General features: G+C 37.8%; 2 protein-coding genes across 6 annotated transcripts; both read left to right on the forward strand.

The window, feature by feature from the left end:
- Positions 29,389-36,008, forward strand: LOC109842688 (probable sodium-coupled neutral amino acid transporter 6). Of its 5 annotated transcripts, XM_020411542.1 has the most exons (7): positions 29,431-29,519; positions 29,834-29,870; positions 31,016-31,502; positions 32,858-33,010; positions 33,484-33,687; positions 34,503-34,968; positions 35,621-36,008. In XM_020411542.1, the coding sequence occupies exons 3-7, from the start codon at positions 31,073-31,075 to the stop codon at positions 35,760-35,762; spliced, it is 1,395 nt and encodes a 464-aa protein (XP_020267131.1). In that variant the 5' UTR covers positions 29,431-29,519; positions 29,834-29,870; positions 31,016-31,072; the 3' UTR covers positions 35,763-36,008. The 5 variants fall into 5 exon arrangements, with proteins under 5 accessions (XP_020267133.1, XP_020267129.1, XP_020267131.1 ...); XM_020411540.1 differs by lacking the exon at positions 29,834-29,870 and having other exon boundaries at positions 29,390-29,519; XM_020411541.1 differs by lacking the exon at positions 29,834-29,870 and having other exon boundaries at positions 29,514-29,585.
- LOC109841679 lies at positions 55,477-57,600 on the forward strand. The gene has a single exon (XM_020410626.1). It carries the CDS (start codon positions 55,477-55,479, stop codon positions 57,598-57,600), a length of 2,124 nt encoding a protein of 707 aa, XP_020266215.1.

A 63,416-nucleotide genomic window follows, 5' to 3' on the forward strand; every position in this document is an offset into this window, starting at 1 on the left:
TTCAAAAATCAGAACGAAAGGTCTTATTCACTTATCCTAACAAGATGACTCTTATCACCCCAGGTAGAATGGTTGATGAGCATGAGTCACTCGCTTCTCGCTATGCGACGTCTCGGCCTAGCGGCAAAGCTCCCGCACAGGTTGAGATGCGTACTAAGTTCATGCATGAACGGCCTGTTGGTTCTGTGAGAGTTCGTATTCCAAAACGGAAGAAGACTGCTCATAAGCCACATATTGGTCAGCGCACCTACGGAGCAGAGTTAGGAGGCATCACTGGTGGAGAAGAGGGTAATACCCTATTGTCTTTATTTCTTTAAGATGATTCTCTTTTTGGATTCATTGAACTTAATTATGTTCTGTGTTTCAGGAAACCATGACGAAGGTGAACTTCCACAAGACTCTGTATTCCCCGATCCTAGCCATTTGGATAGCTTCGTGCAGCAGATGTGTGATGCCATTCATGATGAGCCTATGGATGTTGAAACAAACAGGGATGCTGAGCAGGTTGATAACGTCGAGCTGATGGTTATATGCTCAGGTATATCTAACTCCGGTAATATCCTATTCGAGCAGTAATTGAAAGAGTTAGGATATGCTCAGGTATATCTAACTCCGGTAATATCCTATTCGAGCAGTAATTGAAAGAGTTAGGGAATTCAGGATTTACTCCTCCTTTAATTATCTCCGCGCTTCGTTTTCTTTTAGATAAATTGAAGAATCCAGGCACGGATATCGGGGCAAAAGAATCTTCTGCCACTACTGCAGGTAAATCTGAGCTCTTCCCTCTTTTCCCATCTTTTTTGTATATATCCAACCCCTAAATTCTCACGCAGGACCCGTGTTAGAGAGACCAGTCGAGGATGAGGCCTTCCGTGATATGGGTTTCGAGGAACATGCGTATGTCTTAGCACCGAGTTTCTCAGGATTTGACATTAGACTGTTAGTTGACATGTTGGCGGAGCAGGCCACCAAAGGAACTACAGGACCATCCTTTGAGGGTGATTCGTCTGCAGGTATATATTTAATTCTCTTCATTTTGTCAAATTTTTTATCTGACTAACAAAGAATTGTAATCACAGGACCAATCACTGGGACTGATTCGGTTATGATTCCTGGCATCTCTAGTTTACCCGAGGGTGATGGATCTGCAGGTATGCATATAATCCCGTCACCGCGATCCTCCTTATTCATCTGAATTTCCATTTGACTAATAAAGAAGTGTAACCATAGGACCAGCTGTCATGACTGATGCGACTACGGTTTCCAAGACTGCTAGTTTGCATAACGGTAGTGTCTCTCCTTCACAGCCAAGAGGCATTACAGATTTACCTAGAGAGGTTGATATACCCTCAACGACCACACCTGCTGTCATCTCAGAGCCTGTTGAGACTAGACTGACGGAGCCGATCGTAAGACCTCAGTCTGCGGGGACCTCTATTGGTATTGTTATGCTTGCAATTCTCTTTAAATTTTTTATTATGTTCGAGAATCTCTTATTCTTTCACATGATTGTTTGTAGGATCTCAACCATCTCCATATGAGTGTGTCCTTGCCCTTTTGGCTGATCCCGATCCCAGCAAAGACATTTTCCGAATGGATCTCAGTTCTTTCGTCGTCTTTTTTGACGGCATGATCGAGAAGCTTCTTCATCAAGGATATTGTTTTGATCAGTTCAGACGTTCCCTTTTTCGCCACATGACGATGATCAGAGAAGAGGGACATCCGGAGTTAGCTGATTCTTTTGCTGCCGACTTTGTTGTTCTGGAGTCTGAACTCCGAGAGTTAAGGGAGCTAAAGGCTGATAGAGCTTCTTCCTTTGTATCTTCTCAGTTGGAGCATAGACTGGCACAGTGGTGTGACCTGAGATCTTCCATTGGCAGCGAGCTTCAATCACATGAGAGTTCTATTGTACAGCTGATGGCTAATCTTGCGAGAAAGGATATGGATAGAGCCGAGTTACTCAGTTCTTTGGACTCCAACCGTGAGGAAGTGGACAGGTTGAAGAAGGCTTTGAAGTATGCCGAGGAGTCTGGTGTTATCATTACAGAAGAGCTGGCTAGATTAGAGGACTCTCGCGGACAAATACTTGAGAGATTAGGATCTACGCAGGAGAGATTGATGAAGTTGAAGAATGAAGCCGCGAAGATCTTAAGCAATTCTGAAGAATCTGTCCGAGCTGATCTACAGTCTGAGCTTGAGCAGAGTTATACAGATAGACTTTCTAAGTTAGAACTTCACATTCTTGATCGCCGACTGTGTTCGGGTCGATGAGTTTTTTATTATATGCTTTGACTTGATCTATTAGTAGAGACCCAGTATTTGATTTAATACACTCATCTTTTATCATGATGTTTCTTTATTGATTGTGAACTCAATGGATGCAATATTTATAGAATTTTTGGCAAATCCTCAGCCATCAACGGGTTTGATGTGCCTTTACCGATTACCGTTTGAATCGGGCTAACATGCGGATTGTTTTAGTCCGTTCCGCGTGTAACGTTGTGCTAAGAGTATTAATTCACTTAGACTTGATGCTATGACTTTAAATACATAGACTTTACCATTTCTTATGGGAAAAAGGTACCCAGCAGCACGTATTAGGCGATGACTTATCCTTTCTTAGGTTTCGGGATAAAATTCCCCATACTTAGACTCTGGTGTCTTTTTCAATCGGCGAAAGACTAAACCGGCGATGTGTGTTAGACATAGTCTTGGGATTTTTGGTAAACCCCCAGCCATCAACGGGTTTGATGTGCCTTTACCGATTGCCGTTTGAATCGGGCTAGCATGTGAATTCTTAAAACCCGTTTCACATGTAACATTGTGCTAAGAGAATTACTTCTCTTAGACTTAGTGCTATGATTTTGAATACATAGACTTCACTATTTTTATTGGAACATGGCACCCGGCAACACGCGTTAAGTGATGGTTTACCCCTTCTTAGGCTTCGGGATAAAATTCCCTAGAATTATACTTTGGTGTCTTTTTTAATCGGTGAAAGACTAAATCGGCAATACGTGTTAGGCGTAGGCTTATCTCTATTTAGGAGTCGAGATAAAATTCCCCGTGCATAAAGTACGTGGATTGGAAGTTGAGAATTGTGTCTTTTCTCAGGGTAAAGACAAACCCGATGCTGGAGAGGAAGAATTTTATATTCTATCTCCAGGTCTTGTTTAGGGTAAAGACGGACCAGAAAATAGAAGAGGAAGAATTTTATATTCTATCTCCCGGCACTGAAGAGGAAGATTTTTTTTTTATATTCTATCTTCAGTTAGAAAGGAAACTCAAAATGGGATCTCCACCCCTAGAATCCGGAATGATGAAACTAGGAGTGGGATCTCCACTCCGAGAATCAGAAAGATTCAAGCAACCCTAACTTTTATAGGATTGATTGCCTGATCCAAGAAAAGAGTTCCTCATTTATTGAGGGGAAATTCCGATTTCAATCCTAACTTTTATAGGTTTGGTTAAAAAGGAAAAGATGGAAGTCTTTCGTTTATCGAAAGGGATGACTTGATCTTAGTCCTAACTATTTGTAGGTTTGACTAAGTAAGGTCGGAGACAATCCTAACTTTAATAGGTTTGATTGCTCAAATTGAAAGTGGACCTCTCGTTCATGGAAACTTTAATAGGTTTGATTGCTCAAATTGAAAGTGGACCTCTCGTTCATGGAAAGAATCGAGAGAGGAACCTGGCTTTGGCCCTAACTTTTATAGGTTTGACCTGAAAGCAAAGAGAGTGGTATACCAGAAGCAATGAGAATGCCAACTCGTACTATCACTCAATGGAGGACTTCAACGCTAAGTGATTGGGACTTAACATGTTGAGTCTGAGAATTACCAATGATTGGCGGATAGAAATTTTGGTGGACCTACCGTCAATTGATTTGATTAGTGGATGGTTTTGCGATGAAGGATTAATCTGTCAAAGGACCGAATCTCGTCTCACAAAAATAACTCATGAGAGTTAGAGAATTTGATAACAATAAAAGGAAACATTCTGACATTCAAAGTTTAAATGTGGATCTCTTATTTATCACTTTTACAGTGATTGGGTTATCCGTAAGAATACCACACGTGGCATTCTTCTGGGAACTTCCTGATACATTGGTTATCTTGAAGGTACTAAGGGTAGTATTTTTTTAGGAACTTGCCGTTTATCGGCATCATAAGCCGGTTGCCATCCTTGGTAACTAGGCGATATGCGCCACTCGAGTAGACTGTCTCTACTACGAATGGTCCCTCCCATTTGGGTTCAAATTTGTCTTTCTTCTTGGAGTTAAGGATCATAGGCCGTCTTTCAGTTAAGACCAAATCTCCTTTAAAACTCCGTTGTCGAACCTTCTTGTCGAAGGCTCGAGAAATTCTGGCTTGGTAAAATTCAATGTGCTGTTGAGCTTCTAAGCGCTTTTCATCGAGCATCTCGAGTTCTTCGAGATGTTTCTGATGTTGTTCTTCGGTCATCATTTGGGTTGCGAGAACGATTCGAAGAGATAGAATTTGTATTTCCAATGGAAGGACGGCTTCACATCCGTACACCAAAGAATACGGGGTTGCACCAGTAGGTGTGCGAACTGTGGTGCGATAAGCCCACAAGGTTTTACCGAGTTTATCATCCCAATCTCGTTTGTTAGTCTTCACTAGTTTTGATAAAAGCTTGATGATAGTCTTGTTAAAGGCTTCAGCTAATCCGTTTGATGTGAGATTATAAGCTGTTGACGAGACGTCTTGAATTTTGAATTTCTCGCAAAACCTGATGAAGGCGTTACTGATAAATTAAGGACCGTTGTCATGTATGATTCATCTTGAGACACCGTACCGGTAGATAATATGGTGTTTGATGAATGCAATAACGTTGCTTGTCTTAACTTCTCTGAATGGAATCGCTTCAGCCCATTTAGAGAAGTAGTTAGTAATTGCCAGGATGAATTGGTCACATTTGACTGACGGGGGATTTATAGGACCGACAATGTCCATTCCCCAAGTGTCAAATGGCCATGATGTAATCGAAGGATGCAGATGCTCCGGAGGTTGGTGCATATAATTCGTGTGTATTTGACACGCATGACACTTTCGGGCATACGCGACTGCGTCATTCATCAAGGTAGGCCAAAAATATCACATTCTTCTAATACGGTCATAAAGTTTGGGACCGGGTTGGTGTGCGCCACAAACCCCTTCATGTGTTTTCTTGAGAACTTCTTTAGCTTCTCTAGTCGATAAGCAGCGTAGTAGCAAACCATCGTACCCCCTGCGATACAGCGTTCGACTCTCCGTGTTATAGTAGAATCTCTGTGCTCTTCGTCGGATTGAATCCCTCTCTTCCACATCTTCTGGTAAGATTCCATGCAAGACGTAATCGATGATAGGGAAACGCCAATCTCAGGGTTCAAACTCGACTTGAGTTGAATATACCTCCTTAACACCCTCTTCTTTGTCATCTTCATCGTAGATTGGCACTAGGAGTTGGTGAGTCCTTACTGTAACAAACTGTTCTGTTTTAGGGGGCTGCGCTAGGGATACGGCTAATGCTGCTAATGCATCTGCGTAAGCGTTCTGTAACCATGGAATGTGTTCGATGAAGAATCCTTCAAATGATTCTGCCATCTCTACGGCCATCTTATGATATGGTATTAAGTCCTGACTTCGGACCTCATACTCCCCTTGAACTTGCTTAACTATTAGCTGAGAATCACTGAAAGCTTTGAGATACTCAACCCCCAGTTCTTTAGCGAAATTGAGTCCTATGAGTAGCGCATTATACTCGGCTATATTATTTGAGCATAGCTCGGTCAACGAGTAGGCTCGAGGCATCACATGTTTTCCCGGGGAAACTAAGACAACTCCAACTCCAGAAGAAATCTTAGAACATCCAGGAGCACTTGCTACATTAGCTGCTCGAGAAGTGCCATCGAAGTACAAGCGCCACACTTGTTGGTGCGAAGTTGCGTTGACTTCATGGGTTTCATCTGGCAGATCATCATATATCTCGGCAGTATCCGTAGTTGGGTTAGCTGCCAGGAGGTCACAAATGGCCTGTCCTTTTACCGACTTCTGTTATTTAAAGTACAAATCATATTGGGACAAGAGCAAGGCCCATTTTGCTAACCGCCAATTCATGAAAGCCGGCTGTGTCATGAACACTCGGACTGGGTTAACTTTGGAGATAACATAAATAGTCTGTCCAACCAGGTAATGCCGCATCTTCTAAATTACGAACACCAAGGCAAGGCATTCCCTTTCAATCATAGAATACCGAGATTCGGCACCTACCAAGGTCCGGCTTAGATAATATACTTCTTGTTCATGATCGTTATCGTCATTTTGTGCAAGCAGCGCACTTAATGAGTGGCTCGTCGCCTTGATATAAATCAAGAATGGTTTGCCCAATTTCGGTGCAACGAGTACAGGAGGTTTTGAGAGATATTCTTTAATACTCTGGAATGCCTTTTGACAAGCGTCGTCCCATACGAATGATACATCCTTCTTTGTGAGTTTGGAAAATGGTTGACATTTTCCTGAGAGGTTCGAGATGAACCGACGGATATAAGCCAACCGCCCTTGTAATCCTCTGAGCTCCTTGAGGTTTCTCGGAGGTTGTAATTCGTTAATTGTCTTTACTTTATCAGGGTCGATGTGAATACCTTTGGTGGTAACGACGAATCCAAGGAATTTGCCACTGGACATTCCAAGGAAAGATTTGGTAGGATTCATTTTCAATTGATGGGTCCGTATCAGATCGAACATCGTCTTCAAGTTTTTGATGTGATCATTCTTGTCATGACTTTTTACGACTAGATCATCCACGTAGCATTCGACAGTCTTCCGGAGATGTTCCTAAAAAATCTTTGACATATCTCTCTGATACGTGGCACCTGCATTCTTTAAGCCGAAGGGCATGACCGTGTAGCAAAAAACGCCGAGGGGTATTCTAAACACGGTATGCTTTTTATCATCCGGATGCATCTTTATTTGATTATAACCAGAAAACCCGTCCATGAAGGATATTCTTTCAAACCCACACGTATTGTCGATGATGACATCTGTGATGGGAAGAGGGAAATCGTCTTTTGGGCAGGCAGCGTTGAGGTCTCTAAAGTCGATACAAACCCTGATTTTGGGAAGAGGGAAATCGTCTTTTGGGCAGGCAGCGTTGAGGTCTCTAAAGTCGATACAAACCCTGATTTTTTCATTCTTCTTAAGGACCGGCACAATATTGGCAAGCCATTCGGGATGTTGCTCTTCCCTGATGAAGCCCGAGTCAACAAGCTTTTTAACTTCAGACTCGATTGCCTCTATCATTTGTGGACGAAACCGTCTTTGTTGTTGTTTGACAGGTTTGACATTCGGCTTAATATTGAGATGATGCACTGCTACATTTGGATCGAGCCCTGGCATATCTTCATAATTCCAGGCGAAGACATCGATGTACTCCCTGATAAGAGAGATTAACTCTTCTTTCTCATCTGGAGGGAGGCTGTGGCTAATGAATATTGGCTTCGGATTATCCTCGTTACCCATATTCACTTGGACTACTTGATCTTCGGTAGGAGGTTCTCTTTGTTCAAACCTATCACCGTACTGCATATTCAGGTGATGAACCCAAGGATCTTCCCAAGTTGGTATTTGATCGTCTTCCTCTATTGTCGCCGGGTCAACTATAGCCATGTTCGACATTAGCTTTTTGAACATTTCTCCAAGACTAGCGTCGGAATCCTAAGCTGAAGAATCAGAAGAATATCCATTTTTAGCTTTGTTAGCAATTTGATCAATGACTTGCCAGCAACACTCGTCGTCGGATGAGGAGACATAGCCTAAACCTCTTCTATGGCGATAATAATCATTGGGTTTTCCTTTTGGTACATAGGCCATTCGAGGCGGAACTCGCGGACCTCGACCAAAGCAAAGACCTTCTCCGAGCGTGAAGTCATATCCATACTTCTCCATGAGATCACGCGCTTTTGTGTTATATCTAAATAGATGAGGAACAGGTTTATCATCATTGTCTTCTTCTTCCAAGAAGTGGTCTGGTATCGGAGATTCTCTTCCTTTACCATAGATAACTTCCTTTTCATCCCCTGTCTTTGCAGGGATGACAAGTGTCGTTCCGCATGGATCCTATACCTGCTTTTTTGTCATGCAAAATGATTGAAGTGGCATATACAAGTCAGGGTTATCATACAGCTCCTTAGTGATATTATCAAGACACAACGAGTACTCTAAATCATCATTTATTAATATTTCTTCGGCAAGTTGCCAATTACAACTACTTTCCGATGATTCTTCATCGTCAAGATTGATTACAATGGGTACAATGTTATTAAGTAAAAAACCACCATCATAATCAAACTCAGCTTTGGTATCAGCTTCATCTCCGCTATCTGTTCCTTAGGCCGATGGTTCAGTATCGGATTCGACACCGTATAGAAGGGAATCGGTAAAATAGTTCTCCAACCCCTTAAACGGTTGCTTATCCGTGACCACCGTCTTGACTTCATTATTAGTGTCCACGTATTTGAGACACTGATGAAGAGTTAATGGGACTATAAGATTACCGTGGATCCAGGGTCGACCCAACAGTAAGTTATAGGAGGTTTCCACGTCAATCACATAGCATGTGACTTCTAACTTCAAATCCCCGATCTGGCACTTCACTCGAATTTTTCCCAATGGTCTGGACCTACTGGTGTTGAATCCGTAGATCGTAGTGCCTGTGGAGGCTAGCTTACTAGATGGTATCCCGAGATTATACATCAATCGGAGTGGCATGATGCTGACAGCGGAACCGGGATCGACTTGGATCCGGTTAACAATGCTGGAGCCAATATGCCTGGTGAAGTATAAGGGTCGGTCATGCTTTGAATTCTTCTTCTGCATGTCTTCTTTGGTGAAGGAAATGCAGGGAAAATGGTGTGCCGTGAGATTGCAGTGTTGGACTAACGACTCTGGTCCTTCAGGAGATGGCTTGATTCGGGTTAAGAAAGCTTCAGAATTGGCTAAGGCTTCTTGTAACGCTTCCATTGTGTCCTTTGAAAGATGCAGCAGCTCATATATGGTTATTCTAGCCGGTATATTAGTTAACTGTGCCATAATATCGAAATGGGGCGGAGAGCTTGAATTTCCCGGTTTGTCTCTCCCAATCGGATAATTGAATCGAGACTGCTTCGGGTTTTGACCTTCTTGGCATAAGGGTTCTTTCCCTTTTTGCTTTTGTTGGATCTTCTCTGCAACTACAGGTGTTGGGGGAGTTGTGACAATTCCCATTTCCGTTAATGTCTTGGAAGGAACGGTTTTGGTTACCCCCTGCTTAGCCAATTGCTCGAAAGCATCCGGATACTTAAAATGATATTCATTCCCGCTCCGCATTACAAAGGCTTCCTGTTCATCTTCAGAAAGCAGGAAAGCAGGAATTATGTCATCATCTTCTCTTGGAATAGCAAAGGCTCCACAACAAGACTTACCTTTTCCTTTTGACCTTTTCTTGGAAGAGGATCCAGTCCATTGTTCATCTCCAATTAGATCGGGGTGAACCCAAAGAATCTCGCCATTTGGGGCTGTGTGTGGTACAAGTCCTTTCTGACGTTGTTTGTGAGGATCATCATTCACGGTCTTCACTGCTGTGTTTATCACTGGCTCAGGCTGAAACCAGTTCAAGGGAACGGATCCGAAACCGATCGACACCGCATTCGCGCCCACCTTCTTCTCCTTAGGTTGCTTCATAGTGATGACCCCGACATCGATTAAAGCTTGGATCTTGTCCTTGAGGGCGTAGCATGCCTTGGTAGGATGATGCATCGCTCTATGGAACGCGCAGTACTTTGGATCATTAACTCTTTTAGCATCTTCCTGATCCTGGATCGGAGGCAACTTGATCTTGTTATTCTCTATAAGGTATTTGAAAATACCGGGAACTTCATCATCTTTGAATGAGTAGACCTTCAAGAATTTTGGTTCCGAAGTCTTCTGTTTCTGAGGCTGTTGTTGCCACCTTGACTGTTGAGGCGCCTTTTGTTGCTATTACGGTTACGCTTGCACTTGCACTTCGAATGTTTAGTTCGCGTCCACTACATTCGCTTGTGCCTTTCCTTTACCCTTAGGGACAAAATTCTGTTGTGGAGTATTATTTGTCGTTTGACCCCTTTCAGTCTTCTTCCTTTTAAGGAATCGTTCGGCTCGTTCTCCTCGCACTTTCAAATCTTTCCAGGTCTTTGGTGGTGCCATTCCCATAGCTTCGAGGATGTCCAATGAAAGATTATTGTGACAAGTCTCGAGGATGAAGTCCTCGCTAACCGGATCTTGACAATTCATTGCTTTATTCTGGAATCTTTTCACGAAGTTCTCCACCAACTCTCCGTTCTTCTGTTACTCATCGATCAATGTTCCGATTGAAACTTCGGTGTCGTCATCGAAGAAATTTGTAAGGAACATATCTTCCATATCGTCCCAACTGTTAATACTTCCCGGCTTGAGGCGACGGTACTAATCGAAGGCTACTCCACGAAGAGTGCCAGCGAATGACCGCACCATCAAGGGCTCGTTACCGGAGATTATTCCCAAATGAGACTTAAAGTATATTAAGTGTTGAGTAGGAGAACCCTTTCCGTCGAACGGTGTGAAATTGATCAAATTGAACTTGGCCGGGTACGGGATTGATTCCCATTGTCTCGGGTACGGACATAGTATTCCGGACTTCTTTATCTCCTGAGCACTCATCAACGCATTGATCTTGCTCTCCAAATCCCTCATTTTCTTATCCTCGCTCGTATCTTTCTTCGAACGATTCTGGGGAGAAGTGATATGGTCATCCTTCGTATTATTATTATCATCTGAGGGTCCACCCCCAGCATTGTTATTAATGGGTGGGGTTTCCATATTGGCGTTCTCATTCGCCTCTCGATCACTATCTTCCTGGTTGGGATTATTGTGGTGGCTGGACTCTCCCTGTTGATTCGTCAGCGCCGCGATTTGCTGGTCATGCATCTCCCTCATTTGTTGCATAGCCATTTCCATTTCAAATTTAAAAACTGTCTTTTTTCTTGGCTAAAGCGTCCTCAAGAATCTTAGCCACTTGCTCGGCGCTAATCATGAGTGATTCGTAGGATTGTCCTGCACTCGATGTGGTGTCATCGGAAGCCATCGCTGAGCAAGAATCCGAGCAAGCATCCGAGGTTTCATCATCTGAAGGAAGTCCTTTCTGCATTCTTTGGTAATCCCTTCGTCTACTAATCCCCGATCGCAATCGAGTTATACGATGGGACACTGCGGCAAACTGATCCGGACTAAAGTGTCGAGTTGACTTCCCTCTTTCGGTCATATTGACGGATACTTCTGGAAATTCATCATCTTGAAGGGCAGGTTTCCTCCTACGAAAGTGCCTTGGTTTAGCCTCGGACGTTCTGGTGGAGATTCTCTTAAACACTGAAACTCTTCGTGGGGCTTTAGAACAGCAGCATTCTGATAATACCGCCTTGATTATATTGTCACACGGACAGTGAGAATCCATGTCTCGAACGTTTCTTTTTCAGGACTTATTCGTAACCCCAGCCCTATAGTACAACTCGTCAGTTTGATGACTGGAGCAACCCGTAGGGTGTCGGTATGACTTCCCAGGTATAACATCATTATCGGATGTATATGTTTCCTTCTGGGGATATGACGCCTTATTGGCGCCTCCAAGAGTCACTCGTTCAAATTTACATTTTTGTGAGCGTGAAACTCTAACGGGCTCTTGAACTTCAACCCGCAATCTGATGCGGTCGGTAACAGGGGCCTTCCCTTTATAATTATTCTTAGGGGGATTGGTACGACCCCCAGCCTGAATTGTTGTTTGGGAACCTTTCAATGGTCCCAATCGCTCCTTCATGGGTGCTTTACCTCGATCTTCAGGTAGAGGACCAAGGCGATCTCTCAAAGGAACTCTGGATTTGGTGAGATCCACGCTACCACACGGCTCCGTCGGAGGTGCGGGGATAGGGGAAATGGGATTTGAAGTTGACGAGCGCCGGGCTGTAACTTCGGTCATTTTTGCCTTAGGCGCTGACTTCGCCTTTGGCACCCACACCTGTTTGTGCTTCGACGACTTATTAACTGTCTCTTCTTTCTGAATCTCTTCCGTTTTTTGCAGAAGGACTCAGGCATGCGTGAGCAATGCGCGACGCTTCTTGATTCGCTCCTCAAGGGTGGAGCGGGTCCTCTTGACACGAACATATTCGTTCATTTCTGTCTTGGAGGAGGGGTTAGTGACTCGCCATTGTTGTTCTCGGCGCTGCCTAGATTTCAGATCCTCATTATAGCGGATCCCGTCCATCGACTCCGAAGCCTTGGCCAATTGTCGCGCAAGGCGTTGACGCCGCCTTTGGCGTGCCCTCTTCGACAAAGTTGGTGCGCCTTCATCAGTTATCTTCATGGCAGAGGAGAAGTCCGAATCTACAGCTTCGACCTCTTTGGACATCGCAGGGGCGTCGCGGGGCGTGAGTGCAGCGGCGGCGAGGGGATCCTTAATCTTCAAGCTTGAAGTCCCACGAGTGCTTCTGGAAGAGGAGACCTTCCTACGCCTGCTTGGAGAGGCGGATCTGGGGGAGGAGGAAGAGAGGTACTCTTCAAACTTTTGCTGATCGAATTCATATTCGATCTCTTCATTCACCCGGATCTTGATTGTCGATTACGTCACGACAGCCTCGGCAGCGAGGCTGTTGACTCCCACTGTGGTCGCCAGTTTGTTTTCGCTGAAAGTTGCCTTCATTGCTGAATTCATTATAATTTTAATTGTTTACAAAGACTTCAAATACTCAACAAAAGAAAGAAATAAAGGGTTACAACTCTCTCGAAAATAACGCAAGATCCGTTCGTCGTCTCTTGCTTGCGTGGGTTTTTGGCCAGTAATGGGGATGTTGATATCCGTGGACTACCTGACAATCAGATCAGATCCAATACTCCATCGATTCGCGAATGAATCTAGAAGCAGAAGCGCTTATCTCGACAACGGCGAGATAATTGCTCTTCCTAAGATTACCGCAACGGGATAATCCTAAGGAACGGACACGGGTGATGTAGATCTAAAGAACCTTTCTCTCCTATGTTGAAGAACCCGATCAATCTTTAATCCGGCAGGGTTTCGCCAATTCTCCAAAATTCCAGATCTCAAAAAAATGAGGTCCCTGGGGCTGTATTTATAGGCTCCAGGAAGTCCGGGCGGTTAAAACCGCATAACGGCTAGTTTTTAGGGCTGGAGACACCCTTGGGTGTCTCAGCGAAGCCGAGACACCCTTGGGTGTCTTGGCCATGGCCGAGACACCTTGGGGTGTCTCGGTTGGGCCGAGACACCTCGGGGTGTCTCAACTCAGGCTGAGACGCTTCGTTTTGCACACTTGTCTGTTTTCACCGTAACTTCTTCATCCGAACTAGGATTTGAGTGATTCAAAGTACGTTGGAAAGCCGGTGAGGAGTTCTATAAGCTCCAATGATTAGATCATTGTGGATTAAGCTGGGATACGAGCGGCGTTTCACCTTTTGTAAGCGACACGGGGCTCCCGATCAGTTCTTGTCTTCGTTATTCTGAAACTCCGTTACTTCATGTAGTTCGTCGATTCACTTTAAGCGTTCGTCGACGTCAATCAAGCTTCTGTAACTTGGATAGTGATGTTCATCGTCTTCTCTTAGCTTTGAGCTGCTCGTGGAGACCCATAGGCAATTTTCAACGCCTACACTCTCTTTTCCTCTATAATTATTCAATCAAATGGCTTCCTCCTCTGATTATGAAGGGCAAAATAGAACTCCCGATCTTGAAATAAGTCCTCCTACTACATGAGCTACAGCTTCTCCTGCTCCTACCGATGTCGATCCCAACTCTGGTGGCGATGATCCTACACCAAGAGCTCCTAAAAGGCCGAGATCCGGTGTGTGGAATTTTTTCAAGAAGATAGACATCACTAAGGATGAATACAATAGGCTTCTCACCCAAAAGGCTAAGTGTGCGTTGTGCGACCATATTTTCCAAGGTCATCATAAAAGCGGCACCAACCACCTCAAATGTCCTTTAGATAAACACAACAAAGGTCAGACGCCTCAAGGTGATATCCGACAATCTTTACTATCCTAATCCTCATCTTCTGTTAGTCTTGGTAGTTGGAAGTATGACGCAATCCGAGCTAGGAAATGCGTCATCAGGTTTATTATTCTTAAAAATATTCCTTTTAAATATAAACAAACGAATGATAAGATGAAGAATTTTTTTTACTTGTTAGGTATCAAATTTAATTCAATAGATGGTTGTAGTCTTAAATCTTTATTTGTTTTTTATTAAATATTTTTTTTGATTTTTGAAATTTTCTATTTTGTACTTTATATTAAATAAATATACATGCATCTTATTAAAGATATTTCAATTACTTAAAACATGATCATAATGAAATAATATATTTTCTACAAAAGTTTTTAATCTTTTAAAGTCTTTTCAATTATGGATCAAAAAAATTAAAATTTTAACATACTTAAATCAAATGTTATAATTGTTTCTTTTGAGAATTCTTAACATGCTTAAATCTATAACTTAATATAATTTTTAATATCCTTATTGAGGATTTAGTAAAAATTCTTTATAATACTTAAATATATAACTTTATATAAATTTTTACATACTTAAATCAAATCTGAGCTTATATACGTATTGATTAGCATAGGATAGAATAATTAAAGCTTATAAGTTATACCTATTAATTGAAATTAGTTAGGATAAGATTATATTATAATAATATAGTATCTAAAAGGTTCAATGATATTTTTAAGATAGAATAATTGAAGCTTATGTCTATTAATTTAAATTAATTAGGATAAGATTATATTATAATAATGTAATATCTAGAAGGGTAAGTGTATTTTTGTCCATGGAAAAGTTTACCCAAACTCTGTATTAGTTAGGATAGGATAGAATAATTGACGCTTATACCTATTAATTTAAATTAATTAGAATAAGATTATAGTATAATAATATAATACCTAAAATGTTCAATGGTATTTTTAGAATAGAATAATTGAAGCTTATAACAATTAATTTAAATTAGTTAGGATAAGATTATATTATAATAATGTAATATGAATAAATTTTAAGGGTATTTTTGTCCCTAGAAATTTTTTCCCTAACTCCCTCTTTTAAAGGGACTATGATGTTAGGATTATCTCTTTTATAAACCTTTTAAATTCTTGTGTTTTATTAATTTAGCAAAATTTTCGTAAAGATTTAAAATGTTTGTAATCTTGCATATTTCTAAAATTTTGTAAAATCTAGGATTTTTCATAAATTTTGTAAAATCTAGTATTTTCTTACCAAATTTTTAATATTTTAAAGTCTTTTGGTTTTTTCGATAAGTTCTATGAATTTTTTCAAAAAAAATATACAATTTCTGATATTCTTTTGGTTATTTCTACCAATTTTTGTAAGTTAAATTTTTTTATCAAATCTTCAAATTATGGAAGTCCTTTAGAGATTTCTACGATTAGGTAAGTTTTATGGGTTTTGGATATTTTTTATCTCGGTTAATAATACATAATTAACATTTATCTGCTTAATTATAGAGATAATTTTAGAGGTGAGAATATTTTATAATTGATCTAATTAATTTTATCTTTACTTTAAATTTTAAATATAAACAAACAAATGATAAGATGAAGAGTTCTTTCTTTTGCTTGTTAGGTATCAAATTTAAATCATTAGAAGGTTGTAGTTTTAAATCTTTATTTGTTTTCTCTATTAAATGTTTTTTTTTTTTGAAATTTTCTATTTTGTCATTTATATTAAATAAATATACATGCATCTTATTAAAGATATTTAAATTTCTTAAAACATAATCATAATGAAATCATATATTTTCTACAAAAGTTTTTAATCTTTTAAAGCCTTTTCAATTATGGAGCAAAAAAAATAAAATTTTAACATACTTAAATCAAATATTATAATTGTTTCTATTGAGAATTCTTAACATGCTTAAATCTTTAACTTAATATAATTTTAATATCCTTATTAAGTTTTTAGTAAAAATTCTTTATAATACTTAAATATATAACTTCATATACATTTTTACATACATAAATCAAATCTGAGCTTATATACGTATTGATTAGCATGTTATAGAATAATTGAAGCTTATAAGTTATACTAATTGAAATTAATTAAGATAAAATTATATTATAATAATATAGTAACTAAAAGGTTCAAGGGTATTTTTAAGATAGAATAATTGAAGCTTATGTCTATTAATTTAAATTAATAAGGATAAGATTTATATTATAATAATGTAATATCTAGAAGGGTAAGTGTATTTTTATCCACGTAAAAGTTTACCCAAACTCTGTATTAGTTAGGATAGGATAGAATAATTGATGCTTATACCTATTAATTTAAATTAATTAGAATAAGATTATAGTATAATAATATAATATCTAACAGGCTCAATGGTATTTTTAGAATAGAATAATTGAAGCTTATAGCAATTAATTTAAATTAATTAGGATAAGATTACATTATAATAATGTAATATGAATAAAATTTAAGGAAATTTTTGTTCATAAAAAGTTTTTCCCTAACTCCCTATTTTAAAAGGAGTATGATTTTAAATATGAGCAGCTAGTACATAAAATTAGTGCAAATGTCAATATCAGTAACAACAAGCAATTAAAATCAACATAAACAAGAATAGAGTCAATAGAAACAATATACAAAATTAATATAAGTAATATGTAAAATTAAATACAACAGATAATCTACAAGCTTTTTTTTATAGTATTAAGCCCTTTGCATGATGTCTTCCTTTTTTTTAAATGTAAAGAGATGAATAGGTTTCATATGCTATATATATGGGGATTTCTCTCATATACAATAATGTGAATCACATCCAAGTATAATTATGAGTTTTCCTCTCTCCTATTTCATTCGCTTGGGTATGCTAGTCAACTGGAATATTTTTTTATAGAAGTGAAGCGATTTTTAGTATGAGAGAATTTTTTTTGAAGTGGGATGTTTTAGTGGGATAATTGAGAGTAATTTTTTAAAGCGGTATATTTTAGTTGGATAATTATTAGTATAATTAAGGATAATTTTTAATAATCAATAAGCATATAAGTCATGCATTTTTCATGATAAGACTACTATTTATATATCTTAAAACTTATTATTATCAATAATAATTATTTACTTTAGTGTTAATTAATCTTGATGAACTCTTGCATAGACTATAAGATATTATTATAGTAATAATTTGTGACTTTTGATTTTTTTTGGAATTATTATTGTAATACAAATTTAAAAACTAAGTTTTTCCCTTTTTTTTATTCTTCTTTCTTTTTGGATCCGCTAGATGTCATTCTGTGATCTCTCAATTTTAATTAATTTTAATAAAACATGAAATTTGTAATTCTTAAATTTAAATTAATTATACAGTTCTAATATTTAATAAAAAATAACATTAAATAGAAGAGTAAGAAGAGATGTGGTCTAATTTTATGGTGTGGTCTGAAGATGATGGAGAAATTAAAATATGAAAATAAAAAAGCAAATACAAAAGTTCTAGTTTTTTTAACATCTAGTTGTAGTTTAAAACTTAGGGTAATTTGAGAGACTAGAACTCTCTCTTTTCTATATAAATTTGGTAAAAGTGGGATAAAGTTTTACCAATATTCCGGTTCTACTTTTTGCTCACTTCTAGTTAATTAACAATATATGATAAAAGTTCTAGTTTCAATTGACTAACACTATAAAAAATTATCGCACAAATCATCTCAATTCTAAGGGATATGAGCAGTGATAGGTGTATTACTCTTTTCCTATGACTTTGGCACTACAATAAACAAAAGAGTGGGGCCATGATGGGTCATCATTTCTTTTTTTACAACTTTCAAGTAAGAACCCTACTCTTGTTTTTTGTAGTGCCGGAGTAGTAGAAAAATTATAGTATACTTATATTTTTTCCTTCTAATTTTGAGTTCTACTCTACTTAGCCTCTCCAGTGGAGAATGTGCCACTTCATTGCTATACAAGAAAAACATCTCATATGTTCAGGACACTCATTATTCAATGTATTGTAAAAAATTTGATCATCTTTTCATTAGAGAGGCACTAGGGGCACACCTCCAACCACACTATCTCTCTCGCTACAGTGCACCGAGCCCACATGAGATTTTATTAAATAAAATCTTATGTGGGCCCGGTGTACTGTAGCGAGAGAGATAGTGTAGTTGGAGGTGTGGTAGAAGGTGTACCCCTATTGTAACGCCCCGCCCGGGAATCCCGGAGTCGGTACGCTATTAGATCTGATGGACTAACCTCACAAATCACAACATGTCTTTTCAACACGTTTTTGTCCTCACTCACGCGCTCCCTGGAAAACTTCCCAGGGGGTCACCCATCCTAGAATTTCTCCAGGCCAAGCACGCTTAACTTTGGAGTTTCTAAGAGCTGGGTTCCCGAAAAGAAGATGCATCTTGATGGTATGAGTATTCCAATCAAATCTATCAATACTAATCACATCACCTTCTCAAGGATTGGGGTATTATAAACTCCCCCACTTAAACTCACAACGTCCTCGTTGTGCCAAATCATATCATCCAAGACCGTACCATCCGTGTGAAATTCTAGAGGTGGCTCCTACAGCCTCAAGAGGTGGCTCCCGCCCTCTCAACGTAGCACTTTGCGCCGCAAAGCACTTAGCTCTCATAATTCCGGTTGGCTTTGCTCTGATACCAACTGTGACGCCCCTGGGTTCACACAAGGCTGCAGTCCGAGGTGAAATCAGAAATGTCAAACCTGCCATGCACCACACCGTGCAATAACATGTTTCACCATCACAATTACTATCTCTCTAGTGGAATCAATAACAGGCGTAGGTACAAAGCAAGTAAAAGATTTTACAACAAATACATGATGAAATGATAGATCTCGGATTAATACCTCTCATCAACCAAATAAGTCGGTATACATAGTTAATGTCTGAAATGAATAATAACAGTCTGGAGATCTCAACATGTCTCATAATAAAAAACATCTGATACATGAAGTATGGCACACAGCCTTTACAACTCTAGAATATAAATCTCTCAAGTCTAAAAAATGTCTCGAGTGGAGTACAAAAATGAAATACATCTAATCAGAGGATAAACGGCGCTAATAAAAATCGCCCTCAACCTGCGACTCCCCGGGCTCCGGGCTCGTTACCTGAAAGGGGGAGGGACAACGAGCGTCAAAGCGCTAGCGAGCAACATCACAACCAACCCCAAGGGATAGGGCTCGTTGTATATAAAAATACAGTTAATACATAAAAATATAAAATCATTTATACTAACAATAGTGGGTTTTAGTACTTAGGAAATTACAACACGAGCATAGGTACGTCGAGCAAAATAATCCAAACAAGGAAACCCTCATGTATATACCTTGTATCTCAAATTGTAAATCCCTAAATACTAAACCTGAGGTTTAACACAAGAAACAATAAAGAAAATAAAACAAACCCATCTCTACCGATACAACTTAAACCTGTCAAAGCTACAATAAATGTCATGTCCAGCCTAGGTAGCTATCATGTCCCAGCCTCATATAATATGTCGTGTTCCAAACTCGGTTAAGAAACATACTCAAGGTTTAACAATTATCCAACATAAGACTGTAATAGATTATAGTCCAACACGAGGACTTTAATGGATTATAGTCCAACACGAGTACTTTAATGGATTATAGTCTAACACGAGAACTGTGTATATGAACCATGGAATACTAATAGTAAAGGTATACATATTCTACTCTTATACGTGCCTCGCTGTACAGATCTAAGCTTGTGTCAGAAAAGTCATCTTATATGTGTAGATGAAATCATAAATACTGCAATTTAATACCCGATAAACAAGGCAACTTCTCATGTTCAACAAAAGCTCAACAGAACCCTCGATCATATATGAACACTGTATGAAAATATAAGCACAGTAGGTGATCAAGCAGAAATACAAACAAAATAGAAAAAACTCCGATGAGTCGACTCGTGTTCAGTTATGAGTCGACTCGTGTCTCATAGGTCGACTCATGATCAGTTACGAGTTGACTCAGTAGAAACTTATGATAACAGGAAAAGACTTCGTGAGTCAACTCATGACAGTCATGGGTCGACTCAACCTGATAAGTCGACTCAACCTAACTTTTAACTCCTAAACATGAGTGAAAGCATTTAATCAAAATAAAAACTCATATTTGTCATTCTTAAATAAATTTCCAGATCTGGGTTTTTATCAAAAACTCGTTGGTGAGGATTTCAAATCTGAAACGCATGATTTCTAGCATTTACCCTAATAAGAACATTGATTTATACTTGAAAATAAGTCTTAGGCTCAATAAAACTCATGAAAAACGTTTGTAAACTATTGAAAACATGGAAGAAGGATTGGGCGAGATGTTACTCGCCTCAGATGTGATGAAGAACGATCCCCTTCGCTACAATCCAAAAGAAACTGCTGAAATCCCCCGAAAATCTCCCAAAAACGCCCAAGAACGAACTAGGGTTTTGAAGGGGAGAGGAGGCTAGGGTTTCTCTGGGGAGAACTGATGAAAAGAGGTGTTTTCAGGTGGAGGAGAATATATATGAATAGTTAAAACCCGACCCGAAACCCGAACAAACCCGATTCACAAAAACCAGAAAACCCTCGATGAGTCGACTCATGACTGTCATGAGTCGACTCATGACTCATGGGTCGACTCATAAGATAATGAGTCGACTCAGCAGAGACTTATGACAATGGGAGTTGATATCATGAGTCGACTCATGATATTTATGGGTCGACTCATGAGCTAAGAACTGAGTTCTACGACTCTGCTGCACATGATTTGCAAATTGCAAACTCAACATCATAACTGATGCATATATACATTCTCATAAGCTCAAAACGCTAGTTTTCATGCACAACCATGTCCTAAAGATATTTTTCATAAATAAATATTATTTTTCATTAATAATCACATATATAAATTATCAAAATCTACGGGGTCTTACATTCTTCCCCCCTTAAAAGAATTTCATCCTCGAAATTCAGAAATCATATCTAACTCATAATGGTACTTGAAAAGCACGACAATGGTCAAATCCAACCTGCACACATACACATCTCGCAATATTAATCGCTAGATAAGCATATAGTGATATTCATACTTAACGATCTAAAATGGTAATAGTCTTACTCAACCCCTAATCTAATGGAACTAGTACGTCGGGCGAAAAATCCAAACAAGGAACCCCCCATATATATACCATGTGTTCCGAAAGATTAGGAATTAAGTGAAAATACCCTCATTCTAGTGTTAAATATAAGTATCAAGGTACATATATAAATATACAAGTAAGAAGTCACATCATAAATACTTTAATTAATTTACCTGCTCAAACAAGTGTGGGTAGTCGCGTCGCATGTCTTCCTCGCGCTCCCAAGAAGCTTCCTCAACTCCACTTCGATTCCATTGAACTTTCACCAATGGAATCACCTTGTTCCTAAATTTCTTGTCTTCTCTAGCAAGTATAGACACTGGGATCTCAATAGTAGTCAAATCATCCCGAAGCTCAATCTCCGGTGCATCCAACACTCGTTGTTGCTCCTCATCATGCAAGTGCTTCTTGAGCATAGAGATATGGAATACATTGTGTATACTAGACATAGAAGCTGGAAGATCTAGTCTGTATGACACAGCTCCAATGCGCTCCAAAATCCGGAATGGTCCAATATATCTCGGTGCAAGCTTCCCTCGCCTCCCGAATCGCTGCACGCCTTTCATAGGTGATACCTTCAGCATAACCAAATCCTCAATCTGAAACTATAGGGGTCTTCGCCTCTTATCTGCATAGCTCTTCTGCCGACTCTGAACGGCTAGAATCCGCTCCCTGATCAATGCTATCTTCTCAGTAGTCTACCTCACAAGCTCTGGTCCAAGCATCAAACTATTCTCCAGCTCTGCCCAACGTATTGGTGATCTACAAGGTCTCCCGTACAATGCCTCATACGGGGCCATACCGATCGTCGCTTGATAACTATTGTTATAAGCGAACTCTATCAGTGGAATATGCTCCTCCCAGCTGCCCTGAAAGTCAATGATACAAGCCCGCAACATGTCCTCTAACACCTGGTTCACCCTCTCCGTTTGACCATCCGTCTGTGGGTGGAATACACTGCTATAAGATAGTCTGCTGCCAAACGAGTCCTGGAAACTCCTCCAAAAATGTGAAGTGAATACTGATCCTCGATCCGACACGATCATGTCCGGAACCCCATGAAGTCGAACTATCTCTCGAATTAAGATCATTGCATACGCCTCAGCTGTATAAGTAGTCCTCACTGGAATAAAATGTGCTGACTTCGTCAACCGGTCCACTATCACCCAAATCGAATCATTCCCCTTCTTCGACTTCGGCAACCCTACAATAAAGTCCATAGAAATGTCCGCCCACTTCCATTCTGGAATAGGCAATGGTTGAAGTGTCCCTGCCAGTCTCTGATGCTCTGTCTTTACCTGCTGACAAGTAAAACACTTGGCCACATACTCTGAAATCTCTCTTCGCATGCCACTCCACCAGAAATGTCTCTTCAGATCCTTGTACATCTTGGTAGTCCCTGGATGTACTGTGTACCGAGTACGGTACGCCTCATCAAGTAATTCCCTCTTCAGCTCTGCACTGGCTGGCATAACCAATCTACCCTTCATCGTAGACCTCCATCTGCTCCAATGGTCCAATCGGCCTTAGGCTCTTTGGAAATCTCCTTCTTACGGATTTGGATCCAAGAATCTTCCAACTGAGCTCTGACAACTCTGTCACTCCAAGATGGCTGCACTGACACAGCTCCTAAAAATGCACTGGTACCACCATTCTCAGGTATAAAATCAAACTGGCTAAGGGTAAGAAGATCTCTATACAATGAACACCTCAAAGCCGCAACCCGATGTCGACGTTCCTACTCAAAGCATCTGCTACGACGTTTGCCTTCCCAGGATAATACTGAATCGCGAACTCGTAGTCCTTAATAAACTCAATCCATCTCCGCTGTCTCTGGTTGAGTTCCTTCTGAGAGAAAAGATATTTCAGACTCTGATGATCTGTGAATAACTCAAACTGCACTCCATACAAATAGTACCTCCATGACTTCAGTGCAAATACCACTGCTGCTAACTCCAAGTCATGAGTATGATAGTTCTGCTCATGCACTCTCAGCTGTCGTGAGATGTAAGCTACTACTCTCTGAGTCTGCATAAGAACGCCTCCCAATCCTGCCAAAGATGCATCTGTATAGACGACGAATGTTCTGTCGCTGCTTGGAATAGTCAAAACCGGTGCTATAGTCAACTTAGCCTTCAATGTATCAAAGGCCTCCTGACACTCTGTGCTCCAAATAAACTGTACACCCTTCTTCGTAAGGCGTATAATTGGCGTCAAAATCTTTGAGAAGTCCTGGATGAACTTCCTATAATAACCTGCTAAACCCAAAAAGCTACGAATCTCCATCACCGTCTTTGGTGATTCCCAATCAAGCACTGCTGTAACCTTAGCTGGGTCTACTGATATGCCCTCTCTGCTGATGATGTGGCCGAGAAATCTGACCTCTGAAAGCCAAAACTCGCACTTGCTGAACTTGGCGTATAACTGGTGCTCCCGTAGGGTCTACAAAGCCAATCGGAGATGCTGCTCATGATCTGCCTCCGATCTCGAATAAATGAGGATGTCATCGATGAAAACAATCACGAACTGATCTAAGAAGGGACGGAAAACCTGGTTCATCAAGTTCATGAATACAGCGGGTACATTAGTCAGTCCGAATGGCATGACTAAGAACTCAAAAGATCCATATCGCGTGAGGAAAGCGGTCTTGGGGATATTCATCTCCCGAACCCGCAACTGATGATAACCAGAATGAAGATTAATCTTCGAGAAAAATTATGCCCCCTGCAACTGGTCGAACAAGTCATCAATCCTAGGTAGTGGATACCTATTCCGGATTGTGACCTTATTCAACTCCCGATAATCTATACATAATCTCATACTGCCATCCTTCTTCTTCACGAAGAGGACCGGCGCGCCCTACGGAGAATGACTCCGACGAATAAAACCCTGAGCTAACAACTCGTCCAACTGGGTCTGAAGCTCCCTCATCTCAGCTGGTGCCATGCGATAAGGTGCGCGGGATATCGGGGCTGTGCCCGGCTGCAACTCAATACAAAACTCAACATCTCTCACAGGAGGTAACCCAGGTATGTCCTGAAAGACATCCTAATAATCCGAGACAACTCTAGTCTCTAATAAATCAGAACTCTGATTCCGTCGCATCACCTCATCGATGAACGCTAGAAACGACTCCGCAAAGCGATTGCCCTGAGAAGTGGCCACAATCATCTTGGACCCATCGGACGTTCGCAATCTGACTGTCTTCGCAAAACAGTCAATACTAATATGGTAGGACGATAACCAATCCATACCAAGGATGACATCAAACTCGGACATATGCAAAACTATCAGATCGACTATGAACTCGGACTCGTTTAAACTGATGATACACCTCCTACAAACGCTCTCCAGAAGCGATACCTCTCCTAGAGGGGTGGAAACTGATAAAGGGGTGTCTAACGAATGAGCTACGAGCTGGAGTCTATCCATGAAAGCATATGAAATGAAAGAATGCGAAGCTCCCAAATCGAAAAGAATACGGGCGGGAAAGGAATTCACGAGGAACGTACCCTCCACAACTGCACCACTGGTACCATGATCACGAGGAACCACTGCATATACTCTGCCTGGTGCTGAAGACTGCTCTACCACTGGTGCTGGAAAATACGGGACAATTTGTCCCTAGGGGTCCTCCTGGACTGCTCGAACCTGCCCCTCTTGCTGACCCTAACCTCGGCCCTGCTATCGCGACTGCTGCTGGTTCGGACCCCTGCCCTGCTGAGCTCCTGCTGGTGCACTACGACACTCTGATGCCTTGTGTCCCACCTTGCGACAGTTAAAGCATACCCCCTGAAACTTGCGCTGGTGATGTGCCCTCTGATCTTGCTGGGGTCCTCTCTTATGAGGGCCCTTCTGCTGCTGCTGATGTCCTGTCAAGGGCCTCTTGTTCTTCCCCTTGTCTCCAATCTGTCCTGTCTTAGTCTTCCCCTCCTTGTCCTTCTGAAACATAGCCGTCTCATTCTCCTGTGAGGTGGCGGCCTCAGCTACCTCCCAGACTGAATAGAACTTCCTCGAGATGAGGTATCGGCGAAGATTAGGGCAAAGCCCTGCTAGGAACATCTGAGCCTGACGCTCTCCTGTCTGCCACATCCTCATGAAATACAGCAACTCCATGAACTTGCTCTCAAACTCTGCAACTGACATGTCCCCCTGAGTCAAATGGGACAACTCAAATTCCTTCCCAGTCCGTGCTGTAGAAGAAACATACTGCGCGTCAAAGAAGTAAACAAAATCCTCCCAAGTGAGGATCATCCGCTGCTCTAATGGAAACTGGAATCGGTACCATCTCCCGGCATCCCCCTTCAGACTATATAATGCCAGTCTTTGCTTCTATACTGAGTCTACATTGAGTATGTCTAGGACATTACTCACATCCTCCTTCTACTTGTGGGCTACAAGTGGGTCTGAAGAGCCTTGGAACTCCGGTGCTCTCATCTTCTGGTACCTCTCTACCAAGCGGAGCTAAGTCTCCTGCTCCGTGGCTCTATCCGGTACCGCTGGTGGAATAGCTACAGGTGCTACCTCTGGGTCTCTCTCTCTGATTGGGATGGCTGGTATCCCCTGTGGTGGAACTACTGGAGGTGGTGGTGACAAGCTCCTCAATCGCTGCCATCCTAGCTACGATAGGAGCCATGAGATCAATGAGGTATTGGGGAGCTTGCTGCGGCTCAGGTGGTGCATGCTCCTGCTCGGGTGGAGCCTGCTGTGGCTCTGCCTGAGCAGTTTTGCGAGTACGAGGTCTGCCACGTCCTGCCATTTCTCTCTAATCAAGAAAATAAAAGTTCATGAGTCAAAGTAGACATATATACATACGTAATATATAACAATACGATTTTTACATCATATAGTATTCACGCATATACTTTAAGCAAAAATAGTTGTCATAAAAAAATTTCTCAAAATTTTAAGATATACGTATATACCGTCCTCACTCATACTAGGAACTCCTTATCGGACTCTATACATGAATCCTAAGAAACTCTAACCTAGCTCCACGACTCGACACGGGATGATCCTAAGGATACTGGAACTAGAGCTCTGATACCAACTGTGACGTCCCACCCGGGAATCCCGGAGTCGGTACGCTATTAGATCTGATGGACTGACCTCACAAACCATAACATGTCTTTTCAGCACGTTTTTGTCCTCACTCACGCGCTCACTGGAAAACTTCCCAGGGGGTCACCCATCCTAGAATTTCTCCAGGCCAAACACGCTTAACTTTGGAGTTCCATCCTAGAATTTCTCCAGGCCAAACACGCTTAACTTTGGAGTTTCTAAGAGTTGGGTTCCCGAAAAAAAGATGCATCTTGATGGTATGAGTATTCCAATCAAATCTATCAATACTAATCACATCACCCTCTCAAGGGTTAGGGTATTATACCTATCATTTCTATTTTCATTATGATACTCCTTAGAAGTAGTGCCTAGTCATCATTATGTATTTTCACTCTTCATTATGTTGTAATTCTAACATATTAATATAGTTTACATATTTCTACAGACGTTATAAATAATGTAACATTAATTTAACAATTATAAAATAAAATAGTTACTAATTCAATAATAGTTACATTTATTGATTCTAATTATTTTAATTTAATGATTTAAAAGTAATGAAATTATCTAAATCCAAATCTAGTAAAAATAGGGCTATTTCAATATTAGCCCTCCAAATCATCAATTTTTCGATATTAGTCCTGCCAAATCTTCAAAATTGATCTTAGCCGCTCCACTCCCCCCACCCCACACTCTTCCATATTTAATATTTCTATATTAGGATCTCATGTCCCCAAATCCTATTAGTATGTTAAAATAAAAATTATAGAAAGTGTTAGGTAGTGTAAGCATTTAACCCGATGCGTGAAGCCTAGGCGCCTAGGTGGAGGCCTAGGTGGGGCCTATGAGTTTTGATTTTTTTAGTTTTTAATTATAATTAGTGATAGTAAATGTCAATCTCATAGAAAACCTGGGCGTTGGACTGACACTTAAACATATTTCTTAAGTAGTGGTAGAAGAGGTTTGCCAGAAGTCGGGAGAGGTAGAAGAGGTATTCGCAGTTAAAGTTTGGACGAGGTTAGAGGACATGGAGGCTGCAATGGAGGAAATTATGATTAATGCCTAAAAGGTGCAGTTCATGTAGGCATACTATTCTCTCCTAGGCACTCTTAGTATCTAGATGGACAATCTAGGTACCGCCTAGGCGCTAGGCGCTGGGTAGACGACCAATGTAGCGTTTAGGTCTAGGCATACGCCTGGGCGCTAGGCGCTCGGTAGACGGGCAATGTAGCGTTTAGGTCTAGGCATACGCCTAGGCGGCTAGGCGGAGGTTTTTTAAAAACATTGGTTAAGATAAGCCCCCCTTAGTTAAAATCTGCTTGAAATGAGAGAATATTCTGTTCACTTTAATTTTTTCAGTGACTTGCCAGTTATACCCCTCTGGCACAAACTTGAAACATATTAACCACTTTAACATATATCCATTAAACTCTCCAAATCTATTTAATGAAACCCTAACCCAAATCCATTTTCCACTTTATCTTCTTCGACGTCTTCTCTAACGTCTTCCCTAATAAAAATCAATCTGATGCAAATTTATGATTAGAGCTGAAGAGAGCAGTTAAGAAAGACATCAAAGAATATAAAGTGGAAAATGTATTTGAATATTAAACATTTTTGGAGAGCTTAACAATTATAGGTTAAAGTGGTTAATGTATTCTTGGTTTGTGAGAGGAGTATAACTGACAAGTCACAGAAAAAGTTAAAGTAAATAGAATATTCTGTCATTTCAATCAGATTTTATATAGAGGCTTAAGGATTTGGGGACCTGAGATCAATTTCAAAGATTTAAGAGGCTAATATCGCAATATTAAAGATTTGAGGTGTACGAGGGAATTTTCAAAGATTTGGGGGGCCAGCACAAAATACTGAGGAGGTTGGGGCCCATATTAAAATAACCCTTCGAGATAATAATAATCCTAGTTCTAATCGCTGAAGAAGACAAATTTAAACCAAGAATCCTAGTCTGCATCCTAAAAAGCAGGATTGCTAGGTACCAATTAACAATTACAAACGAATAAACACGCCCATCCAATCCTACGTGTGATCATGGAAACTTGTGCATATTCAATTTTATCGACGACTTTGATGGTAATCTATCTAATCAATGAATTTTCAATATTATCCTAATAATACCCATATTTTGCTCTCTGAAACGCTCTGTCAGATTATTAGGGCTTTTTTCTATTAGTCCATTTCATATTTCGTATTTTGAAATTATTCCCTCAGCTCATGAAATTTCTCTTAAGTCTGTCAATTCTTAAGGTATTTTAGAATCAGTCCATTAAATCGTTGAAGTTGCCATTATACACACAATTCATAGGTTATTTTAAAATTGGTCTAGCCCAGTATTCTCCAATTACTAGTAGAATTGTCAATTAGAGGGATTAATTTGAAATAATGTATGAGAATGAGGCAACCTAATAAAAATTTTGCATGATTCGAGGACTAATTTCCCTATAGTCGCTACTTAGAGCATCTCTAACCACAAAACCCAAAATAGTGTAGTTTTTACACCAAGTTGGTGTAGTTTTTACACCAAATCACTATTCCATCTCCAAACCATTACACTAAATTTTACACCAAAAAAATATTCCTTTTATCATTCTTATCTTTTAATGAGATATGATTGGAATATTTAATTTGTTATAACAAACTTTAAGGGCAAACTTGAAAAAAACAAAAACTCTATATCTACAGTGTTACACCATTCCTGGCGCAACACTGTAGCACAACTTTAAAATAGCTCTAAAAATGACGATCGGTTGGAGGAAGAAAATGGAAAAATTTTGCGTCAATTTGGGAAAATGGCGACCGGTTGGAGTTGCTCTTATGCCCTTGATTGAAGTGACCATTCTCAAAATAGCCCATTAGTAAAAGATTTAAATTTAATTTTAATGATTTGAGGGACTAAGTCAAAATAATATAAGAACTGGAGGGCCTAATAATATTCCAATGATTTGAGCGAAGAATTCAAAATATGAAATATGCAAAGGACTAATATCGAAAAGTCCCAAAGTTACAACATGGATACCAAAAACACCCTTTAATTATTACAGGAACACCACTTCCCTTGTTGAAAAGACCAAAAGGCTGCTGGCAAATTCGTTATTTGTTAAAAGTGTACTTAAATAATAAATTTTCCATTCAGAAAGCGACTTCAAGCTAGCTGGTGGGAAGCACACGCTATCTCTTCTGTCTTTGTTTTCAATGAGATGATAGGAAAAAGGTCAGTTTTTTTATTAACTTTTTATTGTGTTTGGAATGCTGAAGAGCTTATCTTGGAACCCAATAGGTAGTTTTAGTAGCTTTTATTTGAAATTCTGCATAAGAATTTGTGTTTTTTGAGATGGGTTTTTGATCATGTAGCTGGGTTTTGTGGAGCTCAGGTTGTGTGATTCTCTTTAGATAGCTCTTGTGACATCTAGACTACTTTTAGATTGTAACCCATTTGTAGAAATTCTTGTTTCATGTCTGAATCAGAATTTTAGTTAAGATTTTGCACAAAATGTGTGACTTTGACATGGTTTTTTGGTCTTTCAGGTAGTTTTTGCTGAACTCAGATTGCGACTCTTTTGAGGTGGATGATTTGATTTGATTTTTTTTTTGTTTTTCTTTTTTTTGGATGTTGAAGAGGCAAGCTGGAATTATATAGTTCTATTAGCTTTTAGAAATTATAGAAACTTTTAGCTGATTTTTGCAGAGATCAGATTGTGACTCTGAGAAGGTGTGGATTTTTTTAAATTATTATTATTATCAGTGGCGGATCTACAACATATTTGGTGGTGGTTCAAAATATACACTAAATTTTTTTCTCAAATAATAGCAGGTGGGAAAAAATGAAGGAAGGGTTATTAAAGAGAAAAACAATCATTTTTAAACAATGATTTGACTTATATATATAAGAAACAAAAATATTTATAGAATGCCTTAAAAAGGTAGACAGAACAAAGGGATAAAATGAAAGGAAAAGAAGAAGAAGAAGAAGAATAGAGGGGAGGTAAAAGGAAAGAAGCCTAAAAGAGAAATTTTCGAAGGCTGGATGGTTTGAACTCCAGACCTCTTACAAAATGTTACCAACTGCAATACCACTAGGCTATAGAGAACTTTTGTATGAGGTGGTTCAAGTGAACCACTTTGAACAAGGGTGGGTCCGCCACTGATTATTATTATTATTATTATTATTATTATTTTTGAGGGTCATGTTGAAGAGATACAAATGTGTGATTATGAGATAAGTTTTTTGGACTTTTAGCAAATGGGTTAAAATTTTGCATAAAACGTGTGATTTTAACATGGGTTTAGTCGAGTTTTTGCATTACTTTCTATTAGTTTTTAGATTAGTTTTAGATTGTGACCCATTTCTACAAATGATAGTATCATGTTTGAATCAAAGGGTTTAGTCAAAAAAAAAAAAAAAATTTGCGAACAATTGTGTCATTTTTTAGAAGTACTTTAGCTCTTGTAGTTTGTCTTTGAAGAGATCAGGTTGTAACCTCTTGGTTCTGAAAACAGAAACCCAGTTTGATTTATTATTATTATTATTATTATTTCCCCCCTTTTTTTTGAAGGATGCTTTGGCTTAAATCCAAACTTGGTAAATTTACAGAACTTGGGTGTTAACGAAAACCCATTTCCCCCTATCCCTATCTTTTTCATGTGAACGTGCTTCAAGCTTCAACAGCAATCCTAATAGTACTTTTTAAAAAAAAAAATATTTTGCAGTTCATTGTCTGAATCCTGAGCTACTTCCAATTGAACCCCATTCAAGCGTTCTGCAGTATGACGACTGGAAGCCTTCAACCAGTTAGAAACAAGAACCGAGCCCGAAGAGATAAGCAGATTGCCAACGAGACTACTCCCCTGCTCCCAAGCAAGCACGAAGGCTCCAGCGAATTCCATGAATTCAATGGCGCTTCTTTCTCTGGAGCCGTGTTTAATTTATCAACCACCATCATTGGAGCCGGCATCATGGCTCTGCCCGCGACTATGAAGGTCTTGGGCCTTGTTCCTGGGATTGTGATGATTATCTTTATTGCTTTCCTTACTGAGGCTTCTGTTGAGATGCTTATCAGATTTAGCCGTGTGGAGAAAATGACTTCGTATGGTGGAGTGATGGGGGATGCCTTTGGAAGGATTGGAAGAATGCTTCTGCAGATTTGTGTGGTTATCAACAATGTTGGCATCATGGTGGTATACATGATTATCATCGGTAAAATTACTAAAACATTAAAAAGTTTAATTGTTCTTTGATGATTTTTTTCATCTTGTTAAATGACTGATTATTATTTGTCTATGGCGTGATTGTGGTGCAGTACTTAGTTACAGGGATAACTACTACTAACATGCACTCTTCTGCATTTCAATTTGTCTTTTTTCCCCATTGCATCATTGATAGTATTGGACTACTAGTATCATAGGCTCCATCAATGTATATTTAGTGGTGTCAGTTTTTTGTTTTGCTTTGTTTTTTTTTTGGTTTTTTTTTTTTTTTGGGGGGGGGGGTATTCACCCCTTAAATCTTTAATATTTTAAAATTAGTTGTTCAAATCATTGAAATGACTAGTAGAACCCCCCAACTCTTATCTTGGAACTTGTGCTCTTAATTGGAGGGATTAATTTGAAACAACTCATAATACTTGGAGGACCTAATATCAGTTTCAATGATTGTGGACGAATTTCAAAATATTAAAGTTTTAAGGGACTAATGTCGACAAAACCCTTTCTTTAAAGAATATGTGATTTATGATTTGTTGAAGATCCAAGCTACTCGCTAGCATTTGCGCAATTGCATTTCAAATCGGGATTTGACTCTGTTTTCATCTTTTCAGAAAACACTTTATAACCACTCATACAGTCTAGGTTACTCAGACACGGCGTTTTTGGTGCTGTGTTCGTGTCCGACACGCGTTGGACATGGATTCTCCACAGACATGCCATGTACACATATGGTTCAAAGCAAAATCCGATTTTCCCATTCCTTATACCCAATTTTCTTTGATAATATCGGGCTCAAACCCAATCGGTTTTTTAAACATGAAAACTGACACTCATTACTTAAATATTTGACAAATACCCATTATATTATCCCATGCGATCAAAACTAAACATTTGTTGTTAAATCTTATTCTTAGTTTTATTTAACTTAATTCTTAATTGTTATAGATAATAGAAAGAAACATACAAATGTTATACATATTTCAATTCAGTATTTGATCTAATGTAAGTTTTATACACATACACATATGTAGCCTTAACCCAATATCCTACATTTTACGAATTTTCCGTGTCCCGTGTCTGTGTCCAGTGTCCACGTCCGCACCCGTGTCCGTGCTACCTAGAATACAGTATACCATAAGAAACATTGTTTGATTAGTCTACTAATGATCAAATATCTGAAGCAACTCACATCCTTTCCAAGTATATATTGTCCTTTAGAAATCAGCAGATAAAAGTGAAGCTCATTTAATGATTTTTTTTTTTTACCTTTATTACTTATTAGATCCATGCTGTTGCAAGGTAGCCCTTAAAGAATTTCTATTTTATAACATTTAACTTTGTGACCAGGCGACGTGCTTTCTGGAACATCCTCCACTAGTATTCCTCATTCTGGTCTATTAGAAGAATGGTTTGGGCGTCACTTGTGGAATGGCCGATTCCTTGTTCTTACCATTACAACCCTTCTTGTATTTGTTCCATTGGCAAGCTTCAAGCGCATTGGCAAGTTGAACCAATTATTTTCCCTGTTAAGATTCTAGAATTTTGTTTAGTGTAAATTTCACTCAATGCCTCCCATACTTTGGGTTTTTTCGCACATGCCACCCTGAACTTTGTTTATTCCACCTAACGCCCTTGAATTTGTCTCACTTAACCCCAAAGTCACATCTTGAGCTTCAAAGGGTCACATGCCAAGCACCTGACAGCAAAAGGATGAAATACCCCTCTGTCTATTAAAAATTACCCCTTTATGCTGATTTCATTTTTGAGGATTATATTTCAGAAAGGGAATTTTGGTCATTTCACCATTAATGGGTAACAATGTCGGGGAGTGTGTTGGAAACACTTCAAAGGTCAAGGGGTTTAAGTGACACCTAAAGTCCAAGGGGGTTAAGTGGAATAAAAAAAGTTCAGGGGGTATTTGCAACCGATAGAGCTCTTTTCCACAACCCAAGACACTCTAACTCTGCCTGCAGATTCTCTGCGATATACATCTGCCTTATCGGTTGCGCTGGCGGCGGTGTTCGTTGTTGTCACTGCTGCAATTGCGATTGTCAAATTAGTGAGTGGAAGTGTGCAGATGCCAAGATTGTTTCCAGAGATCACTGATTTGTCATCTGTTTGGAATCTTTTCACAGCAGTTCCAGTTCTCGTCACTGCATTTATCTGCCATTACAACGGTATGCACTTCCCGTAGTAGACGTGATCATGTTGGTGGTTTACTGGTTAGTGGTTATTACTTAAATTTCTGGTCCAATGAACAACATTAGTGCCATTCTTTGTCAAATAAACAGCATTAGTGGCATTCTTATGATGTTTAGATTGTTCAAGAACTTGACGAACTTATACCTCTTTGTGAGAGACAATGGCAACCTTCTTTTTAGAGCGTAATAGAAACTTGATTACCATCATTAAGCAAGCAACTCTCCAACTAATTTTTTTAAGGGTAAATTTCACAACACCGTCAATAAGGTTAGCCCATTTAGTGATAAACCGCATAAAGTGTAAGAACATCATTAAACTCTGAAAACTTTTTCGTTTTCTATTTTGGACTACTCTTTAAATTTGGTGGTTATCTGAAAAGTACTTGGGGATGAAGTGAAATTTCCGAGCTTTTCAGGGGTTATTACAAATGTAAACCTCTTATGTGCGTGTGGGTAGAGAAACTGGTCAACAAGCTTGTTTCTCGGTATACAAATGCATTTGTTACGGTTGTAGTGGGAAAATGGCTTGACCTCTCGGGCGGAGAGTTAAGTTTTATTTATAGTAAAACAAATACAATACTATTACATAAGCTTTCAATATGGAACTAAATAAACTTGTCTCTAATAGTTTTACATGAATGTTGAAAACCTTGGACAAATAAATAGGAGACAGAGGATCAAGGGCCTCTAGTCTAGCTCTTGTTTTCTTCGTCTCTAGTACACATTGTTCTTTGTTACTGGAGTCTGTGATTGGAAATTCCTTTGACCAGTTTCATTTATGAGATTTGCAGTTCACAGCGTAGACAACGAGCTCGATGACTCTTCCCTAATTCAGCCGATAGTGCGGACATCACTCGCCCTCTGCTCTACTGTCTACATAGCCACAAGCTTCTTCTCCTACCTCCTTTTCGGCGATTCAACCCTCGATGATGTCCTTACCAACTTTGATTCTGATCTCGGCATCCCTTACAGCTCTCTTCTCAATGACATTGTTCGAGTTAGCTATGTTCTTCACCTCATGCTTGTGTTCCCCATCATCTTTTTCGCCCTCCGCCTCAACTTTGATGGTCTCCTCTTTCCTTCAGCCAGGCCCATATCTTCTGATAATCGGAGATTTGCATTTGTTACTTTGCTTCTCCTATCGTTCGTTTTCTTGGCTGCGAATTTTATCCCGAGCATTTGGGACGCTTTTCAGTTTACGGGTTCGACTGCAACAGTCTGTATCGGTTTCATCTTCCCTGCTGCCATCACCCTAAGGTGAGTTCTCTTGTAATAGTTTGGGTTAATTTCAGACAACCCCTTACTTTGGGGGTTTTGCTGATAAATCCCCTTAACTATTATAATTCCACAAATACCCCCTGAACTCAAGAGGTTTTGCATATAAACCCCCCTGAATTTATTTATTCTACTAAACTTCTTGATGATTGTTCACTTTAAACCCCCACCCCCCAAAAAAAACCAAAAAAACAACAACAAACATAGTCTACTGTCAACTCTAACTTGTCATTTGCGACGCACATAATCAAAAAAGATGAAAACTCCCCTCAGTTGTCAAAGACGTAATGGAAATAAGAAAAAGGATGAAAGGGTGATTTATTGTGAACCGAGGGTGACTTTTTTGGTCACACCAAGATGCGAGACATGTTACGCTTGATGATAATTTTCTTGGAGGTTGAAGTGAAAATTCTTCAGGAGGTTCAGTAGAATAAAATAGGTTGAGAAGGATTATGTGCAAAACCCCATAAAGTTTGGAAATACTTTGTGGATTTAAAATAGTTAACGGGATAATGTGCATAATTTCCTTAAGGGGTTTTCTCCCCCTGATATTAACCATAATTTTTTATTGATTCTTGGGATATTTTTATGTTGTCATTTTCCTAATTATTATCATTTTGGTTTCTTGTTTCAGGGATGCTCATGCCATAGCGAGCAACAGGGATAAGATCCTATCGAGTTTCATGATCGTCCTGGCCGTTGTTTCGAGTGGGGTGGCTATATACAGTGATGTATTTGCCATATTTCAGAGGAGCAAGCCTGCGCCTAAGTATTGAGCGCTGTGATTCCGTGGCTATAGTGTATAAGTGCATTGGAGATGTTTGAAGTTGTCCCGTCTGTAGTTTTGTACTGGAACTGTGCTCAATGTTTGAGTTGAGGTAAATGCAAGTATCTGTAATAAATTGGGGGTATCCTCAATCTTTTAAGTTTTGGGTTACATGCGAGTATGTGTAATATATTGGGAATGTGCCCTAGTTTTTGAATTTGAAGCTGAGTATATGTAATAATGGTAGTACGCTCAATGTGTCAGTTCTGAGTTAGGGCGCGTTTGGTTGTGGGACTGGGAGCTCGAAAGCTGCCACGGCAGTCCCATCCGTGGCAGCTTTTGGGCAAAAACGCCTCTTTTAGATGCGTTTTTGCCCGAAAGGTGCCACGGATGGGACTGGGGTGGCAGCTTTCGGGCACTTTCCCACCTAAAAACCGAGAAACAAACGCGCCCTTATATGCAAGAATGTATATATTAGCTATCTGTTAGGTGGTATGCATGTGCATTGCACGTGGTTAAATATCTTAATTATGTATTTTAGGTTTATTTATTTACTATAACATGGTTGCGAAAAAGTTTATAATTATCATAATATATTAAAATTCTTTAGATTCCATGCGTAAAATCTTGTTGGTTTTAACATTTTGCTTTCTAGAGGAATTGTGAAGCTTAAAATCTTAAAATATTAATGATTTAAGAGCAATTTCAATAATTTGAATAACTAATTTTAAAATATTAATGATGTAAGAGACAAATATTGAAAGGACACTTACTATTAATGAAAAAAATAAATTCTTGAGTTCATTAGGGAAAAAAGGTTTTATCTAGTGCTTGAATTTTATTTAGTTTTAAAAAATTACTTCCATCTGCCATTTATAGCCGACGATCGAGTATTATAGTAATTAAAAGCTTTTTTAGAGTATTATAGTAATTAAAAGCTTTTTTTAGAATTCTCTGAGTTAAAATGTGCAAATTCATGAAAGAAAACACACATTATGTGATCAATCTTAAAATCTAATATTTTAATCCTTCCATATCTTCCCAACTACACTTTATCTAAAATTTTCAAAATGATTGCTCTTTAGTGTCAGAAAATTATAAAATATACTCCGAGAATGATTTATACATATTATGCACTCAGATGGATTGTATTTTAACAGAAAAGTTTAGGTATATCCAATTTTAAACAACATCCAAAACTTTTAGGAGAAAAAAGACAACACCACAGAGTTAGAAAAATCCAATACCTACAACAGTATCAATATGCAAGCTACGTAATATAAAACATAGTCTTATAAAATCGATGTCACATGTGCCTTAAGTTGTGCTTAGTTTAAGGGTAATTTTATAAAACTCCCCCTCAACTATTGTGTATGTGGGGCAAGGTCGGGGGTTGGGGGTGAGTGTGTTTTGGGGTTAAATCAAAATTTTAAAGTTGAGATGAATTATCTATACCCTAAACATGGAGGATACTTCTCAATTAAAATAGCTGAGGGGATTTTTCTAACACCCTTTTCTTGTTAAATATTGTATATACATAGACTTGTTTAGTCTCACATTGGGTAGGATAGTACAACAGACTCTATTTACAATGTATCTATAAATTGCCATATCAATGAAGAAAGATATCTTTTTCTCTCCAATTGCTCTGGCTCTTACATGGTATTAGAGCCACCCAATCAACTTTCCCCTCAAAATCCCAGCCTCACAATGCCAAAAACCTAATTAACATGGCTCTTATGTAAATCATGCTTCCCTCTCGTGATTGCGAAATCTCGCGATCATGAGATTTCTATGATCAGGAGATTATCATTTATCAACCACCATGCCTCAGCACAACAAACCCAAGCCGCTGCCTACTGACCACCACCCTTGAGCTCTCAGCCGACTCTGCTCAATATCGCTTGACCATGCCCATCAAATATGCACCATTTCTCAATCCCGCTCGAACTAGATTTGCACCTACTTGTCCACAACTATGATTCACCCATTCAATTGCACCACTGCTCATCTACAACGAGATCTTTCTCGCCCACGTCAACATTGCTCGACTGCCCGACTCAAAACTACCCCATCACTCGACATCGCTCGACAACGCCTGCCAGATCCGCATCGTTGCTCGACCCTACTCGAGCCAGAATAGCACTAGCTCGACCACAATGCACCTAGCCTCGCCCATGATCACACCACCACTCGACCACATGTGCCAATCCTACACCAATGCTCGACCACTTGAGTCAAAACTACACTGCCGCTTGACCACCTGAGCCATATTTGCACCACCACTCATCCTGCGCCATAGATCCCGAATCGGAAATCATCTCAAAACTAATTTGGCTCATCTACTCTATCCAAACTCACATATCACTAGTTCCTTCGATCAATCAAACCTTATTTCACCAACATGAAAACGTAGGAAATGCACTTCCATCAACAATTCATTGATGTTATACTTAATGGCGGCAACTACCACCTCTGGTCCTACTCCCTACGCTTCATCCTACGTAGCTGTTGCATCTGGAGTCACATTGACAACACTGCTAAATCCGCAATTCAACCACCCACTACTGGAGATCCTATCAAAGACGTCGTTACCCTATCGTCATATGAGTCTGCACTAACGACTTGGACCCTTGCTGAAATCGAGCCATTGCATCATTAGTCCAATCTGTCTCTCCCTCTGTCCAACTTCAACTCACATGGTTCTACTCTACCACATCTCTCTAGGAATACCTTAAGCAGTTCTACACCCAGTCGGGTGATGCTTGGGAGTTCCAACTATACCAAAAGAGTCAATTTGCCAATTCTACACATAATCTTCGACCTATGGGAACAAATTTGCGACCCTCAAAATAACCCTATCAGACCTAGCTTCCAGGGCCATCACGTCAACAGTTGAGATCGACAACATCTCTCTCAATTTTTGATAAAAATCTAATAGGAGTTCGAATTTGTTTACAACTAACTCATTCACTGGTCACCCTGACCCGCCTTAGAGACAGCTGTCAGAAAGCTATAAGCTAAAGAGACGCGTCTTCAGTTAACAACTCTTCCCATCAATTCATGCTCCGTACACACCACCTCTTGACCACCTCACTGTGGTCCCCCTCATTGTCCACATCCCCCATCATCTAGACTGTAGCACTCCGTTCCTTAGACCTCTAGCAGATCATGATGCAACTTTCACAAGCTCCGAGGATACTCCACGAGAAAGCGTCATGCACATCTAGCTATAGCATCCCTAACCACACCTCTGATGACTCCACCCCAGGTAGCCATTTCCGAGATCCTATCCACATCCACAACACTATCCTACACCGATCTACTATAGGCACTACATCCATCAGCCACATCACCTATTATAGGTTTGACTACTGCCTCATACGCCACCCATTCAGGTATAAAAGCTAAATCATGAATTTTAGATTCGAGTGCCACACATCATCTGACGTCTTCACAAACACACCTATACAACTAAACACCCCTTCCCCCCACCTGTGACATCCCACAAGTTTAGTCCCACATCGGTGGGAAAATAAGGAATTAAAGGCTTTATATAGTGAAGCTAAAGACTCATGTTTAATATCGCTAGTTAATTTTGGCAGTGGTTTGATCCAAACAACGTGTTACACTCGGTGGGTCTCATGGCTTATACACGCCAACGGGCCTACAGGCCCGGGGTATGACAAATGGTATCAGAGCAGTTGTCAGCCGAAAGTGTAGAGCTAAGTGCTATGCGAGGCTAAGTGCTACACTGTGTGGATGTGGTGAGAGCCACCTCTAGAGCGCGTAGGAGCCACCTCTAGAGTCCACATCGCTTGGCAACGATACTAGGATGTGATAATTATCATACCGCAACGAGGACGTTGTCTTTGTAAGGTGGGGGTGAATATGACATCCCACAAGTTTAGTCCCACGTCGGTGGGAAAATAAGGAATTAAAGGCTTTATATAGTGAAGCTAAAGACTCATGTGTAACATCGACAAGTCGATTTTGGCAATGGTTTGAGCCAAACAACGTGTTACACTCGGTAGGTCTCACGGCTTGCACACACCAACAGGCCTGTGGGCCCGGGGCGTGACACTACCACCATGGTCCGCATGGCCGATGGAACCCCGTTACCCATGACCTCAATCATGCATTTCTCATTTAACCCCTTAAAACTAACACCATTGAATCTGATCTATTATGTGGCAAATATCCCTCAACTATAAAACAATTATCTTGGTTTTTTCTAGGTAAAAGAAAAAGAAGAGTTATATATAGAGAGAGAGTAAATTGGTCGGGTCCTTTTATTATCGGTTGGTTGTTTTTTTTTCTTTTAACTAAAATGAGTTTTTTTTCAAGAGGATATTTCATCCAAATCACATATTGAAGTAATGATGTTAATGAGTTCGCTTAGAGAAGTGTAAAAGGTTAGGGGAGTTTGTTGGTTGGCGCGCGGGGGCCGGAGGGGGTTCTAACAGCCATTTTCACTTAACCCGACAAAAATAACACTAACCTATTATGTGGCAAGTATACCTCAACCATAAAATAATTATCTTGGTTTCTTTTAAATGAAAGAAAAAGAAGACATATAGAGGGAGAAAGTTACATAAATTGGTTAGAGGTCCTTTCATTATCCGTTGAGGTTTTCTTTGTAACTAAAATAAGTTTTTTTTAAAGGAGGGTATTTCATCCAAATCACTAATTGAAGCAACGACATTAATGAAGTTTGCTGAGAGAAGTGTAAAGTGTCTGAGAAGTTTTTATGGAACACATCAAAAGTTGAGGGGTTTTCTAAAATCGTTGTTATACCAAAGTTGAGAGGTATTATATACAACACCTCCATAGTTAGGGGATTTTTTTCAAATTAAATAAGTTGAGTATGTATTCTGAGACAACCACCATACTTGATGGGTTTTCAAAAATCAACTCTTCTTTTAAATATGATTTGCTTACATATTTATCTCCCAAATCTTTAATAATTCAATATTAGTCTTTAAAATTATGAGCAATTTTAAAATTTTCAGTGATTAATATAAAATTATTAAAGATTTAAAATCAAGGGACTAATATGTAAATAACATTTAAATATTTGTTTTTATCCCTCTGTTATATATAATGAGATATTGGCGATGCTCTTAAAGGTACCAAACAACGCCGCCTAAGTGTGCATAAGACAATATCATATGTCATATATTATTTTAATGTTAAATCAGAATTCTTACATGATGGGTGTTTTCTATCCATAACTAGAATCCTCATCAAATTAAATATATCCAAAATTAGAAAATTATAATTATAATCAAATATTATGTAATATTCATCAAATCGTAATTATCCATAACTGAAAATTAAATAATAATGTTTTGAATTCTCTTTAATTGTTAAAAAAAATTGATAATCACATTTTTAATTCTCTTTTCTTTTATATATAAGGAAAAATTGCTTCAAGGCTCCAAAATTCAAGTTTCAATGTGCTCTAGCCCTTCATATTTTTTTAAATGTGCTACAGGTTCTTTTTTTTAGAAAAATGTGTCCAGGGTCCTCCATCATGATTCCAGCTCATGATTAGACATGCCAGCTCATGATTAGATACGTCAGCTCCTAAAATCCTAATTTTACTCTTTCTCTTTCTCATGCCAGCTCATCCTAGTTCATGTTAACTTTTATAGATAACATGTTAACTGTTATAGATAACATGTTAATTATAGATAACATGTTAACTATTATAATTTCATAAATATATTTGTGTGAATTGTAATAGTTTACATGTTACCTATAATAGTTAACATGTTAACTATAATAGTTAACATGAGACGCAAAGTTCCTCGGGACGACACTGATGACAGAGCAGGGGAGGGAGGTGGGGGGAGGGTAGGAGAGGGAGGCGGAGCTGGGGAGGGAGGCGAGGGAGGGGGCTGAGGGGGACCAGAGGAGGAGGAGGGAGATGTAGGGGAGATGGTAAAATCGGGATTTTGGATAGGGGAGAGATTAAAATCGGGATTTTGGAAGAGGTTTCATTGGAACTTGGGGAGAGGGGCCTAGACACAATTTTTTCAAATTATAGGGGTGCAGCACCTTGAAGAAAGTTAGGTGGGCTGAGACACATTGAGACTTAAATTTTGGGGCCTTGAAGTAATTTTTCCTATATATAAAGGAGGGATTAATGGTTTACTATTATTATTACGTTTCAAAAAATTGTCATACAAATCTTCTTAATTTTTAAAATATGAATTTCATTAAACCTTCAATAAGCCTGTAAAGTTTTTGAAAACCCCCGATATATTTCAGAGTTTCAAAATATCACCAAAACATTTTGATTTTTTGCTCTTAAACCCCATAAAGGCATCACCCCATAAATTTATACTAACGAACATTATCCCTCAAGGCTAATACATACCTCAAATCATTTCTATTTGCATATTAACCCATAAAATTATAAATAACTACTAACAAAATAAAAAAATTCTAAATAGCCCTTTGATAAATATGAAACTACAGGCATCCCCTTGAAAACTCTAAAAATTAGAAAACCCCTTTAAATTATAAAAATTACAAAGGACCCTCAAAATTTCTAAAAATTACAAAGCATTCCCTTTAAAACTCTAAAAATTATAGACAACCTCCTTAAAACTTTGAAAAACTATAAACAGATCTCTTAAAAATATGAAAGTTACAAAAATCATTCAAAAAAAAATCTAAACTACAAAAATACCTTTGCAAAATCTAAAAAAGAACTACTAGAAAATTTTGAATATACAAATAGTTCCTCCCAAAAAATAAAGAAATTACAAACAACCCCTTTTAAAATCTAAGATTTAGAAACAACATCCTGAAAAACCTAAAAATTACATAGAAACCTAAAAATAATAAACAACTATTATTATGGTTTTTCTATCAAAATTTATTAGGGGTTAAGTAAGAATGCTAAAAAATTCCACATAGTTATTTTTTCCGCTATAAGAAGAAAAAAAGCTCCGACTTAAGTTATTCACTTTGAAAGAAGAGGGTCGAAAGGATAAAAATTAGTGCAATATCAAATTTTTAATGGAAGTAATTTTATTTTTTAGAAGCAAAATCATAGCTAGAAAAAAGAAAAAAAATTCATAGAGCACAAACAAACTAGATATACAATTCAAAATACCAAATCAGACCGTGTGAACATGGGCATGACGCTTGTAGATTACTTATAGTTCTATAAGATATTCTTAATTATACAAATTTAACAAGTGGCATAAAATATAATTAATTAATTAATAATGGGGTTATATTAATATTTGGTACCAAGTATACCCATTTTACTTGGTAGTAAGATGGAGAGATCTGGGCCATAGATATAAGGTTTTGGTGAGTTGTTGTGGCATGAATTCTGCCAAAAAATCCCTTACTTCGAAAAGTGAGATGGTTGTTTTTCATTAATCAGATTCTCTCTACTTTCTCATATACAAATACAAGTATTTTTCTCGTACTTGCACGAATGAGTCTCACATAATGAACATCTTAGAAACCCCCCTCACAACTATTTTATTTTAAGAAAATCCCCTTAAGTTTGGACATATTATGGATAAACCCATTCTACTTTGAAAATTGGAGCAACCCCCCTCAACTAATGAGTATCTCACAATACCCCACTAATCTTTCACACTTTTCTCACTAAAACCTCCAGATGCTATTTTAAAATATAAAATAACTAAAATATACTTTTGAAAATTAACCTATTCAGATACAAAGAAATCCTCAACTGGTGAAAAAGATCTTGATTAATTTATAATGCTTTCCCCCTCTTTGTACTCTTTTTCCTTTATCCTAAAAAAATTAGATTAATATTTTATGATTGAGGTGTATTTTCATCTTTTTCAGTCATCTATTATCATGACATGCTAGACCTAACGGTGTTAGCTTTTAGGGTGAAGTGAGAAGGGTTCATGAGGTTTCTCGAATTTTCAAACTTGAGGGGGTTTATCTACAATATGCTCAAATCTAAAGATGGTTTCTCAAAATTAAAATAGCTAAGAGGAGTTTTCTTAGATACAACTCATATTTAAGGGGGGTTAAGTCAAAAAAGTTTAGGGGCTTGTCTTGAATTTTCATAGTTGAGGGGGTTATCTACAATATATGCTCAAACTTGAGGAGGATTTTCTCAAATTAAAATAGTTGATGAGAGTTTTCCAAAATTAACCTATGATTTTATATTAAGAGGCTTTCTACATGAGTTTTTTCTTTAATTTTTATATTTAAATACATGATCATGACATTTTTTAAATATGGATAGTTATAATTTAATAATAATTACAAAATATTTTAATATTAAAATTTTAAAATTATGAATAGTTTTAATTTGATTATGATTCTTTGATGAATATATTTCTATATATAAATATATGATGATTATAAGGTTTTTTATTAAAATATAGATAGTTATAATTTGATAATAATTACCAAATATTTGACTATTAGAATTTTCTAATTATGAATAATTTTAATTTGATGAGAATTCTTAGGTAAATATAAAATTTTAGTGTCCATTTTTCATTTTTTGATAGGATATAGAGATATATGTATACTGTGACGCCCCAGGGTTCACACAAGACTACAGTCCAAGGTGAAACCCAGATTGTCAAACCTGCCATGTACCAACATCGTGCAACAATATGTTTCACCATCACAGTTACTATCTCTCTAGTAGAATTAACAAACAGGTGTAGGTACAAACAGACAAATAATAATGAGGTAGTATATGAACAGAACAATCATAGAGAAAGTATGAGATTAAACACCACGTGAGCCCAAGTGAAATAATATACGAGTATCTCTAAACTGTAACAAATGTATCATGTCTCAAAATAAAGAGTCAAAAGAAATCTCTCTAAGGCACTCAGCCTCTACAAAATAAAACATAACTCTAGAGTCTGAAAATAAACAACTATATGTGAAGCTCTGAAATAGATACAAATGTAAATAACTAGATGGAATCTAAGATGCAATCCCATCAACCTGTGACTCTCCGTGCGTTGGACTCGCTGCCTAAAAGGGGGGGAAACAATGAGCGTTAAAGCGCTAGCGAGATCATCTCCACCACCCCCAGGAGGAAAGGGTAGAAGTATATATGAAAATACTATTAGTACAATATAGATATAAAAGCATTCATATAGTTCTAAGTGGAGATTAATATTTAGAAACTCACAACACGAGAATTAGTACATCGAGCGAAATAATCCAAACAAGAAAACCCTCATGTATATACCATGTCTCAAATTGTGGATGTCTAAATACTAATTTCCAATCCTATGAATAAAAACAATACAAGAAGAAAAATACTCCAAAGCTCTACCAACATGAACAAATGCCACATCTCAAACTACCCTCGGGTAGTTGGCGCAGTCATAAGAAAATAACAACATCATCTAGCTCAAATATCACCATAAGTCATATCGTATATGTGATATATCCAAAATATGCTCCACACTTGGGTAATCTAACATGGGAGCAAGCTACGACTGTGTGAATATGTCTTTATCACATAACGATACTTTTGTAAGGTTCTCACATTCACATATGGATTCAACATCCTTACTCAACCGTTCTGTGGCAATAGGTTTTATCTCCCTATTTTGGATATGCTTCCAGATGATCATACAATGGTGTATAGGCATATCAGCCCAAACCGGAAAAACACATCGATCATCTTCGAGTATATAGTACAACCGAGGTCTCATTACGGGAAAAACAACCAAATACTTCTAGTGTGGTACAACCGAGGTCTTATTACACGATAAACAACAACACTGAGCATCCATAACTGATGAGCAATAATTTATCATATGTTCTTTCATTTTCATCAACTCCATGTGTGTCAAATACCTTGACAATGCACGTCAATTCAATATAGACTAAGTGTACGTGCACATATCTCGCTATGCGTATCAAAATCTGGTGTTCACCAACACTTCAGGTGTTAAACAACTCATAACATCATAATACCACATAACAAGATCAAAAAATTCTCCCGAAATCAGCGGCAGAGAAGAAAAACATGCACTGATAATATGTCAGTCTGGCGGTCGACCGTGATTAAGCGGCGGTCGACCGCATCACGTTTTAGAGGCTACCCTTGCCTCTGTCTGGTACGTGGTCGACCGCTAATTAGGTGTGGTTGACCGGACGTGATCACAGGAATTACCAGACTTCTGTCTGGCATGCGGTCGACCACCGCTTAGGCGCCGTCGACCAGCACACGAACATAACCCTATTCTATGCAGGTTTTGATAAACTGTGTTTGTGCGTGTGTTTGTGATTTAAATTGCTTTAATTCGTCCTGAAACTTGTGTAGAATATTGTAAATAGAAGATTTATATCTCTGGGAAAAATCAAACATATGAAATATGATTACTTGCATCATAAATCATAATTAAACTCTTAAACATGCACGGAACGTCAAAGCGAAGATAAAATCACAAATTCTCAGTTAAACCACACTATTTATTTCTTTCAGATCTTGAAACACTTATGTAATTTCGTTCTTAACATGAAAATGCCTAGTCTTTACACATATAATACAAAAGATTTCTTTTTATTCACAAACTAGTCAATTTGGCTCTATAAAACACATTTAAACCTCTTTAAAAACTTTTTAAAACAGGGGAGAGGGATAAACAGAGATGAAACTCGCCTGAGACTTGTTTTAAAACATGTAAGATGAAGTTCCCAAGCAGATCTCCAAGTTGCAAACCGAAAATCCCACCTTAAAGCCTTTTATCTTTCTTAAAAATCAATTTAGGGTTTGTAGAAAAGTTTGGTGGCTGCTAGGGTTTCAAAAATACTGAAAATCTAGTGAACAATGTGTATAAATAGCAGAGAAAATGAATATGAGCCTCAAATACCTAAAACCAACTCAAATCAGGAAAAACAGAAAATAGGTTTCGCGGTCGACTGTGGTAGTCGACCGGGTTGAGGTCGACCGCGACGGTCGACCGGACTGGAAATTTCTAGTTCCTCAAGATTTTGCCTTTGTGCGTGTTTTCGACTCATTCTGTTCTCATGTATAAACTTGTTTATGCTCAAAATACTTGTTAATGTACTCATACACTATTTAATGATATCTATCTCAATAAATATCCACTTATAATAATTAATCAAATATTAATTCAATTTATCAATCGTTAATTTAAATTTTTTGGGGTTTTATATATACTTATGATATGACATATGTCAGCTTTTTGTGTCTTTATGATATGACACGTATCAATTTTTTACGTGTTTAGGAGTTCCACCAATGGAGAAGTACTATATGGAATTAAAAAGGGTATTGGATGTCATGGTCGACAAATCTTTGGATTGGGTTTTTATCGTATTAACCAGTAAATCTTTTATATTTCTAAATTAAACCTCTAATCTCACTAATTTGTTTTGAAGAAGCACCCTATGTTTTTAGTTCACAGCCCTAATATGTTAAGTAATTTTTTTTTAAATAAGATACTTATGTTGAACAAATATAAAGATTCAGTGGTCTAATTTAAAAATATGAGGATACTAGAGTTTAATAAAAAATAACAAAGACGTGGGTGTCTAATCTATATCTATACTACTATAAAAAAATATTGGGGTGCTAAAACTTTTAAGTTCCTATTTTACCCTCTTAAATTTTGATAAATTTTAACTATATCATTATCCTTAATTAATCTATCATTAAATAAATACAACATCTTATTAACTATGCACCTCCTTACCATTCTAAATAATTATGATTATCAATAACTTTATAACTAATATTTTTTTTAAAATAATATAATAAAATAAGTAGACACAATTATTAGTAGTAACCAATTAAATTATTATAATAATTACTTATGAATTATAATAAAATAATTAAAATGATAGTATAAATAGAATAATATATTACTAAATACTATCAAGAATTATACTACAATTCAATGAGCAATAACATAAATAGAATAAATATTTAATTAATTTATTAATATCATATATATTATGAATTACACTATTTATTTATATTATATTATTAAATAAATAGTTTAATATTATTTTAAGAGTATTTTCTCAAAGATTATTACATGTTGCTGAATAATCTATAGCTGATAATAATTGAAAAACAACATTTTTACAAAAAAATATTTAATATTAATAATAGTAGTATTAATTGTAAGTGATGGTATAATAAAAGCTTATAAAATATTTATAATACTAAATTATTTAACAGCATAATAAAATAATTAAATTAGATAAATATTTTACACTATAGATGATATAATTATTTAAATAGTATTACTCGAACTAAGAATTATAATATTAAATAAGGTTAATTAGAGTTAAACCCTATGAAATTTTAGCATTTTGCAATAAATTGACCCTATGAACTTTCGAAATCACTAAACCCCTAATAACTTTTGTAGAAAACCTTCAATGTCTTTTACATAAATAACAAGAAACCCCAAATAACTTCCAAAATGCCTTTTTATGCCATTTTAGTTCTAATTTATAGGGGTTATCTGCAAAATTTAGAAAGGTATTGAGGATTTTCTTTAAAAGGTAAAAGTCATTGGGTTTAGTGTGATTTGGAGGGTTGAAAGTTCATAAGGATTTAGTTATTTTACCCTATTAAATAATTGTAATAAGAAATAACTATTGCAATACGTCGTAGGTATTAAATATAACTATCTAGGAAATATCGGGAAAAGCTAGAAAGATTATTGTAGCTCAGTTAATTTAAAGTTAAGTTAACGACTTTCAAGTTAGAGGGGGCATATTTAAGAGAATTTATGGAATTGACAATTTTATTTAAGAACAATTTTCGATTTGGGGGACTTATTTAAAGAAAGGCTAGCACTGGGCGAACCATTATAAGAAAAACATTCTATTGTAATAACTATACAATAATAATTACTTCATGTATTTTTAAAGTAATCTTATTATACAATTTTATTTGTTAACACATAGCTTTACTATTCAATCAAAAATTGGAAACTTAAAACATGTATGTTTATTTGCAAAGCACGTGCATTACACTAGCATGGCAAAAAGACTTTTGGATGGGTTTTTTTATTTTTTTTTATATTTTTATTTTTTGGTTTTAAGTTCTAGTCCTTTGTTTAGACTTTAGAGAATGTGTGTATTTTCTTTTATGGTCATACTGAAAGTGAAATGTTATGTTTTTATAAGAGGAATATGTGTATCCTTGTACCGCTAACCAGTTTGGTCCTAAGTAATAAGGTGGTTCACTCGCGTCCTTCAATATATTTAAAGATGGACTATTTTCACATGCGTTGGAGGGGGTCTATTTTCAAGTGGAGACCATTTAGATAAATGGTTAAGATGTGACCATCTTATGGAGGTTTGTGCCACTACCAAAAGTTGACTTCTCTAACTGTTATGATGTTCTCAATCAGCTAAGTTCGACCCTTTGCTAGCAACGAACATGTGTACATCTGCATGCAATGCCCAATCAAGTTAGCGGCCATATACCAGCAAGGACGATAACTCAGCCGACTCGCCGAGTCGACATTCCCTCATGTCAATTCGAAAGGTGATACTTGTCCCACTTTTTGTCGAAGAAGACTCGCAACGAGCCCACACGACCAACTAATCGACACCTCATGAGGTTGACTCGAAAGACGTTACTTCTCGGTGGAGCTAGAGGATAACTTCTTACCTCTAACCTCTCCCACTGATAACATGTCAGCATTGCATTTAAGGCTTGACAGGCATCATCATACCTCTAGCCCTAATAGTATTCTTGACTCATCAGACCACGTCAGCACCACCATGCCTCCGATCACTTCCCATTTAATGTTGACGTGATCTCTCCTCCAATCATCAGCTGACACCTATAAAGCGAGTGCTGATGCAGCCGCCAACCCACGTTTCTTAACCACCATCCTATGCTCGACCACAATGAAGGTTATGCCCCTTCAGCACTACTAAAAATAAAAGGTACTATTCCCTAATGAAGGGGACTTCTTATGATTCTGATTCTAGTTTTTTCCGCAAAATTAGTGTCTTCTACAAACCATACCACACACAAGAACTCTCACAGTTATTTATTTTCTCCACTCAAGTTCACTAGCTAACTTGATCGTAGGAGGAACCACGAGAGAACAAGTCCCCGTCCTCTTATGTGTTTCCACATGTGTAGGCTTTTTAGCAATCTAATTCAGAACCGGATATTCGGGGAAGGAAACGGCCCCTCATCAACCTCACCCCTATTCAATTGCGAATATTATTAACCGTGTGATCACTTGACATCAACAGTTTGGTGCTCACCTTGTGGCTTTCATTTTTTAAGAAAACATGTTTGTTTCTGGAGATAGGGCCGATCAATTTCACCCTAAACTACACCAAAGTTATGTTACTCAAGCTAAGCAGAGTTTAGATTTGGCTGAGAGGAATCAATGCAATCGTATTCCTCTACAGCATTAGCAACCATTTTGGGAGCATTAGCTACCATTTTGGGAGTATTTACCAACTAGTGATGGGTTCTAAATGATATCCAAAAGTTACAAGTGCACAACTATCAAGTTATAGTATAAAAAGTTATCGATCTCAGGAGGAAGGTGTTTGTAGGAGATAATTATAATCGGTTCTTATGTTGTGTGCATGATAATTAGGAGTGATGATTGCGTGTGATTGTGGAGAGATCTGCGGAATGTTGTGAATATATGCAAATAACAATAAAATGAGATTGAGGGGAGAGAAAGGAATCAAAGAAAATAAAGAGGAAAGAATATAATGAAAAAGCAAAAATAAAAAGAAAATTCAAGAAAGTAAAGATGGAGGATTCAATTAAAAATATGAGGAATCTAGAATTGAATCCACTAGCTAATTTTAATTATAAATTATAAACCATTCTCTTTGTATGATATTTTACTTTAGATTTATTAAGCATAGACTATCAAACCAATTAAGAAAAGTATAACCTATCAAATTATCATCTAAACAAAATTAATATTCATGAAAAGAACAATAACTAGACAATAATTCTAGAATTCATAAGTATAACCTATCAAACCACTCAAGATAAATATAGATTATCAAATTCTTATTCTACCAATTAGTTCTCTAGTTGATTATCTTACATATGATCATTTTAAGTGCAAGAGAATAATTCACATATTATAAAAGAAATTTGACTAGTTTCATACAATTCTAGATTTCTTACAAGAAATAGTTCCACATCTTAAGAAATAACAACAAGAATTGAAATAAAAGGAAAGAATGAAGATAAAAACTAATTACAAAGAAGAGAAATGAGAACAAAGAAATTTACACTGTGAACATAGAAATAAATCTAACTAAATTGTAAAAGAAAAGAACATAAATAAAAATCTAGATTATGTGAGAGAAATAAATCTACTCTACAAATTAAAAGTGTAAAATAAAATAAAGACAAGAAAATAAATCTACTCTACAATGCATTAATGTAAATTTAAACTACTAAGCAAGAAGAAAAGAAATTACTAAGGAAATTCACAATACAAGAGGGGTAGCCTCATGAAAGCGAACCTTCAAATTGATCTTTATTTTCATCTTCACCTTTATCGTCATCAAATAAAGAGAAGAAAAATATGAAGAGATAAAAAAAAATCTTTTATTAATTACAACAAAAGTTATAAATTTGGAAGGTCTTCTCAATTAAGAGCAACCCTCCTCTCTAAATGGAGTTATAAAATTTTTTACACCCTCAACCCTCACTCTCTACCCCTATTTATAGACTGCAACAATGAATGAGAGCCTTAGGATTAAATTTGATCCCCAAGCTAATCTATTTCAGCCCTTAATTCCGCTATAGTAAACACATATCGATAGCGGTATCGATACCCGTATCGATACCACTATCGATAGCGGTATCGATAGCAGTATCGAAAGCGATATCGATAGGTAGCCTTGGACAATTCTTTTGTTGGGCTTTGTTGAGAGTTGAGATCTTGGGCTTTTATTCAATATTTCTTTATTAACCTAAAATTTAAGGTAAAAATAATTATTATTGGTATATTTATTCATGTAAAATAGATAATGAGGATATAAAATTATAATAAAAATATGATTATCAAATACCCCATACCTAAACCTTTGCTAGTCCTCTAGCAAAAAGAAAGAAGATAAAAAAAATCTTAACTCACTTTCGTAGGAATCGCGGTTGTATTTAGTGCATACAACAAACATTTAAACCCCTATGTTACCCTAGAGGACGAGTTGTAGTCTTGTGAGGGTTTGCAGTAAATATACCCACAAAATTCAATTATTTTGCCAATTCAAAGAAGTTAGTGAATAATAAATTTACTTAATATATTTAAACATTCTACTTGAAGCTAGTTATTACTCAAAAAAATGTTTTTATATATAACTCTAAGGTAAATCTTCTAGAAAACCTTTTCATTATAGCTATATAAAACCAAGTCAAACTTACAAATTTAATTAAAAGATTTGAAAAGAACATGCTAACTTTTTGTTTTAAATAATTTTCAAGTCTGTTAATCAAAATAAAATTTCAAGACTATATATACAAATATAACTATATATATATATATATATAAGTATTTTTTTCACTCTTTACTCTTTGGTGATATTTTATCAGTCTTTCGAACAAAACCAGTGTGCATTAGACCTTATAGGCATGCACATTTCTTGAAAGAAGAAATTGAGAAACAGATTGAAGAGATGCTGGAAAAAGGGATTATCAGACACAGTCATAGTCCTTTCTCCTCACCAGTAGTGATGGTAAAAAAATCTGATGGGAGTTGGAGAATGTGCATTGATTATAGGTCCCTTAACAAAGCTACAATTAAAGACAAATTTCCTATCCCAATTATTGATGAGTTGCTGGATGAATTACATGGGACACAGTTCTTCACAAAACTGGATTTAAAATCAGGGTATCATCAAATAAGAATGTGTGATTCAGACATTCCCAAAACTGCCTTTAGAACACACAGTGGGCATTTTGAGTTCTTAGTAATGCCTTTTGGACTCACCAATGCCCCTTCAATATTCCAGGCCCTCATGAACAATATTTTCAGAAGTATTCTCAGGAAATTTGTCTTGGTTTTCTTTGATGACATACTAATATAGAGTAGAGGGTGGCAGGACCATTTGATTCATCTGAGACAAGTATTTTAGATCCTTAAGACCAATCAGTTGGTTGCTAAGATGTCCAAGTTTAGTTTTGGACAAAAACAAGTTGAATATTTGGGGCATATTGTGTCTCGGACAGGGGTTAGTGTGGACCCTAATAAAATTCAAGCAATTAAAGACTGGCCAACACCTCAGACACTCAAAGGGTTGAGAGGATTTTTAGGCCTAGCTGGATATTACCAAAAATTCATTAAGGGGTTTAGAACCATAGCTCAACCCTTAACACAACTTTTGAAGAAAGGAAATTTCCTGTGGAGTGCAAATGCTGAAGAAGCTTTCAATTCTCTTAAAATTGCCCTCACCAATTCTCCAGTTTTGGCTATGCCTGATTTTAATATCAATTTTGTCATAGAATGTGATGCATCAGGTACAGGAGTTGGGGCAGTATTAATGCAAAGAGAAAAACCCATTGCATATTTCAGCTTTGCTTTAAAGGGAAAGAATGCTACTCTATCAACCTATGAAAAAGAACTGTTAGCTATAATTCTTTCTACAAAGAGATGGCAACAATACTTGTTGGGAAGGAGTTTTGTGATAAGGACTGATCACCAAAGTCTCAAGTATATTCTTGAACAAAGAATACATACAGGTATTCAAAACAAATGGTTGGCCAAGTTGCATGGATATGATTATACTGTGGAATACAAACCTGGGAGGATGAACAAAGCTGCTGATGGATTATCAAGGGTATATGAGGATGTTGAGGATGATGCAGAAGTTTCAGCAATTTCTTTTGTCAGGAGTAACTGGTTAGAAGATATCAAACAAATGAATCTGACTGACCCTTTCTACAAAGAGCTAGAGTTAAGACTACAACAAGAATCAGAAGCTACTGGAGAATATCTTACAAGGGAAGGGATTTACTACTACAAAGGTAAAATTTTGGTTAGTCCCACTGCACAAAGAACTCCTTATTACAAGAGCATCATGACACTCCTACTGCTGGACATTCTGGTATTGCCAGAACCTTACACAGGTTGAGGAGGGTATTTTATTGGAAGGGCATGAGGAAGGATGTTCAGAATTATGTACAGGCTTGTGATGTATGCCAGAGAGCAAAAGGGGAAAATGTAGCTTCCCCAGGACTTTTACAACCCCTACCTATTCCAGAATATGTGTGGGAGGACTTGTCAATGGATTTCATCACACATCTGCCCAAGAGTGATACACAGTCAGTTATATTTGTGGTGGTTGATAGACTATCAAAGTATGCTCATTTCTTTGCTTTAACCTATCCTTATACTGCTCAATCTGTTGCAAAGGTATTTTTTGATGGAGTGTTCAAACTTCATGGCATGCCTAGATCTATTATCAGTGACAGAGATCCCTTGTTTACTAGTTTGTTTTGGAAAGAGTTGTTCAAACTGCAAGGGAGCAAGCTTAAATTCAGCTCAGCATATCACCCTCAGACGGATGGGCAAACTGAGGTAACTAACAAGAGCCTGGAAGCTTATTTGAGATGTTTTTGTTGCCATAAGCCTAAAGAGTGGTGTAAATGGCTTCCATTGGCTGAATTCTGGTTTAATACTACTTGGAGAGTGTCTACAAATTCTACCCCTTTTGAAGCTGTGTATGGTAGACCTCCTCCCTCATTACTCTCTTATATTCCTAAAAGCTGTAGAGTTGAATCAGTGGATGAAGCTCTTTTTTCTAGAGATGTAGCTTTAAATTTTCTTAAAGATAGTTTAAAGAAGGCAGCAGAACAGATGAAAAGATTTGCTGACAGACACAGAAGCTTCAGGAGTTTTGAGGTTGGAGATTGGGTATTCCTTAAGCTACAACCTTACAGACAACTCAGTGTCTCATCTTACAAAACTCATAAGCTTTCGCCAAAATACTATGGTCCTTACAAAGTGCTGGAAAAGATTGGTGAAGTTGCCTACAGATTGGAACTTCCAAGCCATGCAAAGATTCATCCAGTTCTCTCTCCCCCCGTAACCCTCAAAAATTATCTGATCCCCAAATTGAAGAATCGCTCCCAAAACCCTCCCGCAGCCCCAACTCCGACGCCGACGTGAGCGTCGAAGACCATCCCTCTTCCCTCTCGCGACATTGTTGCCGACGCCGACGCCCCTGTCGAAGGGATTCACCGGAGCTCTCTCTCTCCCTACGCTCCAGCTCACGCAGACTCTCCGTCGAAGGGCTTCGCTGTCAGGAACAGTTGAGGATTGCATTGGAAGCTGGCCAACAGGAACTCAAATTGAACCTGAGAATTAGATAGAGGCTGAAGAATGTGCACATTGGGGAAGAACTGGAATGATTCCAACTCGAAGGGCTCTTGTGCACATTTGTTAGCTCAGAAACAATAACAGACAATTGTAATAAATGTTGGAGTTGGTTACAACAGTTAGAGACGGTTAATTCTGTTGTTTGTTAGTTGGTTACAACCGTGCACGTTTTGTGCACGTTTTTGTATTTCTTTTGTCTTGAGCGGATATAAAAGGGGAGAAAGAAAACTGTAATGATATGAAATGAATGAGAATTTTTCTTTCTCCTAAACTCTGAGCTCTGTTCTTCTTTTTCCTAACTCCTCTCTTCCTCCATTGTTACAATTCTCACTTATTTCCCTGTTTCAAGTCTTGATTATTTCGGTCATGGCAAGAAATAACAACTTGAGGTCTAATCGGGGTGCACGATCCTCTCAATTGGTATCAGAGCAGCAGGAAGCTGAAGCTGGTGCTGATGAATTCTTGGATGATCAGGAAGGAGCGGATGCTGAAGATATTGTTTCAGAGGAGAAAATTGCTCGATTAGAAGATGCTGTCCTTCGAAATAGTTCCTTCTGCAATCAACAGGAATCATTCAACCAGAAACTCTCAGCAAGGATGGATGATCTCCAGCTCCAACTATCTTCAAAAATGGAGATTATTATGCAAGAGATCAAGAACCTCAAGAGTCCAGACCAAGGAACTCTGGGAACTGGCTCAAGAGAAGGGAGAGAGAAAACAAGGACAGGAGCTGGGGAATCTAACAGGAATGATCAAAGCAATGGATATCTTCCTCCACATCGAAGAAATGTTGAATTCAGTGGAGAATTTCAATCTATTAGCAGTTTTGGTAACTCCTCAACTCAGAGAAACTCCTTCTTTAGTAATCAAAAACTTGTTCAACCAAAGTCTTTGCGTTTGGATTTTCCCTCTTTTTCTGGGGCTGAGGATGTTATCGCTTGGTTAGAACAAACCGCACAAATCTTTGAATATTATGATATTAAAGAAGATGAATGGGTCAAGGTCTGTTCCTTTTACCTAAGGGGTGAGGCTTTACAGTGGTATAGGTGGCTTACAAGAAATATTGATAATTATCAGTATTGGTCTGTCTTTAAAGAGGAATTAATGACAAGATTTGGCCCTAGTGAACTGTCAAGGCCATATGATGTTTTCTCAACTATGAAACAAACTTCCACTGTTAGAGAGTACCTGGGGAAATTTGAACAAACCTTAGGGTTACTGGAGGATCAACCCTCTAGAAGGCACATCCTTGAGAGATTTATAGGAGGGTTGAAGGATGAGCTTAGGTTTGAGGTTGCAGCTGGCAGACCTTCTTCTTTGAAGGAAACAGTGTCATTAGCCAAGCTATTTGAAGACAAACAAAGAAATGAAAAAAGAAGTAAAGGGAATTGGAATGTTTTTAATCAAGGAAATTCATATAATCGTACCCTTCCTGAAGTGCCTGTACAAGACAAATCAAAATTTCCTCAGTTCAAGAAGCTTACACCTGAAGACATACAAAAGAAGAGGAGTCAAAATCATGAAAAATGGCACAGAGGACATCAGGGTAAAGGTAAGCATATATTCATCTTAGAAGGAGTCTTAGAATGTGGAACTGAGGAAGAGATAGAAGATCATGGGTGCAATGATCAAGAAGACCTGGCCATTGAATTGGCTGAAAGTCTGGTAAGAGGAGCTCCTTCTATCTCAGTCCAAGCTCTTAGTGGAATCACAGCCTCCCATACCATCAGAGTTGTGGGGTATTACAAGAATCAAGCCATCAGCATCCTGATTGATTCTGGTTCTACACATAATTTCGTCAATTCAAAGTTAGTTAAGAGACTTGGATTACCAGTGACAGAGTATAGCAATTTTGATGTTCTTGTTGCAAGTGGAGAGTTAATTAAGGGAGATGGGGTGTGCCAAGGGGTGTCATTGGATTGTCAAGGAGTGAGCATTCAAGTAAATCTGTTAGTGATGCCATTGGGAGGTAGTCAGATTGTGTTAGGGGCAGATTGGATGAAAACCTTAGAAGATATCACCTTGAACTTCAAAAAGTTGCAGGTAACATTCTTATGTGAAGGAGTAAAGAGAACTCTACAGGGAATAATACCAGGAGAGTTACAATTGGTTAGTGAGAAAGATATTGCTAAGTCTGTTAGGGAGCAAAAAGAAGGATACTTAATTCAATTATGCAGTGTAAATTTGCAAGAACCTGTTTCAGGAGCTATTCATGAAGAATTACCTGCAGATATCAACAGCTTGGTACAAGAGTTTGATGTTATATTCCAAGAACTACCACATCTCCCTCCTGCTAGAGAGATTGATCATAAAATTCCCTTGGAAACTAGAACAAAACCAGTATGCATTAGACCTTATAGGCATGCACATTTCTTGAAAGAAGAAATTGAGAAACAGATTGAAGAGATGCTGGAAAAAGGGATCATCAGACACAGTCATAGCCCTTTCTCCTCACCAGTAGTGATGGTCAAAAAATCTGATGGGAGCTAGAGAATGTGTATTGATTATACGTCCCTTAACAAAGCTACAATTAAAGACAAATTTCCTATTCCAATTATTGATGAGTTATTGGATGAGTTACATGGGACACAGTTCTTCACAAAACTGGATTTAAAGTCAGGGTATCATCAAATAAGAATGTGTGATTCAGACATTCCCAAAACTGCCTTTAGAACTCACAGTGGGCATTTTGAGTTCTTAGTAATGCCTTTTGGACTCACCAATGCCCCTTCAACATTCCAGGCCCTCATGAATAATATTTTCAAAGATATGCTCAGGAAATTTGTTTTGGTTTTCTTTGATGATATACTAATATACAGCAGAGGGTGGCAGGACCATTTGATTCATCTGAGACAAGTATTTCAGATCCTCAAGACACATCAGTTGGTTGCTAAGATGTCCAAATATAGTTTTGGACAAACACAGGTTGAATATTTGGGGCACATTGTGTCTCAGACAGGAGTTAGTGTGGACCCTAAAAAAATTCAAGCAATTACAGATTGGCCAACACCTCAGACACTCAAAGGATTGAGAGGATTTTTAGGCCTAGCTGGATATTATCGAAAATTCATCAAGGGGTTTGGAACAATAGCTCAACCTTTAACACAACTCTTGAAGAAAGGAAATTTCTTATGGGGTGCAAGTGCTGAAGAGGCTTTCAATTCTCTTAAAATTGCCCTCACCAATTCTCCAGTTTTGGCTATGCCTGACTTTAACATCAATTTTGTCATAGAATGTGATGCATCAGGCACAGGAGTTGGGGCAGTATTAATGCAAAGAGAAAAACCTATTGCATATTTCAGCTTTGCTTTAAAGGGAAAAAATGCTACTCTATCAACATATGAAAAGGAACTGTTAGCTATAATTCTTTCTACAAAGAGATGGCAACAGTACTTGTTAGGAAGGAGTTTTGTGATAAGGACTGATCATCAAAGTCTTAAATATATACTTGAACAAAGAATACATACAGGTATTCAAAACAAATGGTTGGCCAAGTTGCATGGATATGATTATATTGTGGAATACAAACCTGGAAGGATGAACAAAGCTGCTGATGGATTATCAAGGGTATATGAGGTTGTTGAGAATGATGCAGAAGTTTCAGCAATTTCTTTTGTCAGGAGTAACTGGTTAGAAGATATCAAACAAATGAATCTGACTGACCCTTTCTACAAAGAGCTAGAGTTAAGACTACAACAAGAATCAGAAGCTACTGGAGAATATCTTACAAGGGAAGGTATTTACTACTACAAAGGTAAAATTTTGGTTAGTCCCACTGCACAAAGCTTAAAAATTCCTTATTACAAGAACATCATGACAGTCCTACTGCTGGACATTCTGGTATTGTTAGAACCTTACACAGGTTGAGGAGGGTTTTTTATTGGAAGGGCATGAGGAAGGATGTTCAGAATTATGTACAGGCTTGTGATGTATGCCAGAGAGCAAAAGGGGAAAATGTAGCTTCCCCAGGACTTTTACAACCCCTACCTATTCCAGAATATGTGTGGGAGGACTTGTCAATGGATTTCATCACACATCTGCCCAAGAGTGATACACAGTCAGTTATATTTGTGGTGGTTGATAGACTATCAAAGTATGCTCATTTCTTTGCTTTAACCTATCCTTATACTGCTCAATCTGTTGCAAAGGTATTTTTTGATGGAGTGTTCAAACTTCATGGCATGCCTAGATCTATTATCAGTGACAGAGATCCCTTGTTTACTAGTTTGTTTTGGAAAGAGTTGTTCAAACTGCAAGGGAGCAAGCTTAAATTCAGCTCAGCATATCACCCTCAGACGGATGGGCAAACTGAGGTAACTAACAAGAGCCTGGAAGCTTATTTGAGATGTTTTTGTTGCCATAAGCCTAAAGAGTGGTGTAAATGGCTTCCATTGGCTGAATTCTGGTTTAATACTACTTGGAGAGTGTCTACAAATTCTACCCCTTTTGAAGCTGTGTATGGTAGACCTCCTCCCTCATTACTCTCTTATATTCCTAAAAGCTGTAGAGTTGAATCAGTGGATGAAGCTCTTTTTTCTAGAGATGTAGCTTTAAAATTTCTTAAAGATAGTTTAAAGAAGGCAGCAGAACAGATGAAAAGATTTGCTGACAGACACAGAAGCTTCAGGAGTTTTGAGGTTGGAGATTGGGTATTCCTTAAGCTACAACCTTACAGACAACTCAGTGTCTCATCTTACAAAACTCATAAGCTTTCGCCAAAATACTATGGTCCTTACAAAGTGCTGGAAAAGATTGGTGAAGTTGCCTACAGATTGGAACTTCCAAGCCATGCAAAGATTCATCCAGTCTTCCATGTGTCCCAGCTTAAAAAGAGAATTGGCTCTGGTGTAGTACTCCACTCTGATTTTCCTAATTACACTACTGAGTTGGTTGATGAACCAGAAAAGATTGTGGATAGGCGCACAGTTGTGAAAGGAAGAATGTTGATTCCTCAGGTATTGATCAAATGGAAGCAGCGATCCCAATTGGATTCTACTTGGGAGAATTATTGGGATCTTGTGAAACGGTTTCCTACATTTGACCTTGAGGCAAGGTCAAATTTAAGGGGTGGGGAATTGTCAGGAACAGTTGAGGATTGCATTGGAAGCTGGCCAACAGGAACTCAAATTGAACCTGAGAATTAGACAGAGGCTGAAGAATGTGCACATTGGGGAAGAACTGGAATGATTCCAACTCGAAGGGCTCTTGTGCACATTTGTTAGCTCAGAAACAATAACAGACAATTGTAATAAATGTTGGAGTTGGTTACAACAGTTAGAGACGGTTAATTCTGTTGTTTGTTAGTTGGTTACAACCGTGCACGTTTTGTGCACGTTTTTGTATTTCTTTTGTCTTGAGCGGATATAAAAGGGGAGAAAGAAAACTGTAATGATATGAAATGAATGAGAATTTTTCTTTCTCCTAAACTCTGAGCTCTCTTCTTCTTTTTCCTAACTCCTCTCTTCCTCCATTGTTACAATTCTCTCTTACTTTCCTGTTTTCAAGTCTTGATTATTTCGGCCATGGCAAGAAATAACAACTTGAGGTCTAATCGGGGTGCACGATCCTCTCATTCGCCGACGCCGAAGCCCCGTCGAAGACCCTCCCCCTCTGCTCATTTCTCCCCCTCTGCGCTCCCTCGTCCTCCCTCGTGCCCTCGTTAGCCGCCGAAATCAATAGCCATCTGCTCGTCCCCCTCTGCTCATTCTCGAAGATCTATTGAATGTAAGCTTTGATGGTCAACTTGCTCCGGACAGATTTTCAGCAAGGATGGGAGTAAAGAAACTCCAAAGAATTGCTCCATCTAGGAGGTAGTATCCATCTTAGCCTAGAATTATTTCTTTAACCTGGCCGTTTTTGTGTATGTTGTTGATTCATGGGGCTACTTTATTTTTGGGAATTAGATGCTATCTGAAAATGAATGGAGCTATTATTTTTTATTTCACTGGCAATATTTTTATATGGTTTTGTTGTTTGTTATTTCTGTTTTCATATTTTAGAAACTGAATCATACTTGGAGAAAAAAAGTAATGTTATAAATATAAAAATCCTTAAATTGCTTGGTTGTTGAGTTTCATAACTTGATACCTCACCACTGGAAGCCAAATTGTTATCGGTAAGTGTTTATTTCTTTGCAAACTCGAGAAAATTTATTGCTTTTTGTGAATATTTGGTCTCAGGGTTTTTTATCCGGTGATTTGAGGGTTTAAGTTACTAAATTGAAAATTTCAATTTAGGCTGATTTTCTGCGCTCGAGCTCAGGATCCGTTTGGGCTGCTTAAAGAAACCTTAATGAAAGCACAAATTGAGGATGAGCAGATGACATGTATCCTTCACAATGATTTAATGATTCTTGTGCGAATGAATCTTTCAGATGCATGCTCTTTTTTGTCATTCTGATAAATCTCTTGCTAAGTAATTTCCTCTTCCAAACCAACACTCCCTGCCAAGTGACATATATATGGTTATTACTTTGCAACAAGGGTTCTATTGTTGGATACAGGACCAGTGTTCTATTATTCTCCTTCAAGTGAAAAGTTAACTGAGTTAAGTAACTATAATAGTTGGCAGTCCAATGTGGCTTGAAGAAATGGCATCCATAAGATTTTCTCCCCGTTGCAAATCACATGCATTAGCTTATCATCATGTTTTAGTTATAAATAATTAACCTAAAGTTGTTCATATTTATGATTTTTTTGCCTTGATTCTTTTTGTTGGTTATTTTTTCTTCAGTGGGATTTTACAAATGTTACTTGTTAAATGAAAGTGAATAACATGGCTTTTTTCCTGCTTGCAGGTGCATTTTGTTCTCTTTTTAGATGACATCTACAAGGCTTGGGTTGAGGCTGCTCGTGAGTTGCTGTAGTTGTTGCGGTCATATAAAGACATGTTTCTTGTGTCATTCTTAGAATCCCCACTTGTATATGGTCAGCAATGAATAATAGCTGATGGATGTTTTGTAACCTAACCGTGAAAAACAATATGATTGAAGCTTTCATATGTTTTCAAGGCTACAGTTTGTACAATCCAGCAACACACTTTCAGCAGAAATCCAGCAGTCAAGAAACATGTACAATCAAGAAACATGTTTGGGCTTTGTCCAAAAAAAATCCAGCAGCTGATTTTTTCATGTGAAAGCCATGAAACAAAAAATAAGCTCTCTACCATGCATTCAAAATAAATATCTCTTAGATACAGTCAAAATTCAACATGGAAGAATATTGATCAAAATAACCATGAAACAAAAACCCAGCAGCAGATTTATTCATGTTGTAAACGAATGTTCAAATTGATTACGGTTATTTGTTCTGGTTCAGTTGTTATGATGTTTATATTCATCTATGTTTATATCCAAGTTAAAAATGAGAAGTCAAATGCTTTCATTATGTTTATATTCAGATAAGTCGCACCAATTCAAGAAACTGCAATAAACCACATCAATCAACTCACAAAGAAAATAAGTTCACGGTTTATGAACAACTTGCATGCTGACTTTTGAATCAACGCAACTCATACATATGAACGCACCCGCTACAAGACAGATCAAACTCAATGTACAAATGAATCACATAGGTAAGCAAATGGAAATGGAGGCATCCATCGTTTATAAGCAATACAGATAAGGATGTTCCCCATACAACAAGAGAGAATTTGAATAGACCATTTGTTGGAAGATCGATCTTCACTCAGGGGAAGTTCATATATTTTTGCAAGGACTATAATTATAAACTGAAACATAGCATATTTCTTTTGAGATTGTAGCACAAGTTTTAATCTGTGGACAACAAGTAGCTGACAAGATGACCTGATAAACTATTATCATAAATCAATTTGAACATTCGTTTACAATATGATATTTGGATACATTCACTGATATGTTGCTCAGTCATTTGACTATAACACAGAGCAACAATTACATCCCCTTAGCAACAATATTCTTCATCCACCTTGGCAAGGCCAATTCATGTTGCTGTGTGTCAACCATTACATTAAGATCAGGAGGAACAAAATCCTTCTCCATTTGATTATGGCCTGAACTCCCAACCGAATTGCTCACTAATTTTGCTCTCTCTGCATCTAAACTTCTCATGTAAGGTTGATGCATGCTGAAAACTATTGTTGCTGACAGTGTTGCTTCTAGAAACCATATCAAGTGCTCGGGAATGAGTCGTCTGTGCATCTGAAGAAAATAGCGTTGAAGGTCTAGTTGGTATCACCATTGGCCCAACTTTGGAAGGGACATTAAACCCAAAAATGCTACATCCATTAATATTGGATTGCATCCTCAAATTTTGATTAAGGGGAAA

Source organism: Asparagus officinalis, chromosome 5 (assembly GCF_001876935.1).
Source record: "Asparagus officinalis chromosome 5, Aspof.V1, whole genome shotgun sequence".
NCBI lineage: Eukaryota > Viridiplantae > Streptophyta > Magnoliopsida > Asparagales > Asparagaceae > Asparagus > Asparagus officinalis.

What these genes read in the sequence shown, in the direction of transcription:
- LOC109842688 (XM_020411540.1), top strand. Translation starts at nt 31,073, where the DNA reads ATGACGACTGGAAGCCTTCAACCAGTTAGAAACAAGAACCGAGCCCGA. An exon ending in GGTATACATGATTATCATCG is followed by an intron (nt 31,503 to 32,857) that starts GTAAAATTACTA and finishes CTTTGTGACCAG; the next exon opens with GCGACGTGCTTTCTGGAACA. An exon ending in ATTTATCTGCCATTACAACG is followed by an intron (nt 33,688 to 34,502) that starts GTATGCACTTCC and finishes TGAGATTTGCAG; the next exon opens with TTCACAGCGTAGACAACGAG.
- LOC109841679 (XM_020410626.1), top strand. Translation starts at nt 55,477, where the DNA reads ATGGCAAGAAATAACAACTTGAGGTCTAATCGGGGTGCACGATCCTCT.